Source organism: Tachysurus vachellii, chromosome 24, assembly GCF_030014155.1.
Source record: "Tachysurus vachellii isolate PV-2020 chromosome 24, HZAU_Pvac_v1, whole genome shotgun sequence".
In the NCBI taxonomy this organism is placed as follows: Eukaryota; Metazoa; Chordata; class Actinopteri; order Siluriformes; family Bagridae; genus Tachysurus; species Tachysurus vachellii.
Window position 1 is genome coordinate 6676237 of NC_083483.1, and position 72089 is coordinate 6748325.

The following is a 72089-nucleotide window of genomic DNA, read 5'->3' on the forward strand; positions in this document are numbered from 1 at the left end:
TGCTAAACGAACACGAGTACAGAGATTTCAGTGGAATTACGATTCAGCTCACACGACATCTCGTGAGCTAAGGGTTTATAGGAAAAAAAATCATTTTATAGGAAATCTCGTGGCTTATCTATGTTTGATCAACGATAAACAGCACAACTTTAAACCGCAGCGCATTCGTACACGTGGAGAAACGAAAACATGCCATCACAATGTATTTATTACTTCACCCCTGAAACGTATTGGGAAACTCGTTCTCCAAAAAAAAAAAAAAACAGCATTTCTTCAGCTAAATCAGGACTGAGTTCGTATTTCCCTGTTATTTAAACCCACACAAGAACTTGACCAAAAGTGATACGGTTTATTTTAAAGAGAGCTGGAGAAAAAGTACAGTATACTAAATCAACCACTTCATGCTGTTTTGCCTTCTCCTTTGCATAAAGCAATTTCTAAATAGGCTTAGGTGTCTTTTAGAAGTCCCCTTTTCTCTATTCAAGGCTGGGATTGGTCACACTAGAGCTCATTTGCATGCGCGCGTCTATAAACGTGGCCGCCACTGCAGTTTTCTCGAGTTGCTTTTTAAAAAGCGGGTGCAGTTGTGGAGCGCGCAGAGGAGAGACACTTTGTCCTCTCTGGGTTCAGGAGCTTAATGTTGAGACAATAGGATAGAAAATCAGACTTAATTCGTGTTTTTTTTTGTGCTTTTTACACATTTTGGTGAAGTGAAGTGACAAATCAGACACTATGGGTGGGAATGCAGGATGTCACCGGTGGATGTTCTTTTTCACCTTGTTGTCATTGCCTCTGCTGCCAGCGCGAGCAGCGGGAAGAACCATGAAATATGAAACGTACGAAGAGGACGCACCGGGCACTATTATCGGAAACCTGGCCAAGGACATGTCTTTAAGTCCGTCCGTCGGCTCCAAGACTAATTTCAGGATGATGAAGCAGGTCAACGCTTCTTTTGTTCGGCTTAGAGAAAGCGACGGGCAGCTCACTGTAGGAGAGAAGATTGACAGAGAGAGAATTTGCAAACACTCTCATCAGTGTGTTATTGCCTTCGATGTGGTGAGTTTTACTAAAGACCAATTCAAACTGATACATGTCGAGGTGGAGGTGAAGGACATTAATGACAATGCGCCCGAGTTCCCCAGGAAGGAGTCTACACTGGAAATTTCTGAAAACACAGCAGCCGGTACCAGAATACCCCTAGATGTGGCGGTGGATGAAGACGTGGGCACGAACTACATACAAAGCTACCAGATCTCAGTGAATAGTCACTTTAGTATTGACGTGTTGAGCAGAGCGGATGGGGTTAAATATGCGGAGCTGGTGCTAATGAAAGAGCTGGACAGAGAGACACAGGCTTTATACGCGCTGGAGCTTGTAGCGACGGACGGTGGAAGTCCGCCCAGGTCCGGCATAACCAAGATCAACGTCAAGGTGAAGGACTACAATGACAACAGTCCTATTTTCGAGCGCAACCACTTTTCAGTAGAAATACCAGAGGACGCTCCAGTGGGATTTCTGCTTTTGGATCTCAACGCAGAAGATCCTGATGAAGGTTTGAACGGCGAAGTGGTGTACGGGCTCGGTAACCAAGTGCCCTCAGAGATCAAGCAACTTTTCCGCGTAGACCGGAAAAGCGGGCGCGTCACGCTCGAGAGCCCGATGGATTACGAGAGCAAGACGACGTACGAGTTCGATGTTCAGGCGTCTGACCTGGGTCAGAGTCCGAGTCCGCCGGCCATCTGTAAAGTGGTCATACAGGTGAAAGACGTGAACGACAACGCGCCTGAGATCACCATCACGCCGATGACGTCCATGGCGGCGGGAGTTGCGCATGTGACCGAGGCAGCCGCCAAGGACACTTTCGTGGCTCTTATCAGTACTTCAGACCGGGACTCAGGAGTCAACGGCCAGGTACACTGCACCCTCTATGGGCATGATCACTTCCGACTCCAGCAGGCGTACGAAGACAGCTACATGATAGTCACCACATCGCCGCTGGATAGGGAAAAAATCGCCGAGTATAACCTGACAGTAGTGGCCGAAGACCTCGGCTCACCACCGTTCCGCACCATCACACAATACACCGTTAGACTGACTGATGAAAATGACAACGCGCCCATATTCAGCAAAGCCACCTATGAAGTGTCACTTATAGAAAACAACGCACCGGGCGCGTACATCACCACGGTAGTGGCGCGCGACTCGGATATGGGACAAAACAGTAAAGTGGGCTATAAGCTCGCGGAAACCTACGTGATGGGCTCTCCCGTGTCAACATTTGTCTCTCTAGACCCCGCCACTGGCTCTCTTTACGCGCTGAGAAGTTTTAACTACGAAGTTCTCAAGCAGCTCGAGCTGCGCGTCCATGCGAGTGACTCTGGCGCGCCACCGTTGCACGGTACCGCCACCATCACCCTCAGACTCGTCGATCAGAACGACAACGCTCCCGTTATCGTACATCCAGTGCTCACTAACGGCTCTGTGGACATTCTTCTGCCTAAAGATGCCCCGTCGGGTTACGTTACCACGCAAATAAAGGCGCGAGACGCCGACGAGGGCATTAACGCTGAGCTGTCCTACCAAATGATCTCGTCCGAAGCCAGCATGCTTTCTATCAATAAAGTGAGCGGGGAGATCTACGTGAACCGTGAAGGTGTTTATGACCTGGGCGAGACGTTTAAAGCCACGGTAACCGTGAGCGACCACGGTAGACCTTCTCTCACGTCTACAGCCACAATCCGCTTCACGGTAGTTGCAGGGGCTCCGAAAGGTGACCGCAACCTCTTCAGAAACGCTGGTAATGATGATGAAGTTCACGAGTGGGATCTGTCCGTGGTGATCATCGTCGTTCTGGCAGGAAGCTGCACGCTGTTGCTTTTAGCCATCATTTTAATAGCGACCACATGCAATAAGCGCAAACTAGACAAGCGGCACGATGGATTCGGAGATGACAAGGAGGACGACGTGAATCTTGATGTAGAGAAAAATAACAGTGACCCACTGATCCCAGTTCATAGTGAAAACGTGTTTGACGTACAGCCTTACTCAAACAAACCTGCTTTTAACGGATCCGTTCAAGCGGCCAATGATGAGTGCTGCAGCTCTGAAGACGGAATCGACGCCGCGTATGAGACAGAGGACAAAAGCCACGGAGCAAAATTAGACGTAAGTCTTTTTTCCACGGTTACGCTGTTATAACCTTGTTTTCCCGCACAGTTGGTTGATTTTTCTTCCATAACTGTGAAATCAGCCTAACTGTGCTTGACCCTGAGATATGGATCTGTACTTCATAGCATACTTTATGTTTTTTTTTTTTTTTTGTTTAAACAGGGATATTTAACACTGCCTGGGTATGGCAAAGAAGCTGTAAGGCCAATCACAATATGGAAGGGCAACTCCTATACAACTATTTCAGCACGAGATCCTCAGTTCAGTGGGAAAGACAGTGGCAAAGGGGACAGCGACTTCAACGACAGCGATTCGGACATAAGCGGAGATGGCCTGAAAAAGGACGGACACCAAAACAGCACCCAAGATGGTAAAACCAATGATCTTTAATACATTATTTCAATTAATCAAGTCCTCAAGGTGGTCCATCCATATCTATATTTTTTCCTACCTGACACACCTGAACCAGGTAAATCACCATCCCCTGGCTTAGATTTGTGCCAGAGTGGAATACAAATATAGATGGATGAGATATCCCATGGACTAGATTGAAAACTTCTTGGCTATACAGAATTTTATTGTGACTGTATTCTAAAAAAATAAATAAAAATTGCTAACCAAGATTTTCTGGTGTTTATTTCAGCTCTGTGGGCATGCACAAGCGAGTGTAGGATCCTCGGCCATTCCGACCGCTGCTGGAGTCCAAACGCCACCAGGATGAACAGCAACTCCAGACAGCATCTGTCTACATTTGCTAAGACAGGCTCACTTCCAAGGGACACACTCAGAAGAGAGAACTATTACCAGGCACACATTCCCAAAACAGTGGGCTTGCAAAGTGTTTATGAAAGAGTGTTACACCAAGAGTATGTCATCGTTCCCCCACCTCAGCCGAGCAGAGTGCAAGATATCAATGATGTCTCAATCCCTGTGTATTCTCCCACTACATCACACTGTTCCACAAATGAAGTCTAAGAAGTCTAAAACAAATCTATATGGCCAGAAAATGTATATGTATAAATATTTGACTATTTAAAAAACATTTTCAGTCAGTGTTGGTCTCAATTTATGCCAATTTTAGGCAATCATCTGATCTTGTTGGAAGTCTTGTATATATATATAATGCAAGTTTGTAAATACAGAGTCTATTTTTATATTATTGATAAGTAAAAGGTTATTGGAGATTATATACTTTATATTAAAAGCATGTCCTTTATTTAAAAAAAGACCCTTTTCATGGTCAAATGCCCTATCAAGTTGATAAATGTGCAAACACTGAACGTGAGATGTAACTTTTTGATTTATTTCTCTCACTGTGTTATAAAAATAAACATTGAAAATCGATTTCTTGCGTCCCTTTCAGGCTCACTGAAATAAACCCATTTATAAAAATAAAGAAATAAATCTGAGAAGTACGTTTAAGGACAGAGGATGGCGCTGTTTTTATGATTTGAGGGTAAGAGCACGCTGGGGTTGGAAGCAGGGGGCTGAAATAATCTTCATAGCACAAACACCATTCTATTTTCAGTAATGTAAATGTCACAAAGGTAAGGTCAGCAAGATTTAACTAAGGTGAGCTGTCTGTCTGTCTGTCTCTCTCTCTCTCTCTCTCTCTCTCTCTCTCTCTCTCTCTCTCTCTCTCTCTCTCTCTCTGTTTCTCTTTATCTCTCTCTCTCTCTGTTTCTCTCTCTCTCTCTCTCTCTCTCTCTCTCTCTCTCTCTCTCTCTCTCTCTCTCTCTGTTTCTCTTTATCTCTCTCTCTCTCTCTCTCTCTCTCTCTGTTTCTCTTTATCTCTCTCTCTCTCTCTCTCTCTCTGTTTCTCTTTATATCTCTCTCTCTCTCTCTCTCTGTTTCTCTTTATCTCTCTCTCTCTCTCTCTCTCTGTTTCTCTTTCTCTCTCTCTCTCTCTCTCTCTCTCTCTCTCTCTCTCTCTCTCTCTCTCTCTGTCTCTCTTTCTCTCTCTCTCTCTCTCTCTCTCTCTCTCTCTCTCTCTCTGTCTCTATCTCTCTCTCTCTCTCTCTGTTTCTCTCTCTCTCTCTCTCTCTCTCTCTCTCTCTCTCTCTCTCTCTCTTTCTGTGACTCTCTCTCTCTCTCTCTCTCTCTCTCTCTCTCTCTCTCTCTCTCTCTCTCTCTCTCTCTCTCTCTCTCTCTCTCTCTGTTTCTCTTGATCTCTCTCTCTCTCTCTCTCTCTCTCTCTCTCTCTCTCTCTCTCTCTCTGTTTCTCTTTATCTCTCTCTCACTCTCTCTCTCTGTCTCTCTCTTTCTCTCTGTCTCTCTCTCTCTCTCTCTCTCTCTCTCTCTCTCTCTCTCTCTCAGTAAAGAATCAATATTTCATTCGCACACACAAGCATTATTCTTATGTCCTCTGATGTATGATATTTGGAATGGTAAGATAAGAGGTAATGTGTTTGACCTTGGACATCTGTGCATGCTGGAAAGACATAACAGTCAAATTTCTCTCGACCTTCATTTGCATTAAACATAAGGAAATCGGCCAAATTATCATTATCATAACCACTGGAGATGGCTACACAGTGTTTACACGTCTTACTAGACACGACAGAATAATGATAGTTAATTCTATACTGTAAGAGATAATTGAGCACTGTATGAGTTCATGTTAATTCAGTGTTTATTCTGAGTAGGTTATAAATATAGCTTATTATTATAAGAAGTATCTTGTTCCACTTATGCACTCAAACAGGACATGGATCATTTTTTATATTTCATGTAGTCCATTAGCTAACAAAAGCATACGTGCATTAACATTTTGCATCTTTTAAAAAGGTTTTTTATATTGTTTCAGAGATGGAACCATTAAACGCGCCGCCACTAATGTAACACTTACAGCTTAGTGAAGAAATCTTTTCTTCCTTTTTTTTTTTTTTTTTTTTAGCTTTTTAGAGAACTAGTTCTGTACTGTGTAAGCACTTCCATCACAGGGAAATATCTAATAATATAATATACATTCGACTAGACACAAATTAACAGTGTAATCATTTACTTTGACGACTGACTTTCACCATAAATCAACAAAACCCTCTTTTTTACACTGCTTTCAAACATGCCATTATGTCTTGCAAGAGGACCTTCCCAGTCACCCGTAATCTTACACCCTCACGTCACGAGCCTCATACCAACCTTTTCGCCTTTTCTTGCTAAAACCGAACAAGCGAGCACTGTGACAGAAGGCTACAAGCAGCCATGGAGGAGACCTCAGAGAAAATCCCTATTGCTTTGGCTGGACCTGAGGATTTACAACAATTCATGCCACCTGTAAGTCCATAATGCAATAATCGCTTCATGCCTTTATGCCTAATAAATGTTATAATAAACATTCCCTAAATGTTTCAGGGAAGGTGCAAGTGCAAATTGTGCCATTGCGCACTTGGTTTGCGCCGTTACTAGCGCGTTTCTGCTAGTAATTAATGTACAGTTACTTTTACATTGAATTCGTCTACTAGATATTTTATTAGATATAGTGCATGTGGAGCTTTATATATGTTGTATGGTATTGCAGGCGTATGCTGCTGTCGCCGTGAAGCCCTCGAGCTCTGTGCGCGCTCTCAAGATCGCCGTGGGTGCGCTAAGCATCGGGGCCGCGCTCCTGCTCCTCGGAGCCGTGGGTGCCTTTTACTTTTGGAACGGCAACGACAAGCAGGTAAAACTTTCAAGTCATCCCTCCACCTGCCTTCTTCTTCTTCTTCTTCTTCTTCTTCTTCTTCTTCTTCTTCTTCTTCTTCTTCTTCTTCTTCTAATCTACCAGGCTCTAATATATGACTGTATATTGACTGTATCAGTGGAAGGTGGAAGGAGGTCTACTTGATGCCCAAGGACCGAGAGGTGGAGGATATTTAGGATTTTACACGTTGTAATGTTTACGTTTGAGTTTTCCGAATAGAAAAAGGTCACTAAGTAACATTGATACCTATAAATGTACGTTTAGTATTCTTAGTTCTGATCTCTTACAGTTTTGCATCAACTGTGTCGAAGCTTTTAGAGCTGAATCAACTTCGAGTCGATTCTTAAAGCACTGAATGAATTCGTTATGAAGTTAAGATTGAAGGAAAATCCCTACAGATAAATAGGACAATAAAAAGCAGATATCACAAACAGTGTTTGATATTTGACTGCTAATTATTTTTTATTATATATATATATATAATTTATATATATATATATATAATTTATATATATTGTATTAAATTATTTTTTTTTTTTGTATTCACAGTAAATTAAAAATTTACCCACGCCAGATTTTAAATGTTTCTTTCACTGTAAACAAGCTATTTAAAAAAATGCCATTTTTTTGTAGTTTTATGAAGAATATGTCATGCACTGTTATAAAGAAAATTCTTATTTGAGAAATTCCTCTGCAATAAACTTCTAGGTTTATTAAAAACCAATATCAAATACATCATAATGACACATAAGTTGATGTTTATATCAGGAAGCAAATGTCATGATTGTGTTAAGTGGGCGGAGTTTAAACCCTTCCTCCAGTTTGCTAAATTTTCAACAATGGAGTGGTTGAGAGAAAGAGAGAGAGAGAGAGAGAGAGAGAGAGAGAGAGAGAGAGAGAGAGAGACATTAGAATTACATTATACAGTTTTGATATTTTATATAACTAAAGTAAGAATAGACATGCTATATGTGTATTTAATCCTAAAATCTACAAAATAACTGACATGGCTTAAATTGCCATTTCTGATCTGTAGTACCTTCGATTGAATTGATTAACCTCCACAGTGTTCACTTCACACTTACAGCGTTCATTTGTGTCCTTCTGGATTTCCATCTAATCACCATGGTGCTAACTCAGCACAGAGAGTCACCTTTACCATTATCCTGACCATTATCCAGCTTCAGAATGTTTTGCTTTCTGCTAATAATTTAAGAAGAAAATATTGATTTACTTCATGGCTTTTAGCAGGCTTCCATGTTGTATCCATGCCAACAAATAATGGCGTGATAATTTTATTGGCAACAAGTTTTATCTAGGAAGCAACCATCTGCAATTCTTGATATATATCATATGTTTGGTGTGAAAGGACCCTTTTATGTAACTACCACCATCCGTTGAAATAACACATATGCCACCCTGCCAAGGAAAAGGAAATAGGCTTCATTCAGTGAAGTTCTAAAATTATAGCCTTGCTTTTCAAACTTTGGTCAGGAAAGTAGGCAGTTTTTAATTCCTTTGCTATACATTGTTAAAAGCATTCTAACTAAAGATTGTTACCTGTATAATACAGATTGTACACAACATTTCAATTAATGTGATGAAATGAGGAGTGAAATACTGCAACTTTTAACAAAAGCCAATAACCATTATTTACTCATTCACCTCTGCTTGTGTTGTTTGATTTTTCCAAGTGTAGAAATCAAGCATGTATATGTTAATATGCAACAACAGCAATTTCAGCATGGAATTAGCAAATACATAAAATGTGGATAAGAAGAATTTTATGTATTTGCTAATTCCTTAGGTGGCAGGGTGGCTTAGTGGTTAGCACGTTTGCCTCACACCTCCAGGGTTGGGGGTTCGATTCCCGCCTCCACCTTGTGTGTGTGGAGTTTGCATGTTCTCCCCGTGCCTCGGGGGTTTCCTCCGGGTACTCCGGTTTCCTCCCCCGTCCAAAGACATGCATGGTAGGTTGATTGGCATCTCTGGAAAATTGTCCGTAGTGTGTGATTGCGCGAGTGAATGAGAGTGTGTGTGTGCCCTGCGATGGGTTGGCACTCCGTCCAGGGTGTATCCTGCCTTGATGCCCGATGACACCTGAGATAAGCGGTAGAAAATGAATGAATGAATGAATGCTAATTCCATGCTGAAATTGCTATTGTTGCGTAATTTCATGCTAAAAACCTCCACCCTGTTACTCGTTTAAGAGCAAAATGCAGCCATTTCTAGAAATGAAATCTATAACAGCATGACATTCTAATCATTTATCTAAAATAAATTGTTTAAAATACTAATACATTTTTAATAGAAATGAACATTTTGGTTGGGGTGGTGTCACAGTGACTTGTAGTGGTAAGCACCTGAGGGGTTGGGGGTCTGATTCCCTTGCACAGAGTTTGCATGTTTTCCCCAAGCTTTGAAGGTTTTCACTGGGTACTTAGGTTTTCTCCCCCAGTCCAAAGACACGTGTTGTAGCCTGACAGGCAGGAGTGCTTGTGCCCTGGGTCGACTGGGATATGAGCCTGGAGCCAGGCCCTCTTTAGGTGGATGGATGGATGGGTTGATGGATTGATTTAAAATTTGAGTCAGTTCACAATGACATCACCAACTAATATCTCAATATCACTGAAAGCTCACTTTACCGTTTCCGATGTGACTTGGGGAATATTCCAAATAATTTCACAGCAGTAAATGTGTTGAGAGAACATTGTGGAATAATAAAATGTGTAGTTTTTATAGCATATAATAAATTCCTCATGGAAAAGGATGTTTCAAGCATGAGATGTTAAATGGATTTATGTAACAATGAAAAAAAATGTTATTGAATAAAAGGTTTTTAATAATTATATTTCATAGAAAGTAGTTCGGGGGGCACGGTGGCTTAGTGGTTAGCACGTTCGCCTCACACCTCCAGGGTTGGGGGTTCAATTCCCGCCTCCACCTTGTGTGTGTGGAGTTTGCATGTTCTCCCCGTGCCTCGGGGGTTTCCTCCGGGTACTCCGGTTTCCTCCCCCGGTCCAAAGACATGCATGGTAGGTTGATTGGCATCTCTGGAAAATTGTCTGTAGTGTGTGATTGCGTGAGTGAATGAGAGTGTGTGTGCCCTGTGATGGGTTGGCACTCCGTCCAGGGTGTATCCTGCCTTGATGCCCGATGACGCCTGAGATAGGCACAGGCTCCCCGTGACCCGAGAAGTTCGGATAAGCGGTAGAAAATGAGTGAGTGAGTGAGAGAAAGTAGTTAGAGTGGACTAGGGTAGTAGATTGTTCTGTTGAAATGTTTTCTTAATGTTTTTACTAATGGATTAGTAAACAATGAATTAGGTCCTGGGGGAAAAAAAAAAACTTGCCCTCTTTTACCTCCACCACTTATTTACCTCTTTTAGGTGTACAGTGTCCACTATAGCATGAGCATTGATGGAAAAATGGAGAAGGGCTCTATGGAGATTGACACACTGAACAACTTGGAGAGGTTCACAACAGGAAGCAAAAATGAAGCGGTTGAGGTCTATGATTTCCAGATTGTAAGTTTTCACAAATGCTTTCATCTTTTTTTTTTAATGCACACAAACACACTTTAAACTCTCTGAAGCATCTTCGTCACCTACATGAACACTATTCATTTAAATAGACACAATTATTTTCTTAAACATTACTCTCATCACACTGAGGACACTATCCTCACAGTGAAGCATGGTGGTGGTAGAATCACCCTGAAAATGATACCTTGGGAGTCATTCCTTTCCTAGTCACTGACTTTAGATGGCTTTAGATGTAGAGTCATGTTTCATGGAATAAATGACGCTCCAAACGATTTAGATTAGGATGATACATTTGGATCAGACTTGCTCATTGGGAATAAATACAAACACATTCAAATAGATGTGCAGTGTAAATACTTTGAGCAGTGTAAATACTTATTGACTGTCAAAATCCACATGTATTCTATGTGAGATTGGTTTGGAATAAAAACTTTCCATTGCTAATCAGTATCTTTCTCATTCTCAGGGAATTACTGGTGTCCGTTTCACCGGAGGAGAGAAATGCTACATCAGGTCTGAGGCCAAAGGTCACCTTCCAGATCTGGAATCCCTGAATAAGGAATCTCTGACATTTGACTTGGTAAATTGAGCCACCAAACATTACATCTGCAATCTCCCACCATTTGTATTACTTTATCGATTGGCGCACCGTTGTCAAGTGTCTGCTTTTGCGTCTTATTTCTAAAGAAGTCTCAATAATGATTCACAAGAAAATCCTTTAATTGGTTTGCAAGACCATTATGCATGTTCCACCATTATGGGATCAAACCTCCATAATTGTGCTCCAATCCTAATAATAATAATGGAAATGGTAGAACATTTGTGAATAGGAGATGAAGAATATACACCACCCAAAGGACTGACTGAAGCCATAATAGGCATAGATTTCTGTTGGCACGATCCATATGTTATTTTTTTGTTGGATGAGAAAGACATGAGCAAAAATTGAAGTGATTGAGTACACACATGGCTATCGTTTTTGGCAGCGCGCACCCTCGTATCGGCAGTTAGAGATTCTGCCTGAGGCGCTTCCATCCAGTTTTTCAAACATGAACAAGTCCACGGCACGGGAGACCCCTAAAAAGCCGCTCACAACTCAATATTATGGGAGCGCTGCCAAGACCCGGCTCCAAATTAGAGTGCCAGTGCCCCCTCACCTCACAGCTGCAGCATTCATTTTGCATGATGAATTTAAAGACGATACTCTGGAAACAGCCGTGACTGTGAAGTTGCGCCGTTCTTTTTTTTTCAAGCACGCATCCATCTTTAAATGATTTAATGCAAATGGCCACTTGAATATTCATGCGGCGTATGTGTTTTACAACGTGCTTTCTGGGCTGCACTGATAAGGGTGGTCCTGTCAAAAGCGATGCTTTGCAGCATCTTAGAGCTTTATGTGTGCGGCTGGGAGGAAAATATGAAACGGATGGGACACAGTCGATGAAATGAATGAGAGACGACGTGCAACTGTGAGCTACTGTTTGCGCTGCTAGACACATCCATTTGAGTTCTTTTGAATACTGAAAAAGAAGGAGAGTTACACAGCATGCTCAAATCTATACAGTCTTACAAACCAGTACTTACTTTCAAAAGTAGGGAGTTAAATATAAAGTAGGGATGCACTGATGCTATGGGTTTTTTTTTCGTACCTGTCGATACTCTGATACGAAAATGAGTAATCTATTCATTATTAATCAATCAGAGCCATATTGTTTAGAATGTGGCCAAAAAATTGCATTCTTTCCAAGGTATATACTATTAGCTACTACAGTACTTCTAGATTATATTACTATCAATCAAGAACTGGTAGCCACTGGAAGCAGGCAGTTGAAGGTAATAAATTGGACCGTGAGTGTACTGTAGAACGACGCTATAGTATATTAAGCAAACATCACACACTATTACATCGTATCAGATGTTGATATCAGAGCATTTGAAGAATCTGTGAGTATAAGGAAACCTGAGAACCTGCAGGTTTGTGTTGTTTTGTTGTCGCACGGAGAGCAAGACACCTAAAATAGTAAACCCAAATGTAGAATTAATCACATGTGTATTTGGATTCCCACACAGGAAGATGAAGTCATGCCTGTCAAGTTTGAAGAAGACTCTCTAATCTGGGTCGCAGCCGATGAGCCCCTGAAAGACAACAGCTTCCTCAGTGACAAAATACTGGACCTCTGCAAAGACGTGCCCATCTTCTGGATGCGTCCTACCTACCTCAAAAGTAGAACTGTCTCTTATTGCTCTCCTTGTTTGTCTGTCCTTTACTCAGTCTATTTTTAGTTTTATTTAGGGTAGAAAAAGACCTGAAAAAACAGACCATAAAATATAAAAAGGACATCCAATGATGTTAAATAATATTAAATATGAGAGTGCTATAAAAACTGCTGCCTTGCTCACAAGTGAAGGTTTCTCTGATTGTTTAAACAGCTTAAGGATGTTGGCAGTACAACATAACATTGACTATTTATATATTTAAGCTTTCTTTGTAACTGTACAATGTCATGACTCCATGAGTCTACTTCAGGCTATGCAATAAATCGCAGGTATTAGGTATATATGCTGCCATAAATGATCGAGGATGCCGAAGCGCAGGAAGTTACGTTTATAATCTTGCCCAAAAATGACCTGTAGAACACACGAGAGAACTTAACTGGACTGTCGAGAAACTACATGCTCACAAAAATGACAAGACAACAGTCCCATTAGTCAGCATCATGCGGCAGAATTGACAACAGGCCATTAATCATTCAACACTGTCTGTATATTGTTCTGTCATTTTTACTTAATGTAGAAAGATGATGACAATAAGCCATTGCAGTGGCAGGTCAAGTAGCAAATTACGTGGCTAGAGAAAGCGCTAAAACGTTACTAGAATATTAAGACTGTTCCTACGCTATAGAAAAGGACAACGCGATAAAATGAGCGCATCAAGAAGGTTTGTCTTAAAGCTAGCACTACGCTCCGTGCCGTTCAACAGCGCTAGGGTATAATATCATCCCGCTCCTAATTAACATGACTCACGACGGTACAGCCAAGGTGAACTGTGTAATCAGCAAGCCGTCGTCCATCACAATATTCTTAAAATGAAAGAACAAAAACATGATCAGTTTAATCGCTGTTTCGGAATGAATCATGTTCACTGTCTATTCCAGGAGAGCAGAAGAAACCAGTTCCGAGAGCCAGACGACAGGCTCCGGAAGGCAACATTGCATTCAACCCCAACAACCCTTACCATGTGAGTGCCATTTGGTTTGAAAAGTTTTCACATCGGTTGTATTCATACAGATGAACGATGACAGAGTGAAACAGAAAACTGAGTTAACATGCTGAAGTCACTTTGGATTTTTTTAAAGAGCGACCCTTGCATGATTGACAGCTTTGATAACAATAACAGTAGCAGTAACGCCTGCAGACATACTTAACATGGCAGTAATTTCAATAAAATGCGAATATCCATTTGGCAAAAATGTCCATCCCAATTGTAATCACTTTGACCCTCGAGGCACAGCAATATTTCAGGACTGTCAATTCAGAGCTTGCCAGTCGATATTTGTCTACATCAGTTGTGGACCAACAGCCAGCTTATTTTTTTTTGGCCTATTTTTGGCCTGTGGTTGTTTTTTTCTTTTCTTTAGCAAGAAAAAAAAATCATCATGTTGAGAATTGTTCTATTTTTTTTGTGTGTGTGTTTTTAATTTTACAACTGTATATACACATACCACAGTTATTTGGTGTATTATTTTGTCATTGAATATTTCCATACCGACTCCTTGTCACCGGTTTCCTATTGTTATAAAGTAGAAGGCAATGTGCACAGACGCGAGCATGGGCAGATGTTAGGGTCACTGTAGGAGGCCATGCCTGTCACCCTGGATCTAATCTCACAGACCTCTTTCTAAAGAGAGTACCAGAATACCTCTATTGACCCTCTCCTTCGCCCAAAAAAAATCCCTTTGTTCAGCCTGCTTCCAAAAAACTAAAAAAACCTAGCAGTGCGTATAGACTCAGTCTTAGAAGTGCAAATTTTATATGAATATAAATCTCAGCTTTTAGCATCCAGATGGTGCACAGCTGCATGATATTATAGTGGAAACTTTGTGCAAAATGTCAGTGTAAATGACACGATGGTTTTTCTTGTACTTTCAAAACCGTAGTAGTCTTTACACCTTCGAAACACTGTAGGTGTGTTCACTTATGCAAAGTATAGCATGTTTGCACAAAACCATGGTTTGTTTCATCCTTGGTGTTAGGAGTGCACCAAAATAATCAGTCTAAGAGCATCTGAGCAACTGGAGAACTGCAGAAATGCTAAGTATTGTTAAAACGGTTATTTATTTATTGAATTATCAGGTATTAGCCATCATTAGATTCCTGACCAATAGGTAAGGGTAAAACAAAGCATACCAAAGAGCAAAGAGCAAACAATGTTATCCTAGGGTTAACCTCAAACCTCTTATCCTGAGTGAAATACAGGGGACACGGTGCTTATGAGTTTGATTCCCTCCTACATCCTGGGTGTGTGGAGTTTATATGTTCTTCAGGGATTTCCTCCGCCCAGTCTCAAGAGGTGCTTTGTAGGCTGATTGGCATCTTTGAATTTTGTGTGTTCACAATTGTACCCTGCAATGTGTTGGCAAACCGTCCGGCGTGTCCCCCACCTTGCGCACCAAGACCCCTGGTTATAGGCTTCAGGCTGTGTAGGATAAGTGGCACAGAAACTAGAGTTCTGATGGTTTGCCAAATTGGTGTGAAACCCAAGTGATCTGCACAGAGCGCTTACATCTACACCGCTTTCATCAACACACCAAAATCTGGTGGAAAGCATTTTAGTACTCTTTTAGTAATTTTGAGCACCGTACAGACACCGTTTCATATTTCACATTCGTTTGTGGATTGACTGTGAAAAGCTATTCATTGTTTAGTGACAGGATGCAAGCACAGCAGGTAGCCCTCAAGTGTCCTGAGATCAAACTAGCATCTGTGTACTGTAGATTCTTCTTGTTTAAGTTTATCATTTTTTTATGATAAATCATGATGATAATCACAATGGTACGCTTATCCATGATTAATGGGTTTGGAACATTTGCAGCTCCGTGAGGAGGGTGAAGAAAGCCCGATGACGACTGACACCATGCTGGACCACACCGGCGTGTGTTGCTCCGAGTGTCGCCGTAGCTACACACACTGCATGCGCGTCTGCGAGCCTTTGGGTGGCTTCGAACCATGGCCATACCACTACGGAGGATGTAGGAAAGTGTGCCGTCTCATCATGCCATGCCGATGGTGGGCGGCTCGCATCATGGGCCTCGTCTAAAAGGCGCCGCGGTGGACGAACTCACAACGAAAGCTGGTTTCCAACACAGAAGCTTCATAACGAGCGTCACATTGTGCAAAAACAAAACCATACCATTTATTATGAGTGTGATAAAGTATTAGATACTGGTTGTATTCAGTATCCAAGTCTGTTAATGAAGGATGTCAGCATTTCCGCGGAGCAGTATGAAGGTTTGGTTCTCGTATCAAAAAATATGAACAATGTACATTTAAAGGAATAGTTATGTGGAAAGAATTCATTCTAATGTATAGATTTAGGCAAGACACATTTCTCCCAAAATGTACTGGTGCTATTAAGCTAATGAGTAACGAGTGTCTTTCTTTCCAATAATAAATGACATGTGAACTAAAGTATAATATTCTTTTTCTTTTGATGTGTTAATGTGCTTCAAAGAGCAACAGACAAATCTTTGAATAACAACAAAGTATAAAGCGTTATACGAGATATTTAAGATGTACTTGATAGCTTTAAAACCATTTTGTTTCTTTGGATGTTGCTATTGATGCAACATGAAACAATTCTGGCCTTTTTATGTTGACTTTAGACAAGGATTGCTGCTTTTAAAGTGCCTTTTCAATATAAGGCCAAAGTGCAATAAAGGTCTTTTTCTACATTAGAAATCTGCGTTAAGCTGTTTTTTTTTTCCGCAATCGTGTCGTTCGGTGGTGAAATCCAGAAGGAAAAAAAAAATGGGGAAAATCTCTAGTTAATAAACCTAGCAGATTTGTATTAGTTTTAATAAAAGCTCAGTGCTTTCGTGGCTTGAGATTAAACCCATAATGCAAATGGTTGAGTTCCTTTTGATGTCTGAGTAGAAGCTTAATAAAAGGAGAGAGGAAATGACTTAAGAATTTACGCTAGAGCTATAAAAGGTTCCCGTTTGATTCGTTTCAGAGATGTGATTAAACGTGCTACATGAACTAAACACTGTTTATGTCCTCCGTGAAAGCTTTGCATGGCATATTCTAAGTGTGACAGAAGAAGTGTAGATATCTTTATAAACCATTCGTTTTCAGACCAAGAAATTGTTTTTTTATTTACAGCATGTTTTGATAATATTCAAGAAAAACACAATTCATGATGCATTGTAAAAATGGCCAATTTGTATACTGATGCACGGCTACTTGACGACTGGTGAGTGATATTCCAGAAAGTTGAATGATGTCAGATTGAGACAAGATGATCTAAAAAGCTGTTCTTCACATCATAATGTATTCTCCCCGCGATATAAAAGCAAAGAAAAACCGCAGGTGTAGGACATGTTTAAATGAACAGAAAGTGGTCCTTCAGTGATCTTCAGTGTCGCTGGCGAATAACTATGAGCGATAAACAAGTGCTCGCCGCGACTGTTAGTCGTAGCGTGTGAAGAGGAGATAATGTGAACACAACAGAGTGAAGGACGAGGCTGTGAGGTGATTATGGAACTGTATGGCTGATGAGAGCAGCAGGCCAAGTTCCTTTAATATTGTTTATATTCCAAATTATCAGGGGGATTAACCTCTACTTTTCGTTTTCCCACGTCTGTCCAGTTAGTACTGAGAACTGTGCCTCCTGATTCCATCTGTGTAGAGAGATCAAATCAGACCATGAATTAAACGTTCACTTTCTCAGACGAAGCTAAGCAATGTTTCCACTGAGACCATAATTATATGAATATATATACTAAGTAGGCTAAAATGAGAGTTTGGATTCTTTCAAAACACCTTAGCTACTAATTCTAGCCTACTTCATTATCTGAAGCTTTCTGGAGATAAACCAAAATCTTATGTTAGCAATCCAAAGAGACTGTATATAAAGTAAGCAGTATATTTGGGAAAGTATGTGTTGTGTATTGAGACAGTGTTTATTCTAATGCTTACTACCCAACGACGTTTAAAGGTTAATGCAAAACAATGAAGGGTGTTCGTATTCCAAGCCAGTACTTACAAAGGACTTGTTCATGGCTCTCTTGACCTCGTCGGAGCCGTCAGAGTAGATCTGCTGAAACAGCTTGTTCAGTGCTGCATCTCCCTCTAGCTTCTCATTCTTCTCTTCCTCCTTAATATCACCCACCAACCTGTCCCAGTTGCGGGTGTAGTGGGAGGATGACGGGTATTGGTCTGAAACGAGAACAGGAATAACAGAGGAAAGCAGAAATTGAGAGCAGGGAATTGTCAGGCCGACACTATTTCAGAAGAGGAGATACGTGGCTTCTTGATACTGACTTGGCGAGGGAGAAAAGTGCTTCAAGTTGGGAAGGATGCCTTCGCCTTCCAGCTTTTCCCATCGGATGGCTTCCGTCTTTTTCATTTTTATCTCAACCTGTGGGGGGTGGGAGGGGTGGGAATGAAAGACCAAAGACAGACAATGAGCTATTGTTAAATCCAGCCACCTTGACGTGTTGCCTAAGCACGTAAAATGATCAGGCTTCCCAAAAACCTTTACAGACACAACAATTCTGCAAATGTGATTTGCAGAATTTTACAGAAGCAGTGGAGAGCAACAGATCTGTGCGTTGCGATGACCAAAAGAATTGCAAAAGAAAGAAGTCATACTGCGTGGACAACTATATGCAAACACCTGATAGGGATTGTTTTCACAAAAGGCCAGCAGAAGATTTAGTGCAGACAATTGAAAAAAGATGGTAGTTTTTTTGTTTGTTGAAGAAACGGTGAAGAATAAAATGCTTAAACCCGCTGACACGCACTGACTTTATTTGGAGGTTATTTCCCAGGTGAAATGGCTTGGCCAATATATTCTCTTATAACAGAGCTTCATTATCACCAAGCATCCGTTAAGACCAGGAAAGGAAAATAAATGGGACTGAATTAAATCAGTTCCAATGGTGCAGCTAAAGCATCAAAGTGCCTTAAATAGTGATTTAGGTGAAGGCAATCAAGCTGTAAATTAAAACCTCTGGCATGGCAGAAAAAGTCAAGTAAAAAAGTGAAAAAGGATGCAGTATAAAAAAAATAATAATAGTCAAAACAAATAAGGATCCTCAGTGAAAGAGAGAAATTGCCCTCTGAACATCAGGTGAACATTTTTACACTTCTCTTGCTTTTTGCAGCTTTGAGCGGTTGCCACGGATGATGACTTGTGAGGACTGGCTCATTTTTCCCCTTCACTCGATCTTTGGGCTATGCAACATTAATTCTCCTTCCCATATCTGTTGGGGCTGGGTGTAAGGGGAGGTGACAGGCGCAGCACAACTGCTGAGAAACCTGACGGGCACCAGCGAAGCTGCCTGACAGTGCCATTAGGACCCTGAGGGGTGGCAGGAGAAAAAAAAAAAATAATTCAACATGCTACCTAAAAACTGCCTGCCTGTCATTGTCACAGCCATTAGAGCAGCCGGTGGCCATCCTTGGCATGTCACATATCCTGAGCTTAAACTCACACCACCCAAAATACCCAAAAGAAGGGGGTTCGTGGGTGGGGAAAGGCCTCTTACAAAGTGTCAGTGTACAAGACACTGATGTCTGGCTGTGGATGAGAAGACATCTCATTAAAAAGAAACAAACAATCCAACAGAGACAGATATGGAAATTAAAAAGGGATGAATCTGATTATTTGTGTGTCAGGAAATGATTCGCAATAACATAGCAGCTTCAGATCGGGTCCTTAGCCTTTCCCTTCCTTTCGCATTCGCCCTTTCTGTCCGTTAAGGCAGCTAGTAATTGGTTCTCCCCGTCCCAGCGTAGCAAGCAAGGTCAGGCACGTCCACTGAGGAAATTTTCTCTTTTTAGGGGTTAAGACAGTCAGTTTCTTGGGGGTTGAAACACACTTGCACAAAAACACATATGGAAAAATGTCATGGACAAAACGTATTCTTGCATTAACAAGATTAAGTACAAAAGTCCAACTTTTGACATTCTAATTCACCTCCTTCTCGAGATGCCTTAGGCTCTCTGTTTTTCAGACGGAAAAAAAAAAAAATCCTATTTCCCAACGCAGAATTCCATGTTGACATTTCATTTGAGAACATGTACGACTGAAAGTGAAAACCAACCCCAAGGCGCTTTATTAAAAAAAAACCTTTTGCTTTAAGAGCCTAGGGCTTCCATCCATTTCCAAGTTTCTGAGCCCCTGAGAACCACTGACTGAGATCAAGGACTAATTACACAGCTGATACACATAATTTACTGTTCGGTGCCAAAAAAATCTTAATAGATACCAAAGTCTGGCACTCTGAACGCTGTACCCAGCAATTTATATTTACTGCTTCTGGGATATTCAGGAGCATGCGGCAGAAGCCTATGAATATATTCCTATAAACTCCTTAGACAAACATATTGCGTTATACTTCCACATACAGCTCTAAACATTTATTGTATGCTGTATAACAAGAAGGTTAATTAGTCAAACTAATTAAATTGTGGTGTACACCGCATCAGTAAGCAACCCGGGCTTGTGGGTCAGTAACCTAGAGGTCTGACAACTGCAGCTGTCTCGATCGGTTCGTTCTGCAGGCTCTGTTTGGTCTACAGAAATCTACACAAAGTACAAAGTAAGGAAAAACGGTATGGAGAAAATTAAGGTTAGAAGGCTGCTGCATTTGGATAAAAAGAGGCATGCAATTCTAGAGACTGCGTGTTGTTCATGTTTTAGAGTGAACATAAAAACACAATATAGGATCTGATGAAGCAACGGTGGGGCAAAATCTCGAGTAGTCGACAACATCTTTGGGGAAACTGCATAACAATGAAGGCAGAAGGAAGATTTGGATTCGCGGCATGTGTCGTGTTTGATGATAGTGCCGAGCGACGTGCCGTGCCAGAGTGTTCGCTAAAACCAGGTGCTCCAGTGGGGCCCAGCAGACCCACGGACAAGTGGGGCTTTGTGAAGACTCAGGTCCAGGGTCCAGGACTGTGTGGGCGTGTGTGTTTGAGTGTGTGTAAGAGAGAGAGAGAGAGAGAGAGAGAGAGAGAGAGAGAGGTGGGGAAGGAGGGGTGTTGGTTACACCTCCCTCTACTCTTCCTCATGTTTAAACAGGGCTCTTGTTACACTCGCCTATACAGGCACCCCGGTATGTGTTTCTTTCCACCGTTGCCATGGTACAAGGTGCAGGGTGGAAGTGAGGTGAATCTGGTGGAGACAGTCGCATATTTAACATGCGCGTGTGTGTCTGCGCTCGCACCAAAACAATCATTTGCTTGCTATTGACCAGGCTTTGCAATGTGTTTGCTCTACAAAGGCTAGAAATTCAACAGCGGGGCAACAACAATGGCTGCCTGTTTGATACTGGCCCAAAACAAGGACAGGTTTCAGTCACTAATTCGGTTTAGAAATTCTATATCCACATTCAAGCCCTATTTTTTTCTCTCCAAAAATATAGAACAGGATATAGGAGTGTCTATTTGCGGGGCAATTATCTGTTAGTGTTTGCTTTTGTTGTGAGTAGAACTGAACCTACATGCTGCTTCTCATATCACAAAGAAAACATTTTAACGTAATTAAATCAAGCACCATTTTTCATCAAGCTAAAAAAAACCCTGTTAAAATTTATTTACAAAGTACATGTGACATTTATAGACCAAAATCTGCTATTTTACCCACCGATAATGTTTTCAATAGAATCAAGAACATTTTTAATGACGAGTGACAGGTTATGGAGTAAACAGCACACAGCCGTGGACAAAGCATACATTTATTAGCTAGCCGACCAGTTTTGTTTCCCCAGAAACTATGCTATATATTCATTTGCTAACATAATACATTTACATATAGTGAATATGGCTGCTAAATGAGTGCATTACGATAAACTAAGAAAAATGGGCTAAAACTGTTGCATTCAAATAAAAGCGGTAACTTGTCATTTCTATCGTCTGAATAAAAAGCTTAAAGAAAATGTCCCCAACAGACACGGGAAATCTAGACCATCTAATCACACTCAAGTTAAACAAGTGACATCAATACAACAGCCATATACAGAGCTGCTCAGTAAACAGTAAATAATGTGTAAAACTTGTGTACATGTGAGAGGGGCCACATTTCCTTTAGACCAATTAACATACATTTGCTTCTTAACTTTTTACATCTTTGCTTCGTAACACTGCCACTTGATCTAGTGTATACACACACACACACACACACACCCGCTCGCGCTCGCTCACGCACGCGCTCGCTCAAGCATGCACACACTCACGCACGCACTCACGCACGCACTCACGCACGCACGCACGCACGCACTGACGCACGCACGCACTCACTCACGCACGCACTCACTCACGCACGCACTCACGCACGCACTCACGCACGCACGCACTCACGCACGCACGCACTCACGCACGCACGCACTCACGCACGCACTCACGCACGCACTCACGCACGCACTCACGCACGCACTCACGCACACACTCACGCACACACTCACGCACACACTCACGCACACACTCACGCACACACTCACGCACTTTTGTCCAACTGGGTAGCCTGAATGAGGTCGAACATTATTTCTGAGATGAGTTGAAAAACATTATGTGATTATTCTCACTTTAATAAAAAAAAGTTTCTATTGTAGCACATCATCTGCCATCGACAAAGTCAACCATCTGATGGGCAATGCATGACATTATCATCATTAGTGAAGATTACCCAAGGCTAGCGTTGTCGTATTCTTTCAATATAGTGACACCAATGTAGTACACTGGAGTGTTATATAACGGCTTTGTGCTGGATTTATTTTGCTCCCTTTTGTCAGCGCTTCCTCATACCCACATGCTAATGATTCAGAAAAGATTTGCGGTGAAGGTTTCTCATCCATGGGTGAAGGTTTGTCACACATGCACGCTAAATTAATCCATCTAGCAAAAAGCGTTCTGCCGTTGGGATGTGACAATACGCCATGAGATGATGCAATCTTCGTGCATAAACGCAATGATTTGAAGTGTGCAAATGTGTGATATCTGCATTCTGTTAATTATACATCTCCTGCAATTTCATTGTTTGAACACGAGAGGTCCCAATCTGTGCAACCCGACAGCACGCTGGTCACTTCATCGTGTACATTTGTGGAGAACCGGCGCCATTACACATGAATCATCTGAAAGCATGACAAATAGCCTGACGGCTCCAGGATGCAACGACCGACGAGCAGAATCAAAATTAAGATTTTTAAAAACGTATGAAAGATAGCCTTCGGGGGTTTCCTCCGGGTACTCCGGTTTCCTCCCCCAGTCCAAAGACATGCATGGCAGGTTGATTGGCATCTCTGGAAAATTGTCCCTAGTGTGTGATTGCGTGAGTGAATGAGAGAGTGTGTGTGTGTGTGTGTGTGTGTGCCCTGTGATGGGTTGGCACACCGTCCAGGGTGTATCCTGCCTTGATGCCCGATGACGCCTGAGATAGGCACAGGCTCCCCGTGACCCGAGGTAGTTCGAATAAGCGGTAGAAGATGAATAATACTTAAACAAATCATAACAAACCCTTTGAGTGTAGGCCTAATTAGTATTAAATAACTGTAAGATTATAGTATTAGATTTCAAACCCAATATAGATCGCGGATTTTAATTCGAAGTAGGGATCTCTGTCGAATTTAGTGGATTTATAATGTCCTGATTAATCCAATTCAATTCAAAATAGTTACACTAGAAAGAAAAAGCATTAGTCGGTCAATAATAAATATTAAGAAAATAAAGAAATAAAAACAGCTGGATTTAACTAAGCAAATATTCAAGAGCCTCATTCAAGAGTTTCATCTGGCAACAAGTACTTAAAGCTGATGTGGTGACTAGTTAATCGTTTCTTAAGACCATGTCGAAGGACAAACTGTGGTTGTGGAAAAGATGTTATTCTGTTTGAGAAGGATTAGGATTAAACAGATGTGTTGCCTTAAGAAATCCTGCCTTAAGTCTGATCAGAAATAAAAGTGCTTCAATTTGCCATATTGGAACATTGGGAAAAGGTCAAGTGGTCTGATGAGCTCTGATTTGCTCTATTCCAGAGTGATGAGTACATCAGGGTGAGGCAGAGGAAGAGAGGCAGAGGAAGTGCCTAGTGTTGTGATCTGAGCTTATTGTCAGAATTCATCCGGATCAAATTGTGACAGAGTGATTTAAGGAGCATAAGGCACCATTTTCACACACAGGCCACCACAGAGTCCAGACCGTAGCTGCATTAAGAATGTTTACGTTCTGCTGGAGAAGACTTCATGCAGCGGCCCGACTCTCCCGTCGTCCATACGAGCTCCAGCAGAGAAACGTGTGCCATGATAATCAAAGCAACAGAAACATTTCGGACTTTATTTTGCCCACGCAGTGTACAGCATCACTATAGAATATGTCATTTCAAATATTTGACGTTTGACTCGATAGAGCTGAACTCTCCTGTTACTGGGCACTTTACTGCAGCTTTAGGAGACACCAAGCCTCGCTACGTGTTCAGAAAGAGTGACATTACACGCATGCTGCCCATAATATAGGTACCACACACACACACACACACACACAATACTTCTGCAAACCTCTATATCTAATTCGACAAGAAAACTTTGTGTTCGGACACGATGCTTATTTATTTAACTACGGTACAGGGGTAAGAAAGTTACTCAGGAGACAGGCTTTACAAATGCTATCAACTATAAATCTTTCAAAGTAGTTAAGTCAAATCTTCCTTTTCAGCGTGCACAAGCTAACAAGTTTTTCTAACACTGGCCTCGTCGTATTGTAGCCATGTTAATGAACTACAGCATCCCCTACACTTAATATCTTCATCCCCTACACTTAATATATAGAGACCAAGCAGAAAAGCAGACAATGGCACACTGATAACGGTTTATAGCACAAGACGCTGCTTAGGAATCCACCGACTGTGTTTCCCTGGGGCGGCAGCACTGGGTGCAGCGCTAAGCCGATTCGTAACACAGACAATTACTACAAACTACACTTATTGATTATGTCGTTAATAATGGCAGTTTAATTTTTTTAGCAGAAATCCATTGTTTATTGATTTTATTATGAAAAACAGTTCCCGACAACAATCTCTTACAAGTGTCTATTTATATAAGTTATATAAGTTATTTTATATAGAAAAATGCAAAAGGTTCATGACGTACCTTGGTGGAGAAGATCCTGTATGTGCTCTGCTCAGGAACCACAGGGTGTAGCAGGTGGATATTTAGGCAGTAATCCTCTCCAGATGGAAGTTTCAACGATGCTTTCAACTGTGGAAAGGGGCAAAAAGAAATTTAGTTAAAAAAATAAATAGATAAACAAACCAATTCATTAATTAACCAATTAATTAATATTTATTTTTTTAAATAAATAGATAAAAAATAAATAAATAAATAAATAAATAAATAAATCAAATCACATCTTGTTTTCATTTCGTCCGGCTGGACTAAAACATCTTGAGTTAAAAACATTTTCTCTAATGTGAATCAATGATTTGAAGATTAATATTCACCAAGACAGGAGGAGAACTTAATATGAACATCTGGCTAAATCCAGGCAACCGTTTAATAGATAAAAATAAAAAAAATATTAGTAACTGGCTTTACTGGCCAAAGACGCCGCTGCTGATAAGATCTGATAAATTATGTAGATCATGAAACTTTGTTCTACTAAGGCGTAGCTGCAGGTGTGGTGAGGGAGAAGCCTGGGGGCAGGTTTGATGCCCTGGAGTGAATCACACAGTGGAAAGAAAGCAGGAAGAGATGGAAGCTCCCCGTTCCCTGAAACTTCTCCTAAGGCTTAGCTTTGAGGCTCACTTCAACTCCAAGTCTCCTGATTATGCCTCCTTTCCTCTTTTCTTCCCTTTCTCTCCTCATCCTCCACTCCCCACACATATTCCAGAGTTTGTGTGCTTTAGAGGAGGATGCTTTGAGCTGGCGAGGACTTCTCATTAATGCCACGCAGACTGCTGGTATATCCCGACGGGAGTCGTGAAAACAGCCTGCGGGCAGGTTCCCCTGATAGCGCTGCATCCATATTTTATCTCATCTCTAGCTCGTTTGCAACCAAATTATTACACTATACTCACATTATACGTAATTAATTTATAGGATCCACATCAAACAAGGGTGAAACTTTGATTTTCTTTTTTTTCTTTTTTTAAAGAAGAGAAAAGATAAGAGAGAGAGAGAGAGAGAGAGAGAGAGAGAGACAGAGATGGAAGGAGGGGCCCTGTACATATTTTTTCCACTCTTCTCACTTTTAATCTGAATGCTTTTTGAAAGCACATGAACAGTTGTTTATCACGACGCAAGGCACGCCAGCAGCTCTGACAACATGTCAATATGCCTGTTCAACTTTCTGTAGCTCTTAATAATAGATTCAACACGTGCTTTTCATTAAAAAATGGTAAAGTCTAGATGAACACTCTGCACTTCCGAAACATGTAAACACCATGATTGGGAACAAAACCGAATAGATAAGAATGCTGTTATTAAGCATTATTAACAGTAAAAACGTTAACGTGTACATTCCACCTAAGATCTGGTTACCTCTTTTTCCTTAAATGTGATGCTGACGTCCTCCTTCATGACATTTTTTACCATTATGGTGATAGTGACTTGAGATTCTGTCTGGTACCAGTCGTGTCTGAGGGGGAAAATAGAAAGAGTTGGGCAACCGAATACTAACCACTGGCTTCGTAATATACAAAATCAAAAACAACCGTTTCGTCAAAGCTCACACAAAATCTTCCGTGTTTGGAGCCATTACAAGGACATTATGTGGTATTTCAAAGCATCAGTCAGTAATACTCTTGCACTTACTTGACATGTGGAGCTGCAGTTTGCTGTCGACGTTGAGAAATGTGCGTGTGCGTTCCACATGAACCGAAGGGAAAGACAAACAAGTCACAGATCAATGAAAATACAGCAGAAAATAGCAATGCCATTAATAACCCACTGTATCTGATGTCTTGTGGATTGTTTCATTTAAAGTGAGCAACAGTGCCCCCAACTGGGGGGATTTATTATTATTTTCTTTTTTTTACAAAAGCAATTTAAACACAAAGAATTTTCTCTAGAGGACAACGATCCAAAGCCAAATAGAACTCGCTGCTACTCCACCCGTGATCACATTCGTTTCATTTAACAGAACTAAAAAAAATAAACAACTTTCATTTACTGAGAATAAGTAAGTAAATTAAAGTAGACACCATGATGCATAACCTCGACCAAAAAGCGTGCAATCCTGAAGTTAAAGCCATTCCTGTGTTGATGGTGATGTTAGCTGAATTAATTAGACTCTAGTGCAATATTAAAGGCAGGAGTAATTACATGGGACAGCTTAAAAGCGTACATACCAAATTCGAGGTTCCGTTTTGGTCTTGTGCTGTTACAACGAAGCAGAAAGTACAAAGCATCAATTAGATAAACCGTCTGCAGACTGTGTGCTAAATATAAACTCGCTGTCTACGACGTCATACTGCATCTGAATGCAAACAGATACCTAATTAAACTAGAAGTCTTCCACAACAAATGGTTGTGGAAAATAATAAATAATAAAATAATGCACGTCTGCAGTACGTACCATTAGAAATGCAGGAGTAAAAGTGACACCGTTAGACTTTAAGTCTAGTTAACCCACAAAGTTTAAACACTTGTATGAAGGCAAATCTTTACAACAAACTATAGACTGTAAAATATTTCCTCACTGGATATAATTCTACAGTTTGAGAGATGTTTATCATTCCAAGTGGATTTTGTGGCACCATAAATGAGAGCTAAAAGGTCCCCCCACCATATTAAGCTGTTATGTTTCATAAATTATTGAATATTTTCATAAGCAGTATGAGATGGAGCTCGCAAGCAACCGACAGTGCACTAATGGCTATTAAATTGAGGTCGCATTTCAAAAGAAGGAGGAAAATAGGGGGAGAGATTCTGAAAAGAAAAAATTAAATCTAGTTGCGAGTTTTCTCTATTTCTGATTTATATAGAAAAGCCAGAGGGCTGCGAAGGAGGATTAAAAAAGCTAAAGAGCAGACAGATATGGTAAATGTCCCTCACGACATAAAAGGTCTGTGTAACACTTCCAAAACAAAAGCATCATGTCGATACAGAACAGAGGAAGACAGCCTTGATCGGTCTAGACGCTCCGTGCTACAAACACACCCACAAAGGATAAAGTGCGAAACAACGCAAATGTTTTTTTTTTCATGACAGCTTCTAATTCAAACATTGTAAATATGATTTCGCATCAGAAGTGACAGTGACAGCCAAAGGACAGCACGCTGCTTGATTCTTGAATCATCAAAAAGAAAGATGCTGCTTTTTAAAAACACCCGTGCGGCTCCCAGCATGTGCTGCGCAGTGTTTTTCTAAACGCACAAACACACACGCTTTACTTCTGCTGGTGGCAAGTTCAACAGGGTTGTTTATCATGTACATCAGTGCATTAACAGTTATTTGTTGCCCTCAGGCATTCAATTCAGCATGCTGGGTCTAAGAATAGCCCGTTTGAAATATTGTATGAGTGAGTGAGCTGTTAATGGAGATCTTGGGCCAATAAGCTGACTTTTGACACGTTTAACTAAGGGTCATTACGACGCAGCAGACGCAGTACTGATAATTATTCTGCCAGCATATTTGCCAGCTGTGTTCAATCCTACTCTCTGAGATCTATAAAGCTTAAAAACATCTGAATATCAGGGTTAGGTACATGAGATCACTGCAGAAAAATAGATAATTGCAGTTAATTACCGTGTGAAGGATACAAACGAAACGATGCATGGCAAACGAAGGATGACTATTAAACGCAGAATATTTCTTAAGCCATTTCTGTTCAGGTGATTAGACCTTTTTACATAATGTTTTAGCTAAGAGAAAAGGATGTTGCATAACCAGCATTACTATTTCTACTATGAGCAAATGTGAGGATTGCTTAAAGCACATCAAAGGAGAATGCAATGTTCACGATGTTTATAGGCATAGAAAAATACTGTGAGGAAGAATAATGGAATAACCTTTGCTTGATCAATTAGAAATCGGAGCAATCTGCACTGAAAGCAACTCCGAAATGAATTCAGATGTGATTTCAATCAACAGCATCCCACAGAAAAGACACTAATTCTAACGTATCATCGTTAATATGGTGCTCATAATTTGGACCTTTTAGTATGTTGCTCTTGACGTACACTAGATGGTCCCTCCACTATATACTGATCGTTCCTCATACATTCCTTCATCTACATTACCTGCTTTATTCTGGCCAGAGTTAAGGTGGAATGCAACCCATCATTTACAATCACACACTCAATCACCTACATTGACCCAAGTGGCACGCATTAAAAATATGTATTTTGTAAATATTCTGATTTCAGTTATAGAGTTTACAGTTTATTTATTCAAACTGCAATCATCCAATTTGCATCTAAGTAAATGCACTCTGACAAATACGTGGCCCGTTCCAAAGACATACTTTGTAGGCTAAACCTCATCTCTAAATTGTATGTCGTGCACGGGCGTGTATGCGATTTGGCACCGTACTTAGTGTCCCCTGCCTTGTGCCAAAAGTCTCTTGGGATAGTCTTCAGATTTCCAGTCAAAGTTAAAAAGTACAGAAATTCGATGGACGGACTGTGCGGTTTTCCGCAAGCTTTTCCCTTTGTGTTGAATAGTTGGAGTTTGTACGTGTCTGCAATCGTACCTCCTCCAAAATCGAAATTTCTTTGACTTTACATTACAAACGCAGCTACAGGCTGCTCCGAATGAAGGTCTACGCGCTACAACGCTCGAGTCATCACGTCATCCGTGTAGGTTACACACACTACTGCTGCTGCATATTGTACAAAAAAGCATAATACTGCACAATTGTTATTTGCACACTTTATGTACATAACTGATCTGTCATATATTCCGTATTCATATTTAATACTCATACTGTCTATTGTATCACATCTGTATTATCTTGTATAGTATAGTGTTATTTATGTCTGTACTTTTGAGACACAAACAGCTGGAACCAAATTCCTTGTGTGTGTCAACACACTTGGCCAATAAATCTGATTCTGATGACGTGGCAAACAAGAATTTTAACATAGTGATGCATGTTCACCGTGTTTCTAACTTGTCCAGAAGGCTTTATTTAAAGAGCTGCTTTTTTTATTTCACTGCTTCGCATTCAATCAGCAGGAAGCCTAATGTCCTCATGGGGATTACCGAAAACGGAAGAAAAAACTGCTGCAGGCGAATATGCCAAGGCCCAGTGGCAACCTGAAGCATGGTGGTTGGAAACCTGCTCTATGATTTCAAACACAGCAAAGTCACAAAGGGCAAATTAGAAGTAAAAATACAACATGGTTCAAAACCAATTCTATAAACTCTGGGCTACATTATTTAGCCGGTCTGCTACACTACGACTGAGAACAAGCTTCCCATCTGATTTCCTGTTCCTGTATATATATATAAATATATAAAACTCTCACCATCTATTTTATTGGGATCATCTGGACACCTCCATACAGTTTTTTTTTTAATCAGCTAATCATGTGGAAGTAATGCAGTGACACAATGTTCACGTCAAATGTCAGAATGAACATTTCTGAAGCTGCAGATCTCCTGGGATTGGGAGAAAACTACACGGTGATTATTGGCTCAAATAACCTCTCTTTAAAACATGAGCAGAAATTCATCTCAGCATTGGCTAAAACATTGCCAAAAAATCTAGAGGTAGAAGAGCTACAACATCGGAAGCCCAAACTGGACTCAACTCCTTTAAGACACTGAAGCACAGACTCACTGAAACTGGACAGTGAAGACCGAAAACAAACCAAACCCGGTGTCAGATCCCAGGTGATAGACAGTTTCTTATTCTGTTTAATATGAGCGTGAACTTAAGCTCTTGACTTGTATCTGCATGACTTTTTTCTTTCACACTGCAGCCAAATGATTGGGAACAGAATTAGAAAACTGTAGGTGATCCTAATAAAACATGTACATGATGTATATAAACTCGCTGCCCAGTTTGGGATGATGTGCACGTTGTGTAAAATCAAGTAGCGTGGAAAGGGTTGTTGGTTCAATGCAATGTCAAATCGATGACTGAAATGTAAAAATGACTAAAGTCTAAACTTACTTGCCATTTTCTCTTCACATTTCTTGATCCACGTTTGAAAGTCTTCATTAGCACCTGTGGAAAATATTAACTTTAAAAGTAAACTGGAACAAACCAATTGCGTAAACACATACAAAGTGGAGGCGGTTTGTTGTTTTTCATGCCGACGACCAGATATGAAGCTCGCGTGAAAATTGGCCATGCTGCTTAACATAGGAATGTGTTCAGTGGCAGGTTTTCAATTTTGGGTAACAGAACCCACTAAGTTCTTTAGTATACTGAGGGCAAGTATAAACAAATCAGTAAAACTGGATGCCAACAGGAATGCCTCAGACACCAAAAGGTCCAATGCTTTTTTTTTTTTATTAACTTGTATGTCTGAAATCCTCTTAAATTGTACTTCAATCAGAAAGAGGGGTGTTGAAGAAAAACAATTTCAGCCAGTTGACCTTGTCCCTGTTCGTTCAAAAGTATAATAATCTCGGATGGAGAGATGCTTACACCATAAAAAAGTTGGTGTAAAAAAAAAAAAAAATGTAGTACTCATTAAAATAAAATAAAATATATAAATATATATATTATTACTCATTAACAACGAGGTTTCGGTTGCCTTCACGCATAAACTGGCTCACCTTCAACTCCTTTTCCAGCTGTGAAGGCCTGGTGGGCAGCACTGATGTTGTTAAGATGATATTCTGCAATTCTACAAAACGAGAAATAGAAGCAGATGCAATAAAGTCTAATCGAGTAACTTTAGCGAAATAAAGCCGACACGGCAGCAGTTACATAACAGAACTGTAGGAGGTGGACTGCTGCTGTTCTTTCTCCATGTGGCAATATTTCAAAAAGACTGAATAATATTCAAATGTATGTGAAGAACAGATGACAATTTGAATCAACATGATCAATAAGTACTCAGTATTTAACAAACAGCCATGGAGGGTATGTGGGTGATCACATTGTGTAGGAACTCACCCTGTTCTCAAGAATGCAAGTGCCATACCAGGCTGAAGCTCCTGTGCTTTCTTAGCATCGTCAGCTGCTCCTAAAAAAATGTTTTATATATAATTAATATCAGGGATCAAAATGGGCACCTGGGAACAGCACATTTGTAACCAAGTTTAGTTTTTTTGTAAGTACAACAATAATCGGAAGAAAATAAATGCTATTTTCTAATGGTTTTTTTTCCCCCCATGTGGTTCTCTCATGCAGTCCAGCAATGTGATGTGCCGGCATTCACTAAATTCCAGGGGTTTCGTTACCATGACGTAAAGGGGCCGTGTTTCTGGAGGTCTTGGAAAAATGCCCTCTTTCAAAAAAAAAAAGAGCATATCTACGATGGATAATGAAGGACAAAACAGTCATACAGGTAGATTTTATATTTTATATCTATTATGCTTTATTATCTTACAGTTAACCTATTTTCGAAAACAAATAAACAACCAAAAACTACGGTTAGGGTTATGGTTAGATTATCCAATAGGCCACGCCTACCCGATGACACAATATCTGTTACCCTGTTATGAAATCCACATCCAAGTGTGCCCATACTTCCAAATCGCACCACCTGCTATGCCACACCCACTGGCCAATTAGACTAATTTGACAGCATTTGACTAATCAGAGGTCTGCACTATATTTTACACACACATGCATGTCCCAGCACACAGCATAACAGCTCGGTTGGCATTGGTAAAAGCAGTAATGGGTGGAATCACAGCAATTTCATGCAAAATGCAGTGAAAAAGGACTACAAACTAGGAAACGGCAAGACATAGTCCACATGAGCACACTTTGTGACACAAGGTCTATTTCAACTGCATCACAATGTTACGGACAAGTAAAAAAAAAAAAGCATTACCTGAATGTTGTTATTATTTCATCTGAACTGTATTTCATAATTTTATGAACGAGCCCATAAGTGAGCACGTCCATCCGTTCAGAGGAAAGAGAGCGGTGCAATTCCATTGATTCATAATCAGCTGAAAGTCTATAGCAGCAACGGTTGTGAAAAGTTTAGCTGCACATCGCAGGAATCTCTTTTAGATCAAAACCCTTTTACAGATCGGTTGTCTAAGATCCACATGAGCACCGTTTCCTGTTATTCTGCTGCTCAAAGTGTTTGAACATGTTTGCAAACTTGCTGATGCAGGAGGCCAAAAATAATAAATGAATGAATTCAATCGTTCGTTAAACTCAATCGCTTCATTTGAAATCTCACATTTCATTGGAATCTTTTAGAGTCAAAACGATATTTTTCGTTTAACAGTGAATTTTTTAGTGGAAACTAATAAATACAGTCAACTGATAACAAATATATACCCGTCAAATGTTAGCTAAATCGAATCTACATTGAAAGATTTTTTCTTACTGTATATCAACAAACTCAAAACATAACAAAACAAAACAAACTCGAAAAGTTTAGTGGCATGGCATCATGGGTGTTTCATATCGACTGGGAAACTAGGACTCTTCCGGTTAGTAAAACTGTTAGTATTCCATGTGAGAAGATACTTACAGTAAAATGTACTTTACGTAGTGTACAGTTATAGGTCACGGCTGTCATTCAACAATATTTGAAGTCCAATCCAAGCATTTCAAATAAGACAACACAGATCTACTGTCCAGGCTAACAAACATCAGCATTAAAACCTGTTCAAATAAACCTTTGGAGCACCTAACATCATTCTAGAAGAAACTGAGCAAGAGGACTTTAATAATAACAACATGAGACATAGATAACACAATCACTTACTGTTATAGTCTTTTAACAAGATGTGTGCATATGCTCGCTGGCACAGCCATTCCGCATGGTCCGCCTTCTCACCTAAAGCCACGTTCAGCTCCTGGCAAAAAAGCAGAAAACATGAGAAATGAGTACATACAACTAGAATGAGAAATGCTGGTAATGGTTTAATTAGCCGGTTTTGCAAGCCTGCAGTTGTGTTAATAATATCATTTCAATTATTTACTGTCATGCAAAATATTAGATAAGACAGATTTATAGTAGATCTGCATTATAGGGACCAGAACAGCAAACTGCAAATATATTACTAAACACTAGCAAAAAATGTATTGTGTTATTTTCTTAAACACACCAATGGAACATTTTAATCAAAACTTAATTCAGAATGCTCACAGAGCAAATACAAATGTATTTTGGTCAAATTAAATCTTCCATTGGAGATATCAATACTGCAGAGGCTAAATATTGCAGTATTAATAAAAATAAAGTGGATAGGATAGAAAGCAGAGGTGGATAAGAAGACAGGCAGATAGACACAGGGGTACTGTAGGGGTAAAGATACTAGGGTGTCTCGGAAGGAAAAACATAAAACGACAGAATGAGGCAATTAAAACCAAGGCTTTAATTATAAATAATTAATGAATAAGACATGACAGGGCATGTTGTTAGAGGAATATAATCAGTGATGGAGGATTGCAATGTGGCCTGTTACAAAGCGGAGTTAATTATAACACTTTGAAGTTGATTGGTTTTCCCTTTAATTCTGAAGAGTTTTATTCCTCTTATACCACAAAAAGTAATCAACGAATAAGTGAACAGCACAGCCTACTTTTTAACAAAAGATTCTGCAAGGTTTTACCAAAGAAACACGTCAGATAATAATTTGCAGAATTGTTAGAGAGATACAAACCCATTTTCCGGTGACCAACTAGCTGTGTGTGTGTGTGTGTGTGTGTGTGTGTGTGTGTGTGTGTGTGTGTGTGTGTGTTGCAGCAACATATAGTAATGATCTGTTTCATTGACACAAACAATAACAGTTAATATGTCCTTCACTAAAGCCTTTCTGGTAGCAACATGTTAACAGATAACAGATGTATACACAAGTTAGCAATACCTGATCAACTGAAAATCAATGGAAACCGGTACTCTTAATAAGGATAGTGTTTTTCCACAGATATCCAAACTTTTATAGAAGTGACATCCGGATGTCCCGGCAGCGCATTATTTCCTTTTCCATTAAGTGCACGGTCTGGAGTGTTATTCCACTTACAATACAGCAACTTGCCATCGATTACAACGTTTATGAACGAACTACATGTTGTGCACTGTAATGGTTTATAGTTAGATTTCATGTTACATCTGAGAGACGAGTCTTCGTATCCACGCTTATATTACAGAAACAATCATTCCCTCCCACACGTCTCATTTTCTTTCTATCTCCACTTGATCACATCTCCCTTCTTCTTCTTCTTCTTCTTCTCCTCTTAAAAAGCAAAGCTTGTCTTTTTAAAATCAAGCTTAAATTACTCTTTCCTGAAGACTTTCCTTTGCTGATAAACTTTGCACAGCACTTTGACTGTTACAAAGCACACAAACCAGAGACTCCCTTAATAAAAGGTTAAATAAACAGCCCACAACAAAAAAGTCACCATATCAACAAGTGTATGTTTTACATTGTTAAACATGATTTTTAAAATCTGCTCATTGTTAGTCTCAAATCATTAAGTAATAAAAGGAGCTTTTTATTTATTTATTATTATTTCGCTGATGCTTTATAACATTAAATACAACTATAAACGATTAGAAAGCACAATATGGCCCAGCCAGTGTTGAAAATTACTTCTAAATTAAACAGATCCATCTGTACATTAAATCAGATCAAGCACATAACCTAGCAACACGGCTAGTTAGCTACCACACAGCTGTGCTAAGCTAACTTAGCATATCACATCATTCATATTAGCTTAGCTAACTAGCATTCTAGAGTTTTTGTTATTATATTGTCAATATTGTTATTTTCAAAATCTAAGCTGATTAGAAAGCAAATTACCGTCACGTTATCTTGTCAGTGAGGACATATTAGTGTGTAGACGTCAGCGTTCGCAGAGCTGTTAAGACAGTTAGCTAATTCTAATAGCACCCCAAAGCTAACTGTTAGCTAATAGCATTACCTCAAGAGCTCGCGCTGGGTCCGCGTCTATAAAGCTGTCAGTAAAACTCCTGCAACGAGAAGATGTCTGTATTACTACTATACCTTTAAAAAACACAAACACACTTTTAATACGAAACATTTCACTTTAGTATGTACTCACTTGTCGCTTGCCATTACCCCGCTGTCTCTTCTAGAATGTCTAGAACGTTCTGGATGTGTGCTAGTGATATTTTCCCCCTACCTGTATTCCGTAAAGCCCGCCCTCTAGCGCTATGATTGGCTGACCTCTGAGAAGATTGTGTTAAAGGCCAATCGTAGTGCAGGGAACTGGGTCCCGTTATGTCAATCTACAGTAGGAAGACCTGCTTGTCCGAATACGGGTGGTTTTAAAATCATCGTAGAGACGGCAGTTGCTTGGCTTCCGTGTAAACACGAGGAACCGAAAGCGTGAACATTTCGGCTGTAATAAAACAACGAAGAAACTCCTGACCAAATAAATGCTTTTATAAACAGCATATATGTGTAAATAACTATTTTAACGTCTTGGTGTCTAAAGTTGTTGGTGTTTAAAAAAATATCCCCTTTTTTATTTATATATAAATAAATAAATAAGTAAATAAATAAATAAAAAAGTCATTATCTCACCACAGATATAATGTAACTTATCCACCAGACAACCATTTCAGTAAAAAAAAAATCAACATAGCAAATTTGAGGTTTGTAATATGGCATAAATAAATATTATGGTAAAACAATCATAAAAAGCTTCTCTTTTTTTTTTTTGGTTTATTTATGAATGCACACTTTATAGTTATCTCATCACTGACATATCACATCTACAATATAAAACCTTTTTTTTTGTTTGTTTTGTTTTTTATTTAGCTGAAAATGGCTGAAAAACATGTCTTCTACAAAAGGAAGCTGATAATGAAGCTAATTCAAAGAAGAATAAAATGCACAAGACCAAGTGCAAGGTCTACTGGCTACACCCTGTGGTCACACGCCTATGTCACGATACAGCTATAAACACTACAGTACAGTATTCATGTCCAGTCCTATCAGTAAAACAGCATATAACCTATATATAATTTCTACTTTGTTAATTGAATCAAATGCTTCTAAGATATTACAGATGTTACGGTTAATGATGTCTGTTTCTCTCTCTGTTTTATTTCCCCATTGTTTTTCACTTGAATTCTGTTGGTTGCTCTATTACATTAAAAGTGGAAAAAAGATCTCACCGTTAATGAAATTTTTTTCGTGTGTAAACTTTATTTTTTTTTTACGGGTGTGTAGACTTTATATCCACTGTTATGTAGATTCACCGTGTAGGTGAGTATGATACTGGTTAGAAAAGCAAAGTAAATCCAGCACCCAGCTGATAGATAGATAGATAGATAGATAGATAGATAGATAGATAGATAGATAGATAGATAGATAGATCCCATTATCCCATATCACATTATTCCAAGTGGTCAAAGTAAAAAGTGAAAAAAGGTATTTTATCATTACAAAATATAAAAACATGCAGGGCCAACATTAATCCAATGATTTAAGGGTATAAAAGACTTTCAGATTCAAATCATCTTTGCTAACATGAACAATCAAGTGAATGCTTTGCTGAAGGTAAGTAAGTCTTGCCTTTAAAATTGCCTTTATTCAGCAACAGATGAAGTGTATTCCACTTTTTATACCCAAATAAATCTCCTGAATGTAAAATAAAAAATAGGGTCAAAAATGTATAACTTGAACATCACGGCTTTGCCAATAACAAGACAAACCAATACGGTATTCTTCAGGTTTCTTTAATCATGTCAAAGAAATTCATCTAAAAAAAATTCCTACTGAAAGCAAAATAATTAAGGAAAATTTAAGCCATTTTCAATTCTATTTAATTAGATACATCAAACAGTATGGCTTTGATATCCATAAGCATTGTACAGGCTTTTTCAATAAAAAAAATGTAATAAAAAATTGGGAGTCACATTCAACCAGAAAAGTTATCAGTCCACGTAACACAGAAGGAACAAAAACAAAAGCGCAAGATTATAGATTAAACAGCTGGCATATACAAAAAAAGAAAAAAAAAAAAAACATCCAACATTAGCAGGTCATGCTGGAATAGGAATCCATCTTCTCTTCAGCCAACATAGGTTCAATTATTGGCTTGTTATGTCAAAAAAGCTTTAAACTACAGCATTTCCGATCATCGGTTTGAAACATGAAGTCATTGCAATCAAAAATTTGGATGGAACAAAAGACGCTATGTTAAATAGCTTAAAAAAGTTGAAACGTGCATAAACAAATCCATCTCTGCTTCCAGAGAGTTCCAGATCAGGTTCCTTGTTTCTGAAATCTAAATATTGAGCCCCAAATTTTAAAACCCAATTTTTAAATTTTAACACAAGTGTACATCATGCTAGAAAAGTTCCTAGGTAATGAAGGTATATAGAGGAGCACTTGTTTTTCCTCTCTCAAATATAATTAATCTCAAACCAGGCTACAGTGCATCATTAAACTCTTTTGAATATACCGTACATATATTCTGAATAAAAGTAATATGAAATGATTGTCACTTGGACACAACACCTGATTTTTCAGCTTCTTTCGGTCACATATATTTCTCAAACAACATTAACAGCAATACAGTCAACAGCACAGGATAGGCTTTTAAAACATAGTTGTTTTTAGCAACGATATTTATTTGGTCAATAAAAATACAGCATATTTTGTTAATATTTATAACCAAGTCAAACATTTGATCCAGGTATGAATAAGGTTAAATATGAACGAGAGGCGTTTGTAAAATACAGATTTAACCATCGTCACAATGTGCATCTTTACCAAGAACATACGAATTATATACAGTATCACTAATTCATCATATCTTTTATGCTTTAGTAATAGATTGTTACGGGTGAAGTCCCCATCCATGAGATCTCTCCTGTGAATGATAAAGTGGTTGTGGTTGGCCTTCTGTTTCATAGCGACATTACTGACACATTACCAGTTGTGTCAGAACCCTGAGGAACATCATTGAAGTATATGATTTAGGGCACTTAAGTAAGGAAAATAGGACTTAAGGTCAGAATAAGCTGCATAAGAATCATTGGTCCTCCTAAAAAATAATATTTGAATGGCATAGCAAGGCAAAAGCTGGTGCAAAACATAAGACACAAAGAAAAAGGAGTGCCTGTAAATTCCAGTGCATGTGCAAGTCCCAAAGGAATGTGATGAGTAAGGCTTTAATGGCATTAGACAATCTGAGGTTTCAGTCTAGCCTGAGTTTAGTCAGACAACTCTGTGGTCTCGTTGGAGGTGTAACCCACCAAGGGGTCATTAAAGATGACCACACTTAAGGGCTCCACCTTCATTTCCGACAGATTCTTCTTATCCATGTCTGGACTTTGTGGGACATCATGGGAGTAGGTTAGAGCTTCGCAGACCTCTTTGTGGTCTGGGTCACTTATCTGACCTGATATCTTTGGTTCTGTTGCAGTGACTACAGAATGGATGACGGTACCAGAAGGTTGAGAAACCAACTGTTGCCCACCAGACATTGTCACTACTGAGGCACTGCTTGACGCAGAACTGGAGACGATGGATTCTTCGGTTTCTTCCTTGACATCGACTTGGCAAGGATCGGAAGAAGCCTTGTCCAAGGTGACGTTCTGTACTACGAGGGTTAGCTCCTCCGAGATGGTCTCTGGAATGGCTTGCATGATGAACTGTGGTGAAGTTTCGGACCCATCCATTCCTTCTTCGGTGGAAGACACAGGTACCAGTTGAAGCGTAACAATCTGAGGTGCCTCCAGCTGTTCCTTTACCTCCAAGGTCTCTTGCTTGTCACGAAGGCTTTCTAACAGCTGAGCCGTGCGGAAAACCGACCCGTGCTGGCCTGGTTGGAGAGACTGGACATTCTGAAGAGTTTTAAGCATCTCCGCTGAAACAATGGGTAGATGCTGCTGCTGGATGAGACCTAATGGACGGGCTGATTTGTTGGCTCCTGTAACCTCGCCGGGGTTGTTAGCTGGCTTACGTTGGCTTCCGTTCACAGCCTTACGGACTTTGGTAACCACTGATGTTTTGGAATGGAGCATTTTTGACTGAGAAGATGGGGTAAAGCTTAAGGATGTTAGTTCATTGAAGGATGCCTCAATGGAGTGATCATCATCGTCTTCATCATCATCATCTTCATTTGAAACGTTGATGTTATTGCCACCTGGGCCGTCGTTGTCATCACCTATGTAGACGATGTTCTTTGGCATCTCTGCAAACTGATACACAAGTCTCTGACCCTCGACTTTATTCAGGATACCACGTTGGTAGTAGTATCTGTTAGAAGGGACAATGAGGCAAATCATTAAAAGCATTCATATATTCAAGTGGAGTGAAGCATGGCAAGAAAACTTACCGAAGTGCTCTTCCCATTGTTTCGTAGTTCATGTCCGGTTTGTTTTTGTGTTTGCCCCATAATTGAGACACAGCCTTGGAGTCCACAAGCTTGAATATGCCCTTTTCCCAGTTGGTCCACTTGATGTATCTAGGACAAGCATTCCTGTCCTGCAGCAAAGCAATCAAAAACTCCCAAAGGTACAATGTATTTCCTGCAGGCAAATAGATAAGTGAGGAAGATTAGAGTCATGAGCTGAACAATCTACAAAAATAACATTAGTACCAAAAAAAAAAAAAAAAAAAAAAAAAAAGTCTCTCACCTTTGCTGTCCTTGCTCTTCTTAATAGTTATGTCAGGCATTGGGGAATGTTCCCTTGGTCGTTTGGGTCTTCTACCTGAGGGTCATAAAAAGTACCGATATACATAAAGAACAATGAATATAATTTTACAATTCAGTTCAGGAAAAAGAGTTAAATATGTATTGTGTGTTAGCGGGTTCGGCTCACCCTTTTTAACCTTTGGTTTGTCTTCTTGCAAAGATCCTTTTGGAAGGTGAATCCATTGTTGCTGTCCAACAACACCGTCCATTAAAAACTGGTTCCCTTCTAACAGAGACGACGTCAAAAAAAACATGTGAGCTATAAGATTGGAGGGAAAGCAAAAAACAACGAATAAAGAATGGCTGCTTGGAGTGAATAATAATGCAGTCATTTTGACATGCAAGCATTAGAATGGTCATTGTTTGCAGAATGGAGACAAGCTTGAACATTTAAGGAAATTAAAATAAATAAATTAATTAATTAAAAAAAAAGAAAAAAAAAAAAAAGACTAGCGTTGTAGTGTTTTCGTTCTCTCAAATAGTATGATTAGGCTGTTACCTGATTAACATACAGTGCTATCTATTACCATCTACCCCGTCGTATTTAACCACGTTCCTTCTTCTAGTGGTTCTCATTCCTTGTGGTTCTCATTCCTCCATTCTCATTTGTTGTGTAACATTCCCTAACCTCCTCCATCCTGACTCCTTTTAAATACTACTAGAGCAACCGCCATTTCTCAGTGTAGGGGAGGCAGACTGCACTGAAAGCTCTTTGCTCTCTAATTTTCTACTGTGTAAACATTACATAGCCACTTCTTCTGCCATTCCTAGCATGCTGAATACTTTATCATACACAATGGCTATCAACCACACCAGAACTGGCCAGAACTAAATGAAACTGTCTATTTTTGGTTATGCAGCACTGCATACTGCTCCACCTTACACTTCTGCAGTGCAGCTTCTCTCTTTGATTGGAATGGCATTATATTTCTTTGTGGCTCACACCCACATGCACTTATTGAACATCCCAGTCCAGATTTGGGGATCAGCCCACTTTGCTGATATAACTGCACCCCGCACCCTCCGATCTACCAGCTCTGGTTCCACCATCTCTCAGGGTAAGAGGTAAGTATACTACAAGACTCTTCTCTGTTCTGGCACCAAGGTGGGGGAATGAACTTCCCCTAGAGGTCCGGACAAATGAGTCACTGGCTGTTTTCAAACGGCGGTTGAAGACCTACTTATTCAGGAAACACTTCAACTAGCACTTCTTTCGCTTTCATTGTAACTTTGAACAATGTTTTAAACTCATGGTATCTTAAGTATGTGACCTGGTGAGCCAGCTTTAATGTATCCAATGTTTTAAGCACTTTATGTACGTCGCTCTGGATAAGGGCGTCTGCCAAATGCTGTAAATGTAATAAGCTCTACTCTTCTGTCAAGCATTAAGGAGGTCAGACACTGAGGTCAGGTGAGGAGGTCTGGGGAGCAGGAAGTCAGTGTTCTAGTTTATCCAAAAGGTGGGGTTCAGTGGGGCCCATTTTAATCACAACAAAAATCCTTTCTGTGAACTGGAACTTTTAATTCCCGCAATGCACCACCAAAACCAGGGAGCATCAATGTTCACTGTGTTCCCTTACCAGAAATGACATCACAAAAAAAAAACTAAACAAAACAAAATAAAATCAATTTCATCTTAGCCAATTTCATCTACAAATGTAAATAGCTTATTTTTCTGCTCTATTGAAAGGTTTGTTTGAGTCTAACGTAGGATTTTTTTTTTTTTTTAATCCGCTAGTCTAATATTTAGCATAAAGTACCATGACATAATTTTTCATAAAATATTTAAAAACTATGAAATGTAATGTCAGGGATATCAGTCTTGCCTGTTGTTGATAAATGCCCGTGGTGATGTTTTACAAAGCTTAGTCATGTTGCCAGATATCTCGATGTATTGTGAGCCAGGGTCCTTACCAGTGCTCCAACTTGTGTAAATGTTATACTGATTCACGGCCTAGGGAGCTAGAGAGCTGATTGAGAGACACACCCATTGTCATGCTTGAACAGGTTTGCACCCCATAGCTCTAGTTAAGTAAAATTCTAACAGTACAGCATACAAAGACTTACTTTTTTTATCTTTTGAGGCAAACTTTTCATGACTGCGAAGATTTTGCGATAAGTTTTTACGCCTATTTTTATGATCGTCAATTAATACCAATAAGAGCACGAAACTTTAAATGTTTCCACATTAAGTTATCAGACTGAAAAAATCTCAAACCCTAGGGATGCATCAAGTCATCATTCATCACTGGCCTGACCTGATATATTTCTCAATGACTTATTTCTTCATCCAGTTCGCACCTGTAACAGTGTGCATAATGTGAACAGAATCGAGCTGAAAGTCAGCCTTATCTATACACGTACGTATCTGTTTGTCATCTAGTGCAAGTGAAGTGGAGGAATCGATGTTCATCAGCGCTTCAGCCGCTTCTGCACTCTCCATCATGACATCTTCATTACCACTCTGATAAGCTTCCACTGAAAGACAAACAAAAACATTACATCAGCTATCCGTCTTTCTGCATTATTCATTTATCCGCTTGTGTATTTATTTCATTATTTTATATACTTTTTGCACGTACAAATTCTCTGTTTTCCTTCTGTCCACTGTGTTTTAAATCTCACACAATACCCTAGCCTTTATATTTATTTACTGTACATATGTTTACATATCTGTATATCAGTTGCATGCTGTACATATATCACTATAACTATTTTATTTATTTATTTATATATAAATAAAAATGGAAGTGTTAAACATTTATTTCTCTAAATGAACAAAATGCAGTGAATGAACAAAAGAGAAATCTAAATCAAATCAATATTTGGTGTGACCGCCCTTTGCCTTCAAAACAGCAGCAATTCTTCTAGGTACACTTGCACACAGTTTTTGAAGGAACTCGGCTGGTAGGTCTCAAACATCTCGGAGAACTGACCACAGATCTTCTGTGGATGTACAGTAGGCTCTCTCACATCCTTCTGTCTCTTCATGTAATCCCAGACACACTCTATGATGTTGAGATCAGGGCTCTGTGGGGGTCGTGCCATCATTTCATGCTGGTTTGAAGGCAAAAGGTAGTAACACCAAATATTGATTTGATTTAGATTTTTCTTTTGTTTGCTCACTTTTTGTAAATTTTGCATTTTGGATCACTTTTGCATTTTGTAAATTGACAGAAATAAATACTCAGTATTTATATTATTGAAAGCATTCTTTGTTTACAGCATTTTTTCACACCTGCCTAAATCTTTTGCACAGTACTGCATATACACACACACTACATGCTGTACACATGTTTACATATATATCTATATCTATCTATTATATATATATATATTACATGCTGTACATACTGTATGCTTAAATATATATATATATATATATATATATATATATATATATATATATATATATACACTGTATTACACACTGTACATATGTTAACATATATATCTATACATATTACATGCTGTACATATGTTTACATGTTTGTCTGCACTTGTCTATTTGCACAATTGCTACTCTTTGCACTTCTGGTTGATGCCAAACTGCATCCATCCATCCATCCATCTATCTATCTATTAAACAGTACAGTAGGTAGTTTTAAGCTTTTAGACTGAGATAAGCATCGGCTAAGTGGCTAACAAATATTAGCCCACTTTACTCAACAACAGCAAAAGTTCCCTGTATGTTTTATAAAGCAGTTAAATGACAGCTACACTTACTAAGAGTACTTTTTATGGCTAATGTGGCGTTACATGACGTGACACGACACAAACTGCTGGTTAGTTCGCTAGCAGTCAAACATAACACATATTTACACCAAACTACTCGCTCTGAATTGTACTCACTTTTCTGAAACACTTAAGTGCGTATGTCGTGAGGTCTTGTCCCAAAACTGTAACTTTAAACCTGTATAAACGCTTACATTTTTACACGTTTGGCTTTTTTACGAGTTGTCTAATCACTCTGTCGGGCAGCAGCGCAGACGTCAACATTACACTCCTGGCTGCGTCCTTGTTAGCCGTCCACGTGAGAACTTGGCCTGGGGTGGGGCCTGGTGCCGTGTCCCAAATATACTTATTTATCTAAGTAGTGCACTAGATAGCGTGCGGCCTGATGGCTTTAACACCATTTGAAGTGTACTAGGCGGCAAAAGGGACCCGTTTTGGATTGAGCGACAGAGTCGTAATACAATCGACTCACTGGCTGACTCGTATTGTTTACTATGTTGTAGTTATATGTTTAAGTGTTTTTCTGCTACATCTCAACAGCAAAATCTAACATAAAAAAATAAAGACAAGCTTTTTACACAAACAAACAAACAAATACATCATTAAATACTGAAAAATCTGACCTGAAGACTAACTATTATTATTATTATTATTATTATTATTATTATTATTATTATTATTATTTTATTATTTTTTTTTTAAAGAACAACACATTTTTAATCTCTCTCTCTCTCTCTCTCTCTCTCTCTCTCTCTCTCTCTCTATATATATATATATATATATATATATATATATATATATATATATATATATATATATTATGGGGTCCCCCATACAAGTCCCTGTATATATATATATATATATATATAGAGAGAGAGAGAGAGAGAGAGAGAGAGAGAAAGAGAGAGAGAGAGATTATGACTGGTGTTGTTTATTGTAAGTGTTTGTTGCCTTTTTGGTCTCCTTTATCATTTGTAATGTTGCTCCCATTTAAAACAGTTCAGCTCAAGCCCAGACATTTTTAGGGTCATGATTGAGGACAATGTCCCGTCCAGAGACAAGATGTTTCGTGTTGAGGTTTTGTTCAAACCGACCATCGAAAATACCCCTCGCTAATGAATATGTGGTTGTTGGTTGTTGCGTTAAATCTTACCCATATACAATAGTGCTATTTTCTGATTGGCTATTGTGTAGCCTCTATTTTTGCGGACGCGGACGGATACATTTTGGGCGCTGCGGCATATTAAATATATGATAAATAGTAAGTTTTTCTGCGTGAGAAATACAATGTGTGGTGGGAGAGCGTGAGAAAAGACCAAAATACGTGACTTTCACGCTCAATGCGTGACACTTGACAGCCCTGGTGCGTGTGTCTGCGTGTTACATTTGATGTACGTACTTCCAGTGCACGTCCTATTTGACTGTCTTGTGACTTTGTACTTACTAATATAAAAAAGGGTGTATTTATAATCATAAAAAAAAGATATGTCTAAAATATGTTTAATAACACAATATTGATAAGGGAGAAAAAGGATTGTCACCACAAATAGGAAAAAAACAGTGCTTTGTTTCAGACATGTTGTTGGTAATTAAAAATTTAAGTTATCTACAGTATGAAAAATGTATTTAGTTTTCTCCCCATATTAATGTTTTGCCTGATTTATTATATTATTAAGTATGAAAATTCAGTGTATATATACATTTTTGTACACATATATATATATTTTTTACTTATTTCTTCTCACTGTATAAACCCACTGTCACTCTTAAAAAAACCTGAACAAAGAGGGAATGAAAGACCCTTTACATTTTTGAGGAAACCTTAGTAGGAAATGTCTTCTGACCTGTCAGTTGTGCCATGTCATCAACAGTATCGCGATCCAATCCCAGTCTTAATGGCTGGTCACAAGTCAGACCCGAATAATTGAGCATGTGACTATGTGGCATTTGCTCCACGATTACTGCGGGGAAAGAGGATGGATCTTCCAACTGGACGAAAAAAAGGAGGGAAAAGCAGAAGAAAATTTGTGAATTAGGTGTCGGACAGATCTTCATAAAGCAATGAGTGACAATCCTTCCTGTCATCAGCATTAGCTTGTTCCATAATAGAAGTGGGTTGAGTGAATCAAGGTCATGGCAGCTTTCATTATGTTGCCCACACAGTGAAGCAGCACATGAATAATTGACAGTGAAATGGGCTTTCAACCCTCTTTTAAAATGGAAGACAACTAGTTAAGTATCACTTAGAATTTGTGTATATGAAGGCATTGTAAAACCTAGAAAACAGAATACTACCTGCAACGAATCGTCTTCTTGTTTGCATGCGCCATCCCAGGCGCCTTCGGTCTGCTGAACCACAGCGGCCATGTTAAACGCCAATAATAGGCCTAAGAAGTCATCACAGTGAACCTTTTCTGGCTTACAGACGATGGTTTCAGTTCCAAAAAGTTTTAGTTTGACTCAGAGAACGCATCAAGCTCTATGAAAAGGCAACACTTTTGAACATCCATGTTTAAATAGCAGCAAAGAGGCACAGGCAAGTTTCACTTCATTGCTGTTTTCAGTGGCTAGGCAGCTGAATATCTGAAAAAGAGGAAACCAGCAAGTTAGCTCTTCTAACATTGATATAATCTAAGATTGATGTTTGCCATCATGCTAAGTTGTATTAGCTAATACATTTCAATGCAATAGCGCATTTCAAGTGAAAACAATCATCCACCACTGATTTGTCCATATCTATTCAATCAGCAGAACTAAATTCAGAGTACAGAGAACGTTACGTTACAACTCGGGTTTGCGTTTCGTTCCCTCCGTTGCCTTACATCGGCCGTGCTTCTGTAGCAATCTGTAAACAACTTTTTCTCTCGTCCTCCATGTCTGCTCTAGCTGCACTCGCTTATCTCTTTTGTAGACACACCACACGAGAAACAGGAAGGAAATGTTCTGCTGACATCACGGCAAGCAAGAGCGGGTTAAAACAGCAGCTGCAAGTGTGATGGTGAAAAATCCCTAACCAATACAAACCAAAAGCCCTAGCTTTAAGCAGTATTTAAAATAATAATAATAATAATAACAAGTTTATAGTTTCTTGCTTGGAGCTTTGGTGATAGTGTTAGATAAACAGACCCTTTTGTGGCTGAAAAAAGAAATTTCAGTTCCAGTCAGCAATGAAGAGATGTTCATATAACAGGTGTTAATGACCTTATAAGGAACTAATGAGCACTGTTTAATAGTATGTACACAGAATAGACTAATACTTCATGTAGAAACGATGCAAATGTAGACACGTCACCTTACGTAGTACAATGAGAACTCTCAATACTACTCAGCATATCCAGATGAACAACATACTTTGTTTATTGTAAAACATGACATCCAATGTCCACTAATGAATCGTCAGAATACATACAGTCTACATTCTTAGGTCACACACTAATATCATGCTAAAAATGTACACAAAATTAGAGCTAAATTTATTTTATATATTTGCAAAATATAAATGTATAAATTTGTAAAATTTGTAAAATATACAGTGACTTATTATTATTGGATGTCAGCGTTACCTGCCGTAGAATCAACTGCTTCATTGATGGTTTTGTCACCTTTTCCATGAATGTAATTGTTTACCAGTGGCTACGTGATCACTACATATTGGCTCTGATCTCTTTTTTTACCCTTTGTGTAGTGTTAACAGTCTGGAAACACTAGGGCATCAGTAAATGTTTAAGGTTTTACCTGAAAATCCTGTTTCGGGCTACTTCATAGCTGTTGTCCTATGAAAATCATTCTCTCTCTCTCTCTCTCTCTCTCTCTCTCTCTCTCTCTCTCTCTCTCTCTCACACTCACACTCTCGCTCGCTTGCATTTCCCCTCCCCCCTTACCTTACCGCTCCCTCATTCGGTGTCATGTTACAGGACGTAAGCATGGTGACAGCACCTTGACAACCGAGGCACACCTGGACTACCGAAGCTGCTTCTAGCTTCAAGGCATTTAACTCCCTAGGGTTATGTTTCTCCCATAGTTCTCCCACCTGTGTCTGTGTCTGTGTGTAAGGCTGACTGTGGTCTAATTATGAATTCGTTGCCTTGTTCACTGGAAGACCCGTAGACAGAAAATATTTGGTTGTTTTTTTTTTATGTTATAGTAGGAACTAAAGCAAGCAGTAGTGCTCTGAGCAAAGAGGCCTCACGGCGTGAGCCTTCTCATCATTGTCAAAACTATGTAGAGCTCCCTTCTAATGAGCAGCTTTGCTGGAGATTCTACATTCTGCCTTCCTTTATTTCATAGACTTTGAACATATTCATTGCAGTGTTTCGTCTGAGTTATGGGGAGCCTACAAGTAAAACAGCCACAAGAAAGGGCAATATTAATAGATAGCACTTTTAATCTATTATTTAATAATAATAAGGGAATACAATTTGTATACTATGATATCGTACTATGTGGCACACGTTAGAACATTTTTTGGCATTCAACACCAAAGACCAACTACTACCATCACCACTACCATCACTGTTACTACTATCACCACCACTACCATCACCGTTACTACTATCACCACCCCATCACTGTTACTACTATCACCACCACTACCATCACTGTTACTACTATCACCACCACTACCATCACCGTTACTACTATCACCACCACCACCATCACTGTTACTACTATCACCACCCCATCACTGTTACTACTATCACCACCACTACCATCACTGTTACTACTATCACCACCACCACCATCACTGTTACTACTATCACCACCACCATCACCGTTACTACTATCACCACCACCATCACTGTTACTACTATCACCACCACCCTCACCGTTACTACTATCACCACTACCATCACTGTTACTACTATCACCACCACTACCATCACCATTACTACTATCACCACCACTACCATCACCGTTACTACTACCACCACCACCATCACCATTACTACTATCAAAACCACTAACATCAACGTTTCTACTGTCCCCACCACTACCATCACCGTTACTACTATTACCACCACTACCATCAACGTTACTACTACCACCAACACTACCACTACCACTGCCACCATTACTACCGCCACAACCATAACTAATACCACTACTACTACCATCACCACTACAACTGTCACTACTACTACCACTACAACCTCTTCCACTACTACTGCTGCCCCCACTACAACTACCACCACCACCATTACTACTACCACTACTAGTACCATCACCACTACACCACTACCAACATTGTTGCTAATATCACCACCACTACCACTACTACTGCCACCATCACTTTTACTATCACTGCTACCAGTAGTGTACACCTACCACTAAAATTTTTACTACCACTACCGCAACCAATTAACATTAACTATTATTACCACCACTGCTACTGTTACTATTACTGCCACTATTACATCTATCACATCAATTTACCCTACTATCTGTAGATTACTAGCAGTACCGCTACAAAATGTACTGCATGTTGCATTGTGTACTAATAAAATTTCTTATATAATAATAATAATAATAATAATAAGAAGAAGAAGAAGATGAAGAAGAAGAAGATGAAGAAGAAGAAGAAGAAGAAGAAGAAGAAGAAGAAGAAGAGGGTGCCACAAAAGGTACAAGAAATATATCAGATTTACAAATTTTATGTGGTCATTAAACTCTATAGTACTTTCCAGTTATATCTGAGAATTACTGAGTCAAATCAACAAGCATCAGCACTCTACACATTCCCCTGAATTTTGCTGAACATTTTAAAATAGAAATGCACACTCCAATTATGATCACTAAGAGCTTTCACATCTTGCCACAGTGTAAAATCCCTGCTTCAAGTGTGGAACATTTTTTCAGCTTTCTGATTTGCAGTATGTGGAAAATTATTTTCTGATTGTTTGCCACTTTACTTGTTTAACAGTATGCTGTTAGTAAAAAAACAACAACTAACAAATGGATGCACATCCACCCTTCAAGATTTCTATTCTAGTAACTTGAACATATATACCAATAATGTGAAATGAAAATAAAAAATCAGCAAATAAAACAAAAGCAACGCCTTCAGCACATTCAATTCAATTCAATTCAAATCAAATTTATTTGTATAGCGATTTTAAAAAAGCAGCTTTACAGAACATAAACATAGAACAAAAGGTTAATATAAAGATTAATATGAAGATTAATATAATACAAAAATTCAAGATTAATATTAGTTTATTTAAATATGTTTGTATTTATCCCCAATGAGCAAGTCTGAAGTTAAATGTGTTCAGTAGGTCTGTTAACAACTTGATCAATCTGACTCAAAGTCTCTCCTACAGCCACGTGTAACATTTAGAGGAAGCTGAGAGGGAACGTTTGCATTGAAACAAACATAGATGAGGTTTTAAGTTCCTCCAACCAGCTTCAAACAACCTAATTGTGTAATGTTAAAAAAGAACTCTTCCTAATCTTCTGCACTGTAGGAGAGGCGAGTGAAGACGTTATCATCGAGATAATTAAAATATGTGTTTTGTAGAGAAAAAGAATGTATATTTTCTTGCGACAGTTACTTCTTTGTAACGGAAACGGTGGGTGTGAAATGGTCTACAAAGTTTAACCCCTATGTTTCTGTCTCATGTTGAAGCGTTTCAGCTCTCTTCAATGCTCTAGTTTTTGAAAATTGTGGATTAGGGAGCTCAGGGATCCATGAATCATGTATATTTAAAGAGGTAATTATTGTGGAACAACTCAAACTTAAGTCAAATTGAACCTGTGTTTTGTTAGGATTTATCCCTTAGATATTGTTCATATATAAACCTTCACAGTCAATTTTGAACCTGCTTAACATGTCTCTATATCAAATTTTAAACCACATATCTATTTAAGAAGTATAAACAGCCTACCCGCCATTAATAAATGGATAATTAATACTTAATTAATGTTTCATAGAGCATAAACAGCGTATGTTTTAGTTTATACTTCAACACTTGTTCATGGAGGAATCTATCAAACAAATCATTCTTTTTTTTTTATTATGTGGAAACATAATGGACATAATGATCTAAGTAGATTTTACTGAAAATTAAAATGACAAGAACATTCTGGAACTTCGGGGTTTATTATAGAACCCTTTATAACCATTACATTGCTATCTAATTATCACCATTAAATAAAATTATTTAAAAATAAATAAATAAATAAATAAATAATGATATATATATATGTCATATATATGTATATATATATATGATTATATATACTGAGTATATATACTAAGATTATATATACTAAGATTTAATATTAACCACCAAACAAAGCAATAAAATAATTTTAATAAAAGGCTCTCGATAGTCAAAATATTACATTTGTGTACATTTAAATAATGAGCCTAATATTTGAATAATTTGATGCTTAGGAAAGAAATATTCAGTGGGAGTACATGGATTTTATTTTAGCATTAAATCAAGTTCTGGCTAAAATATGTTTAAGAATCGCTCCTTAAATTAACATGAACAAGTGTGAGGTTAAATTCAGGTCAGGTTTTCCTTGGCATTTCCTTGTGAAGTTCAATCTTGTTGATACTATAAATAATTGAAATAATAGAAACAACATAGAGTATTTTATGATATAACCGCAATGTGATCGATCAGAAGACCCCAGGCAGAGGGATATTTAAGACTCTGAGCAGTGCTGTAAAAAACATAGGGCAGACCTTAAACAGACTTTGCCCCTTTGCTACTGAAGATCTTGTCTCACATAAATCCTGGTGTTGAATTTTCTCTGCCCTGCCTCTGACATAATGTTTATCAAGTTCAGTCAAACTCTTGGCAAGAGGCTGAACTTCTTCTGCCTATCATCAGTGGTGTTGTTATGCAGAGCAGTGACTCTTCATCCCCCACCTCACACACACACACACACACACACACACACGCACACACACAGAGCCGACGCCACAGTATCCCTCATGGAAACACAAAACAGACACACCAACGGCATTGCAATACTATATATCAGTACTGGTTTCTGTCTCGTTATCAACCTTGGCCTATTTTTGGGAAAGATTGTTGGATGTTTTGATTATGATGTTGAACCTATGCAATAAGTCATCATCCCCCAAGGTGCTGTTTGATCGAGCTTCGTGTCTGGTGATATACATATCAAACACATTCAACGATGCATAGAGGCGAAGCCTTGTCACACAAAATTAGCACTGAAGTATGGCCAGGTGTAGATGATGCATTCTTTCCCTCACTCACACCGCCGGGCTCACTTTCCACCACCCCCACACAAATCGCGAGAGAAATTAAGCCAGTAAGAACTGCATTAGGCCTCTAATTGACTTGGTGTCTCTCTTTATTGATTTCAAATGGGAATCATTACACGTTCATAGTTTTCTTTCTCTTGTACGGAACGTACCGTCTAATCTTATGAAAACTCTTTTCCAAGAATTTAAAAAGATTCAAATAAGATGATTAAAAAAATAAGAGCCATAGAGAAGCAAATCCACCATTCAGTACTAAACTGTAGATATGCACCAAAAGTGAGCTAGTATTATGTTTAACAAACACAAAATCGTTTTTTTTCTGTACTCCAGATTTAATCACAATCCTTTAATCCTTCCCTTGACATTTTCTTTGCAAAGTAGCATAAGGTTAGCAATTTCTGAAGGCAGAATAGCATAGATTCTTTTAATTCTAACCATTCCACTGTAGTGTGCAGATAATTCAATGAAAACGTAGTGAACCAAGTGCTGAATTTTGAACAACTACTGTATTTAGTAACATAGCAAGTTTCAAACTTTAACTTTTATAAAAGCAGCTCTAACTTCGAAACAAACAACAGGATTATACTGATTACTTTCAGTTATATGGTGGATACAGCAGATCAATAAAACTTAATGTAATCATTGATATGCTGCAGCTTTCTGTAAGGTGATATTTCTTTACAGAAGGAGTCTCTAGAGTCGGTACTTTGTAAAAGTCGCAGGTAATTTGATGTAAGATTTTGATGTAAGTTTTCCATCACAGTCCAGTCTACAGGTTGGAAGGCTTTGTGCTTTCAGTAACATGATAACGTGACAAGCTGCATTTTTTTTCTTTTTATGTTCAGATATAAGACTGTAAACAACTAAAGTAACAGGAACTTGCTTTGTTGCACATCCATAAAATTAAACACAACTATAAACAGGTAAAATATCTGACAAGCTTTGATAACGAATAAATTTTTTTAGTGTTGGCGACGTGCTGTGTTATAAGAGAGGAAAAAAATACAGAATGTGCTGCTGTTAGAAAAACGTAGTTTTTTTTTCCGACGCCACACATCATCCCACATGCCCCAAGGGTTTTTATCTTTAACACAAAAAAGTGGTAGTAGTTTTAAACAATAGTTTTTGTATGAAATGTATCGGTATAGTGAATGATCAAATCCCAATATAAGAATCTTAGGTACAAAACATTCTGTAATAATATGATCAAACTTTTCCAAGTGAATATAACATACTTCATCTCTAAGCCTGATTTGTTTTCTGAACAAAGAAACTTTTTGCACAATGAATGCTATTCCTTGTCTGTTCAACACTTGTTTTGTCTGTTCAAAATGTGTTGTTTTGTCTCTACGTACCTTGCCCTGGCCTGTTTTGTAGAACAGGGGTAGAGACTGTAGTCAATCATTAACCGTCATGTTTCAGCAGTGGAAAAAAAAGGAACCCACTGAATTAACTGACAGCCCAAAATGTCCCCTGTCAACCACAACCTTTGAAGCGCTTTCACTTTCTCCATTATCCTCTCTGAGTCACGGCCATAGACAATTCTGTACTTTTTTAACCTGTAGTTTTCATACCTCAGCATACACATTCTCTTATCTTATTATTTCTTAAGGTTTAACATACCTCAGTATCCGTTTCCACAGAATTTGCCTCCCAACCCCCTGGTCTGTGGTATGAGGCTGACACTTGTTGTAATGCTTGTTTGCATTGTAAGGTGAGGTTCCTCCTTCTGTTGCAGAGAGTCACGCCTACTTCTGCTTTTCTGACTGACGTCAAACAGTTCGGTGAAAACCACATCACCCATGGCAACTGTGAGCTCAGCCCTCATGGTAGAGGAACAGAGATAACATGTTGCTTGTTAACAAGAAGACAAGTGCAAAGAGCATGTTAAAGCAGGGCGTGAAAGACGACCTGAGCTTGTCTCTGCTGACACCCAATGGCTGCTCTAGAGCTCTATGTTAACCAGGTCAATGTAACTGAACTTAAAATGCAACCTATTATTGATAAGAAGACTAAACGGGTTTAACTCATATACAGTACCTCAAATAACAAATAAAATCTCATCAAACAAGTGCCAAATATGCCAATAGGAGGCATGCCTGGTTGTATCCAGACCATACGGTATGTAGAATTAATAAATGGACTAAATAAATGTTCAATAAATTACTGAATTATATGGATAAAAGCACATAAACAGTAAGATCGATTATTACACTAGCCGTTTATGATAGATACGGTAGCTTAATGACAATATATAACAACCACTAACTGAAGTGAGACATTTCAAGCAACAAGAATGTGAAAATGGAGGGATCTTAAAAGCGAATGTCTTATTATGTTGTGCCTTATTGTACCTGTCTAGCAAGTACTTCCACTCTATGACATTCAATGCATCTCTGAGCAGGTTTTTTAAGCTTTTTTTTTTTTTGATAACATCTCTGGTACAATTTGAAGGCATGTCTGAATACCTCAGGGATCATATGACTATGACTAAACATAACACAGAGTTTTTTTTTGCCATAACAGGATAATGTGTTAATGAGGACAACTTAATTTGGATTAGACGCATTGCTATATAGCGCAATGTGATATATTTACAAAATAATAATAATAATAATAATAATAATAATAATAATAATAACAATGTATATGTGCTGTTCCTGTGAATGACCATCAAACGGAATTATAGTTAAAGCCTTCATAGTGCGTGTTATTACCACAACAGTACAGTACATGCAGAATGGCAGAATTTGGTTGGCTGACAATATTATATCTAAAAACAACTCTTATAAGATAAAATAATTATCCACAAAGGTGAAGGATTTGTTGCTATTCATATCTGGTGAGTTTTTTGTGACAGGTGAATTATTAAGAATATATCTGTCAGACTGGCTCAATTGGACCCTTAAACAAGGCACCTAACCCTCAACACTTTCTGGATTTCTGTATAATGACTGACCCTGTGCTCTGATTATAGCTTTCTCTTTTTGTGATCCACATTTTATTGCGTTTTACAATGGGACAGTATAAGGATACATTACATGCAGTGGGGTCCAGATGTATAAGACCACATCTGGGATAAAATCTGGGATTCATTTTTTCATTTAAATTGGAAATGAATAGATGTGTTTAGAATTTTGTAACGTATAAGAAGAAAGATTATGCACTATTTTTAAGTCCATATTTAAAGGTAAGCAGATGTGTTATATTGAGCATGTTATCTGCTTGGTATTAAAGGTCAGTTAGGAAGGCCTAATCTCTTCTATTGAAGGATTTGCTCAAAAATGGATCATGAGGTTTCACACAGAGCTCGAGCATGTCATTAAAGTCATTAAAGCAGAAAAAAAGGGGACAAAACAAATACTCTGAAACTATAAAATTCATGTAAAATATTTCAAAGACTTGTCAGTAATGTGATATGTAATGAAAATTGTTGTACTAAATAAGAAAATACCTGAAAAATACAAGCATTTTCACTAGTGCTCTCAGAAATTTAGTCCCCGATGTATATATGTAAATAAAACGTCTAAGACACATAGACTTTGTGTGTTAATGGACTTTTAAAGGTTGTCTTTGATGAGATACAGTAAGAAATCGTACAAATTCAGATCTATTTGTTTAGTGCTTTTAACAACGGACATCGTCTCAAAGCAGCTTTACAGAACATACAGAAAGTTTAATATAATAGAAAGATTATACAAAGTATTATACAAAGTTTATAATTTAAAAAAAATTATAAGTATTATACAAAGGTTCAAGATTAATATTGGATTATATTATATGTAAATGTGTTTGTATTTAAACCTAATAAACAAGCCTGAGGTGTCTAAAGCAACTGTGGCCAGAAAAAACTCCATTAGACGGAAGAGGAAGAAACCTTGAGCGGAATCAGACTCAAAAAAGGGAACCCATCCTCATTTAGGTGACACTGGATGGACTGCAAACAGTAAGTCACGTGAAAATGACTACAATTTTACCTGCCTGATTAGGGTTCTGAAATAAAATCCATTTCATGTTTATTGCATTCCTTATCTTGTTTATACAAAGGTTTTTGTTTCTAATCTGAGGGCAAACATCAGCCAAGTTGGTGGCTGTACAATGCACACTGTTACAAATGACAACATTAGTACCAACAATAACCGATAAATGTTAGCATTAAAAAAAAAAAGAGAAATATATTTAATCTGGCAGCAGATCACATAAACCTCCAACCCACAGTATAAGTAAAATTAGAAAAAATACCCGTATTACACAAATGAAATCATGGCACTCCTGTAAGAATAAAAGAAAAACTGATAGATGTGAATCTACTTATATATTAGTGCATTTTTGTCACAATAAAGAGGAGAGAAAGCTGTACATGATTGAGCTCGAGTGCATGTCTCAGTTATAAACAGCAGAGGTGGGAGTAAGTCAGACGTGCAAGTCACAAGTAAGTCTCAATTCATGAATGTCAAGTCAAAGTCAAGTCGAGTCTTTTTTTATGTTTGTCAAGCAAGTCTCTAGTCTCCAATTTGCGACTTAAGTCTGACTCGAGTCAAGTCGAGTCCCCATCTCTGACTTATTTAACTCAAGTCCGAGTCAAGTCTCAAGTCATGAATGTCAAGTCAAAGTCAAGTCAAATCTTTTTTAAATATTTGTCAAGCAAGTCTCAAGTCTCAAATTTGCGACTTAAGTCTGACTCAAGTCAAGTCATATGACTCGAGTCCCCCATCTCTGATAAACAGTCTGAGTTGAAGTTGCTGAAAGACTCTCAAATCATCACCGCCATTATTCCATATCATTGTCATATCATTATGTCATATCATTGTGCAATATCATTTGCAACAAGACACTGATGTCAGTTAGAATGATCTGTATCTATCAGTTGCATTCTCCTGGTTCAAAATGTGTTGCATGACTACATTAGAGCAATTTATTTTGAGAGGATGAATAGAGATGCATGATACCTCATGCAGTCGATAAAGCGAGGGGGAAATAGCCTGCAACTATTTTCTTTAAAGCATCAGTTCAGTAGACGGTCCATGTCACTCTTTTATAATCAACTTAGCATATGTTCTAGTGAACATGCGATCTGCTATAGCTACAGTGCATGAACAATGAGAAATGGCTAATAGGAGCTCCTTTGACAGACTTAATCTGCATCATGAATTTACACATTCTGACTAGTAGTGCATCGGTTTGTCAGCTTTGTCTCAACTCAAAGTTAATTGCTTGCAACTCTCTCTCCGCTCTACCCTTGACACCTCTGTGATAAACATCCTATTAATAAGCAGAGCAAGTCTGTTAGATCTTTCGATGTTTAACCCTGCCTGCAGCTACAAGCTGAACTGGATGTTGGCAGAATGTGAGAAAATGGCTAGCGTACTGTCTGTGCTAAACACCCTTTAGCAATCTGTGCTACTTAGATAAGTGTTTATATGATTGTCTCCTTAGGCTTTGTTATAAACCATGCAGTACTTGATATCGTCTATGCCGCTTGTTTGGTACCATTTTGGCACCATTTTCGCTGTATGGTGCTAAACTAGTTCCAATCATGTCATGAGGTTTGGGACATGGCATGTGGTCATATAGCTGCATCTGCTTGAATTTTCTGTGCATAGATCTCCAGAACATACTGAGTGTGATTCTTAATGCAACAGCACAGATGTTCACCGACCAATAATCATGTGTCTTAGTCAGATGCCTTATAAGGGTAACATACACATAAACACATATATGGCTGCAGCTATTGGTAAAGTGACAACTGCAGCTTCAGAAACACACACGGCTACATTTATAGCTACAGATACAGCTACAACCACAGATAAATCTGTAGTAATTAGAGTTACAAATACAGATACTGATGCATTTACAACTACAGCTGCATTTGTACAGTTACAGTATTAGCCACAGTTACCACTTCAATATAGCTAAAGCTAAAGATACTACTACAGATACAATTCCAACTAGAGCTGCAATTGTATATACAGTACTACAGTAACAGATATTGCTATTACAACTGTAGCTACAGCCACAGCCACAGATACTCATACAACTATAGCTACAGCTACAGACACAGATACTGATACAACTATAGCTACAGCTACAGACAACAAGACTGATACAACTATAGCTACAGCTACAGACACAGACACAACTATAGCTACGGCTACAGACACCAATACTGATACAACTATAGCTACAGCTACAGACACAGACACAACTATAGCTACGGCTACAGACACCAATACTGATACAACTATAGCTACAGCTACAGACACAGACACAACTATAGCTACAGCTACAGACACCAATACTGATACAACTATAGCTACAGCTACAGACACAGATACTAATACAAATAAAACTACAGCTACAGACACAGACACAACTATAGCTACAGCTGCAGACACATATACCGACACAACTATAGCTACAGACACAGACACTGACACAACTATAGCTACAGCTACAGACACAGTCACAACTATAGCTACGGCTACAGACACCAATACTGATACAACTATAGCTACAGCTACAGACACAGACACAACTATAGCTACGGCTACAGACACCAATACTGATACAACTATAGCTACAGCTACAGACACAGTCACAACTATAGCTACGGCTACAGACACCAATACTGATACAACTATAGCTACAGCTACAGACACAGACACAACTATAGCTACGGCTACAGACACCAATACTGATACAACTATAGCTACAGCTACAGACACAGACACAACTATAGCTACGGCTACAGACACCAATACTGATACAACTATAGCTACAGCTACAGACACAGACACAACTATAGCTACAGCTACAGACACCAATACTGATACAACTATAGCTACAGCTACAGACACAGATACTAATACAAATAAAGCTACAGCTACAGACACAGACACAACTATAGCTACAGCTGCAGACACATATACCGACACAACTATAGCTACAGACACAGACACTGACACAACTATAGCTACAGCTACAGACACCAATACTGATACAACTACAGCTACAACTACAGACACAGATACTGATACAACTATAGCTACAGACACATACACTGACACAACTATAGCTACAGCTACAGACACAGATACTGACACAACTATAGATACAGCTACAGACACAGATACTGATTCAACTATAGCTATAGACACCGACACTGACACGACTATAGACACAGCTACAGACACCAATACTGATACAACTATAGCTACAGCTACAGACAGCAATACTAATACAACTATAGCTACAGCTACAGACACAGATACTAATACAAACAAAGCTACAGCTATAGACACAGGTAGTGATACAAATAAAGTTACAGCTACAGACACAGCCACATATATTTTTACATCTGTAACTACAGCTACAGACACAGACACTGACACAACTATAGCTACAGCTACAGACACAGATACTGATTCAACTATAGCTATAGACACTGACACGACTATAGACACAGCTACAGACACCAATACTGATACAACTATAGCTACAGCTACAGACACCAATACTGATACAACTATAGCTACAGCTACAGACACAGACACAACTATAGCTACGGCTACAGACACCAATACTGATACAACTATAGCTACAGCTACAGAAACAGACACAACTATAGCTACGGCTACAGACACCAATACTGATACAACTATAGCTACAGCTACAGACACAGACACAACTATAGCTACGGCTACAGACATCAATACTGATACAACTATAGCTACAGCTACAGACACAGACACAACTATAGCTACGGCTACAGACACCAATACTGATACAACTATAGCTACAGCTACAGACACAGTCACAACTATAGCTACGGCTACAGACACCAATACTGATACAACTATAGCTACAGCTACAGACACAGATACTAATACAAATAAAGCTACAGCTACAGACACAGACACAACTATAGCTACAGCTGCAGACACATATACCGACACAACTATAGCTACAGACACAGACACTGACACAACTATAGCTACAGCTACAGACACCAATACTGATACAACTACAGCTACAACTACAGACACAGATACTGATACAACTATAGCTACAGACACATACACTGACACAACTATAGCTACAGCTACAGACACAGATACTGACACAACTATAGATACAGCTACAGACACAGATACTGATTCAACTATAGCTATAGACACCGACACTGACACGACTATAGACACAGCTACAGACACCAATACTGATACAACTATAGCTACAGCTACAGACAGCAATACTAATACAACTATAGCTACAGCTACAGACACAGATACTAATACAAACAAAGCTACAGCTATAGACACAGGTAGTGATACAAATAATGTTACAGCTACAGACACAGCCACATATATTTTTACATCTGTAACTACAGCTACAGACACAGACACTGACACAACTATAGCTACAGCTACAGACACAGATACTGATTCAACTATAGCTATAGACACTGACACGACTATAGACACAGCTACAGACACCAATACTGATACAACTATAGCTACAGCTACAGACACCAATACTGATACAACTATAGCTACAGACACTGACACAGATACGAATACAAACAAAGCTACAGCTATAGACACAGGTAGTGATACAAATAAAGTTCCAGCTACAGACACATATATTTTTACATCTGTAACTACAGCTACAGACACAGACACTGACACAGCTATAGCTACAGCTACAGACACAGATACTGATTCAACTATAGCTATAGACACTGACACGACTATAGACACAGCTACAGACACCAATACTGATACAACTATAGCTACAGCTACAGACACCAATACTGATACAACTATAGCTACAGCTACAGACACAGATACTAATACAAACAAAGCTACAGCTATAGACACAGGTAGTGATACAAATAAAGTTACAGCTACAGACACAGCCACATATAATTTTACATATGTAACTACAGCTACAGACACAGATATTGATGCAACTATAGCTACAGCTACAGACACAGATACTGATACAAATGTAGTTACAGACACCCCCACAGACTGATACTAATGCAAATATTAGAGATTGAGACTTAAGAACTTTTGTACGTCGCTTTGGATTACTGCGTCTGCCAAATTATGTAAATGTAAATATATTTACAGCTACAGACACAGCCACAGACACCGATACAACTACTGTATAGCTACAGCTCCAGTCACAGCTAAAGATACTGATATGGCTACAGCTACAGACACAGATACAATTGTAACTACAGACACAGACACAGAGACAATTACAGCAGCAGCTGAAGCTCCAATTGTAGTTTACAGATACAGTGGCAGCTACAAATACAGCCACAGCAGGAAAACACACACTAAAAAATAACAATATTCTGTGTGCTTAATATTGCAATACAATGTATAACCAAGTATTTACTGTACTGACTGTGATGTTGTATGATCATCACAGCATGATTTCAGCCCACCACAACATTGCTGTTCTGTTAGAGAGCCATTATTACTAAACTTGAGTGTTCAGCTATGTGTTAATAGCACCAGCGAGATTTAGCTCATTCTTCAATGATACATAAATAGAACAATGCAACAGGGCTTCAGGCCAAGGTCTAGCTCTCACACTTCCTAATGTGACATCTCCTAGATCACTAACAAGCTGTGCTGAGACTCTGCTGTAACTTTGTGCAACACTGTATAACTATGCAATATCGTATGTAACTTTGACTCCAACAGTTGTTGTCTCTACTACTTCTACTTTGGATTTCTTACTAATATGATGTTGAATGGAACAAGAAATTGGTGAAGGTGAATGCAAAAAAAAAAAGAAAAAAAGAAAAAATAAAAGAATTGTCTTCTTTCTTCTGTTTTTAGGAGATAAAGACAAACCCTGACCATTATCACTTATGTTAGAGATCTGAGAAATGAAGTGAATTAAAGTGCTAGGTTTGTTGGTAAATGTTTTTTTATTATTTAAATAATGCATGATAAAAGAGACTGCAGAGAATATTCCCAAAAACATTTTGGCTCACGCTTGCTTCAGTGGATAATTGACTCAGTCATTCAAATGCTCTATTATCCATGCCTATGAGTCTTGTATTTAGTGATATAGCATGAAACTGGTTTGCTTGAATTATCAGATGACATATAAGGGAACCACATATGCTACATGCAGACTGGTATCCCACAAGTTTCAGTGCCAAGTTCTCTTCTGTTCTCCCTCTATCTCTATCTACTCTTCTAGTGAGGTCATATCCTCAAATGGGTTTCCTCCCTCAGACACACGTTTCGGTACGGATCTAAGCACGTCCGATGGACAACTCATCGTGGATGATGGTGTTGCAGCTCATCAGCTGAAACTACAACCCAACATGATCTCCGTGGATCACTGTTAGATCTCACCATCTGTCACAGCACACATCCCTGGGGTAACCATGGACAACCAACTCTTCTTGTTGCCTCATATAACTATAGGAAGTATCTGGCCATTTCAATCCAGAGAGGTCATGCAGGTCATTGTTCAGTCCCTTATCTTTTCAAAGCTGGACTACTGCAGTTGGCTCAGGTCAGGTCTGCCTCAATGCATCTCTGCAACTGATCCAGGATACAGCAGTTGGTTTCAACCAACTCAAGTTCTCAAACACCACCCATATGCTCACAAGTCATATGCTCCCTTAACTAGCTTCCTTTTCGTTTTTTTTTATGTCATGAATGGAAATGTTATATTTCAATGTCCATATATCTTGACACGCTGTGGCAAATGATACATAAAAATGATTTGACCCGATCTAGAGCCAAACGACCATAGTTTACATTATTGAAAAATAAAAGATCAGATCACAATGCCGTCTGACTGAGCCTTGAATTTTAGAGTTATTTCAAGTCATCTAACGAGCTTTTTACTGTGTAACACATGGAACTAATGAGTGTAATACATGGAGCAAATTATGTTTTTTAACATCTCTAGGGGAAATAACAGGATCCAGGAAAGAAAAAGAAGCTCAAAAACAGTAACTAAATGCAGACTTCATGACATACTAAAAGGGAAAACCTGTTGATTGCCCAGTAGGGGTCACTATGAGATTTGTTCATAGCCTAGGGTCCTAGAGGTTCAACATGAACCTCTGCCTTAAGAAGACCTTGTAATTCCATTTTTGATTACATCTCAAACATGAAAAACTTTAATATTTTTCAGCTTTAAGTAAAAATTTGCACCTAATTAGAGAAAGCAGATCTTGATGTCTTTAATTGGGCACAACATACATTTTTCTTACAGTTGATAATAACATAGTCTAGAATGAATGATAAATTACAACAGACTTACAGTAACTAGCTCAATTATTGTTTAACAGATTTTTGTATTTAACACTTGCTTATGTATTGTGTATTTATTATATAACTAACATAAAATGTAAAAAGTAAAAAAAAAAAGTGCACGTTGTCTCTCACATATCACCCAAACAGAGGCAAAACTCGTTATACCATCCTTGATGTTGAAACCTCTCGCACTTGTTGCCATCGCTCTCGTTCTGAAGGAATATGTGTTGACCTGTTTTCAGCACCTTTAACGATGGCATGGTTGGAAAGAACTTACAAACCCTTTCCTTCTTGGCCTTTGTCTTGAAACCGTAACTAAAAAGGATCTCACATCTGCGTCAGTTTCACCTTCGGTCTCTTCTGGACTGGCTGACCAGAAGCCAAGAGACATTAAAATCCTCATTTTAAAGGCTTAGTGTATCAAGTCATTCTGAAATGATTTAATTTTTCATTTACCGTAGCCCTCGGTGGCTGCCGATGAAGCGGATGAATAGAACTTGTGTGCCATGTGTGTAAATCAAGCCAATATATGAAAAAAAAAAAAAAAAAATCCAGAGGCTTGTTTTGATTTGATCCCCTTCCATCCATCTGTAAATGGTTTGATTCTGTCTCTCACAATCTGTCGTCTAACACCTTTTTTTTTCCTGACAGAAGGGAAAAAAATATTAAATGCAGACCTGTATCAGTGGAGAACTCACGTTATTTATGCAGAAATAATATATTTATTTGTTGCATATTATGCATGAGAGCTGTCACAAGAAAAGCAGGGCCTATTTATCATTTGTTTTCCCACCTGATTCCAATTATCCCAGATAACCCATAGCTGCTCATAATTCTTTTAAAATATTGTTGTTGTTGTTGGTGTTTTTTTTTTCTTTGTGTGTGTGTGTAAAACATCCTCTGCCACAACCTTCTTAATCCTAAAATATTTTTGTGTTCATGTCGAAGCTGTTGGCATTGATTTTGTTGCTTTAAGCATTTATTTATCTGAGAAATCTTACAGATGATGCTAATCTTCATCATTTCAATCAAATATACTTTACTAATACAGTGCAGTACATTCCTTTGCTGTTATTTTTTTTAGAGAATTAAAATTTAAAATTTTGTAAAAAAAAAAAAAAAAAAAAAAAAAAAAAAAAAAAACAATTATTCAGGTACTGATTTTTTTTGAAACTTTTTTTTTTTTTTTTAATTTTTTTTTTTTTTATGACGTTTCTTTTCTTTTCTTCTTTCTATTAAGACCAGATATACTGCAGAAATTCTTATTGCTTCCGTCCTCAGGGAGCTACTGCCTTTTCACCTTTAAAGATATTTTAATAAAATGAAATTGATCTCAGAGCTCTTTCTCTGTGCCCTGAGCACTTTGCAGTCTCCGGTATATGACTTTAGAAACACAACTAAAAATAATTTCAATGAAAATGCAGTCAAAATGTCTGATCGGTTCTACCCCAAACTAGACTTATTTTCAAAGCTGAATTATAATAACCAACAACCTGGCTTATCTATATATGTTTATGGATTTGAAAAAAAAAAATTGAATAACAAATGAGAGAATGCCATTTCTCTTCTTTCTACTCTTTCATCTGGCAAGCAGAGATAGGGAGTGCACATAAAATTCCTCAGGTTCCTTAAACCTTTTTCTGGCTCTCTTTCTCTTTCCCACCACAGAGCTTTTCATTATTTCAGCGTTTTTCTTTTTCTCCCAAATGTTTGAACGGCTAACCCAGAAGTATGTGCGAACCCATTTTTACTCCCCCTCTGCAAATATTAGTGCAAGTTGAACCGTTTGCTGAACTTTCTTTAACAGAGGTAAACTCTGTAAAGAAATCACCATGACCATGTATCAATTCCATTGCAATTACATTTACAGTTTATAGTCATACTGACTATATGACTATAGTCAGTATGACTATAAACTCTAAAACATATAAATGACATGATGATATTTAATTTTTTTTTTCTTCACTGGTCCTCCCTAGTCATAGTATCATACAAGCACAGAGACCTTCAGTCTTATCTACAAAGGGTTAATGTGGCTGTAGGGTTGCAGAAAGCCTGGAGTCTATCCCAGGAGACACTAGGTGAGGGACACGCTGGTCATGGTGCCAAGCCTTCGTAGGACACAATCTCACACACCCTCGCACACCAATTCACACACTATAGACATATCTTTGATCTGGGAGGAGGAAAGCGGAGTGCCAAGAGGAAACCCCTGAAAAGTGTTGTGAGATACAGCTAAGTACAGTGACCCAGACTCAGAATTCGTTCTCTGCGTTTAACCCATCCAAAGTGCACACACACAGCAGTGAACACACACACACCGTGAACACAGACCCGGAGCAGTGGGCAGCCATTTATGCTGCGGCACCCGGGGAGCAGTTGGGGGGGTTCGGTGCCTTGCTCAAGGGCACCTCAGTCGTGGCCGGCCCGAGACTCGAACCCACAACCTTAGGGTTAGGAGTCAGACTCTCTAAGGGTGGGATTCACCCCTACAACTGTGGTAAACATGTATGTTATGAACATTTAAACTACTAAGTCACTGTGCAGCACAAACGTGTTCAGTATTTATTTTACAGCAGAAGACTGGTTTATTATTTTACATGATTAAATGAAAAACAATTAGGCAATTAGATCTGTATATTGATTTAGAGCAGAAATACCCCAAAAAATGTAATGCATACTGAGATATCTCACATTTTTGCCATGGGTGAGAATGACCCTGATGAACGGGTGATCTGGTTATAGGCTAGTAAATCCTTGACGTGAATCAGTGCACACTGCTTGGTTGTTGTGATGGCTCTGTAGCTGAGGTTTTGAGTGACAGATCAGACAGTGTTAATAGTGGAGTGGCTGGTTCAGGGTGTTGTCATGTCTGTGTTGCCTTCTGACTGTACTTTAAGTTATTCTGTGAAAGCTCGTCTTGCCTGGGTGCCTGCTTGCACTCTGTACATTGTCCTTAACCATGACATGACAAGAGCATACTGTAACTAGTAATCTGTCTTCTCTCACTCCACCCTCTCTCTCTCTCTCTCTCTCTCTCTCTGTCTCTGTCAAGCTAATCCTGACTGAGACACCAGTGATTTTGATCCCTTCCGATCTCCAGACCTGTCTGATTCATCCTGATGCTCATCTTCTGAAGTTGTCATCATCTAAAAATCATTCCCTGCTACTAAGGACACCCCCCATATATAAAGCATGAACATCACCATCAGATTACTGTAGATGGAACCAGATAGAAACCATAAAAATGGCTGTGAATCATCGTCCTTGGATTAGTGTTCGGATCGCAATTGCTAAGAACAGTTTGCATTCAAGTCTCCATCATTGAACAGATAATAACATCAGTTTGATAAAATAGACTTTAAGTTAAAACTGGAAGCTTAAAACTGACAATATGGCACACAGATTTAGAAGAGAAATTATTTATAATTGTATTATCTGATGTTACCCAAATGAAGATGAGATCACTTTTGAATCTGGTTCCTCTCAAGTTTACTTCCTCAAATCATCCTTGCTTCTAGCTTGCTAATTATATTAGAAGAAGAAGAAGAAGAAAAAGTAGAAGAAGAAGAAGAAGAAGAAGAAGAAGAAGAAGAAGAAGAGAGGCCTTTATTTTGTCACATTATAGCTCAGTGAAATTCTTTCTTCACATATCCCAACGTTGGAAGTCGGGGTCTGAGCACAGGGTCAGCCATGGTACAGCAGTCAGGGTTAAGGGCCTTGCTCAAGGGCCCAACAGTGGCAGCTTGGACCCTGATCTTCTGATCAACAAACCAGAGCCTTCACTGCCTGAGCCACCACTGTCCACAGAATTTTATAAATATATTATATAATATATTATATTAAATTGATATTTTTCTACTCCGTCCAGGGTGTATCCTGCCTTGATGCCCGATGACGCCTGAGATAGGCACAGGCTCCCCGTGACCCGAGGTAGTTCGGATAAGCGGTAGAAAATGAACGAATGAATGAATGATATATGTCATGTGTGCGGGATAAAACGGGACCCAAATGCAGGATAGGAAAACGGAACAGGGTTTTATTAACTAAACAGACACTAAACAGGACACAGACGAAGACAACAATGGACAACACAGTAGATTCCGCGCTGCAAAAGGCAACGCGGCACGGTTAAATAGACAAGTAATTACAATAGGAAACAGGTGTGTGGAAACAGGAGGAGCAGACAAAGGCGGGGCAGACACGTGACAAGGACACGTGACAAAGAGTCCGGGCTGAGTCCTGACAATATATTTCTGTAAATCTGCTTTGTGACATTGTTTAACGTGCCAAACAAAGCTTTGTATTGAATTAAATTGAACTGAAGGCTGAAGAGTGATTGAACCGAAGAGTGTTATGCATCATGCTTTATTTTATACTTTAATTACATTTATATGTATTTATCTTCCAGAATTTGCTTTATATGACTGGGATCATACAGTAATAGACTGTAAAAAGTAACAGGAAGAATCTGTATAAATCTTACTGTAAATTTGTGTGAATAAATCCTACAGTAAATCTTTTACAGTGTAGGATACAATGTTCGAGAACGTGAGCGTGGAGTGAGAGGGAACGTGGGTGAAAATTCTTAGGTCGTCGTTTTGTCTTAAATTTCAGCAAACCTTCATGGAATCCTGGGTACGATTATAACAATTCAAGCCAACTATTTTCACGTTTTCTTCAAAGAGTCTAAGGCAGGGAACGCAACACTCGTCCCTCCTCCGTGAATCTCCTTTAAAGCTGAACTGTAGTATTTCATTTTTGGGATTATTTTTTGACAAATGAGAAAAGAAAAAAGACTCGTATTTAAATAAGGAATGCTAATTGACATACGCTATAAACAGTAATGTGCGTATCAGTTCCTCTAGAATTTCACACAAAACCAAGCAAAGTCGAAAAAGCTTGGAAACAAAGTAGATTTTCCACGTATTTGGGCCGTGACATCATCGCAACGCTCATTCAGCCAAAGCCCTCTTCCATTAACATGAGCACGGGTATCAAAGAAAGAAATCACAGCTACGTCTTCACCGGTAGGAGTTTAAAAGAAGAATCCTGTGCTTGAATTTTCACAATTCATGTAGATTTTTGCAGAAAAGCAGCAAAAATTCTGCAAGATTTGAAATTTTGATGTAAGCCAAAAAAAATCGAGAAATTTTTCCACAATAATTACAGAAAAAACAACACAACATCCAGCAACGACTGATTTATATTCGGGTTTGAACCCGGTGTTATTTTATGTATTTGTATTTATTTAGTGCTCAGAATATTTGGATCTGTTTTTGTGTTTTCGGGTTCAAACCAAAAATGTGTGTTTTTTTATTTCTCACACATTTTTATCATTTATTTTACACAGTCTTTTATCTAACATGACTCGAATAAGCAATCTAGACATCAACACAGTGATGCTAAGAAACTGTTCTTTAGTTCACACTTGAAAGTAACCGTCTAATAAAATGGTATCAGGCTGTGATTATGGAGTTGTCACTTTCCAGAAAGATAAGAAAAGTTAATTGTACATAATTAATTGTACAAAGTTAATTGTTTAGATTCTACTTTAAACCTGAGATAGGCTCAGAGTGCTGTAGGTTCTGCATACTACAGATTTCTACTGCGAATCAGGAATGTTATGTTGCTTCTCTGAAAAAAAGAGGAATACCGCATCTTGTGCTCGATGTGGCAACGAGCCAGACGTAAAAACCTTCTGCTCATGTGAAACAGTTTTGGCAAACTTACCTGATGGTTTATGTATTTTTATTCATTTAGGATGCATTATCTGTTCAACCTGAATAATGTATTTGTATTCAGTTATCATTACAGTGAATTACAAGCCTATTATCAGCTTAAGACAAAAGATGACTGGATGAAATAAACAAGGATTACACTGATGATGTGCTTTTGCACTGGTGTCTTTTCTTTTCTTTTCTTTTCTTTACTTTTCTTTTCTTTTCTTTTCTTAGAGCATTAGTGTTTTTCTTTCCTTTTCCTTTCTTTCTTTTCTTTTCTTTTCTTAGTGTTTTTTAGCACATTAGTGTTTTTCTTTCCTTTTCTTTTCTTTTCTTATCTTTTCTTTTCTTTTCTTTTCTTAGAGCATTAGTGTTTTTCTTTCCTTTTCCTTTCTTTCTTTTCTTTTCTTTTCTTTTCTTTTCTTTTCTTTTCTTTTCTTTTCTTTTCTTAGTGTTTTTTAGCACATTAGTGTTTTTCTTTTCTTTTCTTTTCTTTTCTTTTCTTTTCTTTTCTTTTCTTTTCTTTTTTCTTTTAGTGCATAAGCGTTTTTTTCCTTTCCTTTTCCGTTCTTTTCTTTTCTTTTCTTTTCTTTTCTTTTCTTTTCTTAGTTTTTTTAGCGCATTAGTGTTTTTCTTCCCTTTTCCTTTCTTTCTTTTCTTTTCTTAGGGTTTTTAGCGCGTTAGTGTTTTTCTTTCCTTTTCCTTTCTTTCTTTCTTTCTTTCTTTCTTTCTTTCTTTCTTTCTTTCTTTCTTTCTTTCTTTCTTTTTCTTTTCTTTTCTTTGCTTTTTGTTTTTCTTTTAGTGCAGTAGCGTTTTTCTTTTCTTTCCTTTTCCGTTCTTTTCTTTTCTTTACTTTTCTTTTCTTTTCTGTTCTTTAATTTCTTTTTTAACTTAATGTAACGACATACAGCATTAAGAAGAAGCTGAACATCGCAAGTTTTTAAATCAACATCACATCACTGTACGTCACGATCTAGAATCATTCAGATTGCCTGGAACAGCACTGTTCTCCTTTACCACTCTCCTAGAGGTTCATGTTCCCTCATGCAACCTGCGTCTAGTGACGACTGATACGTTGTAGTGCCTACACAGCAAGGAATCTCCTGAAACTGACTTTCTCTCAGTGGCGGAATGAAATTCCAACCACAATTCACCCGGACGGCAAAAAAAGTCCCACGTCGTCCATGAACACTTAACTGGACAGCCAATCATACAGACAAATTCAGTCAATAACCAAAAAGTGAGAGATCAAAAACTAAAAAAGACTTAGTATGAACAGGTAAACACTGTGGAATATCTCATTCATATAATAGTCTGTGTGTGTGTGTGTGTGTGTGTGTGTGTGTGTGTGTGTGTGTGTGTGAACAGGTATGAATAATAGAGGGTGAAAAAGTCTGGTAAATGTGAGAACATAACGTGATGAGTATGGAAAGTGTAGTCCTGTGGTATTCAAGTTTATAGGCCATAGTGTATGCTGGGAAATGGAGTTTGCTGCGGATGCATGCGTAATACAACGTGTATTGTCCTCTGCTTGATATATAGCTTCGCTTGTGTTTCCTCATTTGATTATTGAGATATATATCATGCATGCATCTTACATTTTTTGTAGTGTAGAATTAATTGTTTCTGCATCTCAGTGGCTGAAACAAATTTTTTTATATACGTTGAATGTATTGATGTTAAATCCAATGATCAGTGAAGCATAACAACAGACAAAATAACGATAAATTTTGGATTTTATTTTGCATTTTTTTGTTTTACATGTTTTATAACAAAGAAATATAATTTCACAACATTTTCTATGTAACAAAATAAACATTTATTTAATAGTAAATTCAGACTTTTGGACCTAAATGTAAATGTATTACACCGTTTTACCGTGTGAACCTTTCTTTGTGTCTCTTGCTACATCCATGGTGCAATGCACGTGGAAAGTAATCTACTTGGTCATTTAAGGGCCTTTGGCCGTTCTGATTTAACAAGGACCATGAAGGGAGACTGCAGCTGATCAGTAGCACCACTGATGCCAATTTCACAGCCCCTGAGGGAGGACAAAAGTATCCAAGTGAGATTTCACAGCTTTCACAGTGCTGTGTGTGACCAGAGAGTTAAAGGAAGGAGTCATAAGAAGTGGCAGTTCAGGCCTTCCTTTCTCTCTCACATGATGCGAACTGCTTCCTCTGTAAACCGTGTGACCTCTGAATAGACAAAGGCAATAAAAACATGACAAAGAAAACACCATTTTGTTAAAACAATTCTGTCGAATCCCAAATTGGCTGCATGTGTGCGTATTCTAGTCGTAACCCAATTGTACATCAGACTATTCGCTTCAGATTCTTTCTATACATATAAACAAAGGCAGAATGTTGAAATCATTTCAAAGTTTAGTTTGAAGGCTTGACAAAAAAACAGTCACTACACTATTCTCTCAGAAGCAGCTTTGCAAAGCTGGAAAACTAAATTACAAAAGTTTATTTTGGTCCAGAAGTAAACACGGAAATCAAGCTATGGGTTCAGGCTCGGTTTTCATCAGCAGAGATGAAGTGAGCTTTGCCAACATTGAGCCACCTGCTGATACTTTTGTGTCTGACCCAGATCTGTCATGTGTTTACTCAAAATCAGTGCCAGCTACAGGTTAAAGATTAAAGTATTCCACATGCTAACAATAAAATTAAGTTTGTGTCATAGCAAATATGTC

The 72089-nt window shown here is 38.6% G+C and overlaps 5 protein-coding genes across 11 annotated transcripts; 2 read left to right on the forward strand and 3 right to left on the reverse strand.

Annotated features, from left to right (window-relative positions):
- The first annotated feature begins 609 nt into the window (after positions 1-609).
- On the forward strand, positions 610-4412 carry si:ch211-199f5.1 (protocadherin-8). The gene is made up of 3 exons (XM_060860320.1): positions 610-3165; positions 3331-3538; positions 3812-4412. Exons 1-3 carry the CDS (start codon positions 733-735, stop codon positions 4141-4143), a joined length of 2973 nt encoding a protein of 990 aa, XP_060716303.1. The 5' UTR covers positions 610-732; the 3' UTR covers positions 4144-4412.
- A 1887-nt stretch (positions 4413-6299) lies between these two features.
- Positions 6300-15718, forward strand: cnmd (chondromodulin). The gene is made up of 7 exons (XM_060860598.1): positions 6300-6444; positions 6689-6829; positions 10239-10376; positions 10861-10974; positions 12465-12618; positions 13550-13632; positions 15487-15718. The coding sequence occupies exons 1-7, from the start codon at positions 6373-6375 to the stop codon at positions 15709-15711; spliced, it is 927 nt and encodes a 308-aa protein (XP_060716581.1). The 5' UTR covers positions 6300-6372; the 3' UTR covers positions 15712-15718.
- A 1023-nt stretch (positions 15719-16741) lies between these two features.
- Positions 16742-35884, reverse strand: sugt1 (SGT1 homolog, MIS12 kinetochore complex assembly cochaperone). Its single transcript, XM_060860137.1, has 13 exons — positions 35775-35884; positions 35634-35682; positions 33472-33562; positions 31692-31761; positions 31349-31419; positions 30738-30791; positions 26965-26993; positions 26429-26451; positions 26156-26252; positions 24767-24874; positions 17937-18033; positions 17659-17831; positions 16742-17293 (listed from the first exon to the last, which is right to left on the reverse strand). Exons 1-13 carry the CDS (start codon positions 35786-35788, stop codon positions 17192-17194), a joined length of 978 nt encoding a protein of 325 aa, XP_060716120.1. The 5' UTR covers positions 35789-35884; the 3' UTR covers positions 16742-17191.
- Positions 35885-37403: 1519 nt separating this feature from the next.
- Positions 37404-54132, reverse strand: LOC132839866 (ETS-related transcription factor Elf-1-like). 7 transcript variants are annotated; one of them, XM_060861075.1, is made up of 8 exons: positions 53992-54132; positions 46419-46706; positions 45968-46112; positions 42753-42866; positions 40516-40614; positions 40330-40404; positions 40029-40221; positions 37404-39949 (listed from the first exon to the last, which is right to left on the reverse strand). In XM_060861075.1, exons 2-8 carry the CDS (start codon positions 46488-46490, stop codon positions 38902-38904), a joined length of 1746 nt encoding a protein of 581 aa, XP_060717058.1. In that variant the 5' UTR covers positions 46491-46706; positions 53992-54132; the 3' UTR covers positions 37404-38901. The 7 variants fall into 7 exon arrangements, with proteins under 7 accessions (XP_060717058.1, XP_060717052.1, XP_060717056.1 ...); XM_060861069.1 differs by having other exon boundaries at positions 40516-40647; XM_060861073.1 differs by lacking the exon at positions 53992-54132 and adding an exon at positions 53724-53938 and having other exon boundaries at positions 40516-40647.
- Positions 54133-64847: 10715 nt separating this feature from the next.
- LOC132839448 (uncharacterized) lies at positions 64848-70245 on the reverse strand (the record flags this gene model as incomplete). Its single annotated transcript, XM_060860420.1, is given in 3 exon segments — positions 64848-64896; positions 69562-70007; positions 70009-70245. Coding segments are annotated over 3 exon segments (732 nt in total), but the record flags the coding sequence as incomplete, so codon positions are not given.
- Positions 70246-72089: the final 1844 nt, after the last annotated feature.

Bases quoted from the DNA above. Each gene is read 5' to 3' on its own strand.
- cnmd (XM_060860598.1), top strand. From the start codon at position 6,373: ATGGAGGAGACCTCAGAGAAAATCCCTATTGCTTTGGCTGGACCTGAG. The intron at 6,445-6,688 runs GTAAGTCCATAA...ATGGTATTGCAG, and splicing joins TACAACAATTCATGCCACCT to GCGTATGCTGCTGTCGCCGT. The intron at 6,830-10,238 runs GTAAAACTTTCA...TACCTCTTTTAG, and splicing joins GGAACGGCAACGACAAGCAG to GTGTACAGTGTCCACTATAG.
- sugt1 (XM_060860137.1), bottom strand. The intron at 33,563-35,633 runs GTAATGCTATTA...CTTTTTTGCCAG, and splicing joins ACCCAGCGCGAGCTCTTGAG to GAGCTGAACGTGGCTTTAGG. The intron at 26,452-26,964 runs GTATGTACGCTT...CAACGTCGACAG, and splicing joins AAAACGGAACCTCGAATTTG to CAAACTGCAGCTCCACATGT.
- si:ch211-199f5.1 (XM_060860320.1), top strand. From the start codon at position 733: ATGGGTGGGAATGCAGGATGTCACCGGTGGATGTTCTTTTTCACCTTG. The intron at 3,166-3,330 runs GTAAGTCTTTTT...TTGTTTAAACAG, and splicing joins GCCACGGAGCAAAATTAGAC to GGATATTTAACACTGCCTGG. The intron at 3,539-3,811 runs GTAAAACCAATG...TGTTTATTTCAG, and splicing joins CCAAAACAGCACCCAAGATG to CTCTGTGGGCATGCACAAGC.
- LOC132839866 (XM_060861069.1), bottom strand. From the start codon at position 46,490: ATGGCCGCTGTGGTTCAGCAGACCGAAGGCGCCTGGGATGGCGCATGC. The intron at 46,113-46,418 runs GTAGTATTCTGT...TTTTTCGTCCAG, and splicing joins AAGAAGACGATTCGTTGCAG to TTGGAAGATCCATCCTCTTT. The intron at 40,648-42,752 runs GTACGTGTATAG...CCAATCTTATAG, and splicing joins ACTAGATGACAAACAGATAC to CTCACATGTTTTTTTTGACG.